The sequence below is a fragment of the Pipistrellus kuhlii genome, unplaced genomic scaffold (genome assembly GCF_014108245.1).
Source record: "Pipistrellus kuhlii isolate mPipKuh1 unplaced genomic scaffold, mPipKuh1.p scaffold_m20_p_3, whole genome shotgun sequence".
In the NCBI taxonomy this organism is placed as follows: Eukaryota; Metazoa; Chordata; class Mammalia; order Chiroptera; family Vespertilionidae; genus Pipistrellus; species Pipistrellus kuhlii.
This window is the reverse complement of record NW_023425529.1, coordinates 172,557,314-172,629,402: the sequence shown is the minus strand read 5'-3', so window position 1 is coordinate 172,629,402 and position 72,089 is coordinate 172,557,314. Positions and strand designations below refer to the sequence as shown.

Here is a 72,089-nt window from a genome sequence, read left to right as displayed (position 1 = left end):
AGGCAGGTGCCATGAAATAGGTGGGGGGCTGCCTTAGTCCCAGGATTGCCCCAAAGAGGGAGGCCCAGGCCATGATGGGTCCTGGAGCCCTCTGCTGGGAGATTCATCTTGGAGCCCCAAAATTATTGCCTCAAAGAGGGAGGCCGAGGCCGCCTGCCATAGCCATAGCCTGTAGGATGCGCTGGACTGCCACTCCTCCTGCTATGTTGGCTGGGCAAATCCTAGACCTTTTGTGACTGCGGGCTCTCTGCCAAAGCTGGAGCCCCTGACTGGACTCCCCAGCTAGGCCCTTACTGCAGAGGAGGTGAAATACGCTGACTTCCACAACATTGGGGCCAAGATCACCCTCTGGCACTTCCTGGAGGTGAAACTGGGCAAGAGGCCTCAACCTGTAAAAAGTGAGCTAGATGAGGAAGAGGAGAGGAGGAAAAGTCACTGAGAAAAGAACAAAGTGAAAGTGGTGGCAGCCCGATGCTGGAACAAGAAGAACGAGCAGACAGAGTTTCTACAGCGGGAATCTGAGCAGCTGGAACGCATGAATGCAGAGCTGAAAGCCCAGATTGAGGAGCTGAAGCAGAAGTGGCAGCAGCTCATCCTGATGCTCAACTGGCATTGCCCCACTTGCATTGTCAGGACCGACAGCATTAAGACCTCCAACTCAGAAGGCAACCCACTGCTGGAGCAGCTGGAGAAGAAGTGACCATGGGCTGGGAGGAGGAAGAGGAGGAAGCGGACAAGGAGGAGATGGGGAGAGGGAGGAGCAGGTTGTTCCCAGAGACTCTTCCTTGCTGCATGAAGAACTCTTCAATGAGGCTCAGCACAGCCAGCATCGGTTGGCCTGTTCTGTGAAATTCATATCAGCCATACCAGGGGAAGAAACACAGGATGATGAAACCCAGGACCAAGGGCTGAGACCAAAGTAATCCTGAGGGTGGCCTGTTCTGCCTGGGGCCAGGCTTGCAGGATGCAAGACAGAGGCTCTGGGCCAGAGAGATGCCCAACCAGGTGGACAACCCTTGAGGGGTTCCAGGCTGGGCTAAGGGACACCTCCCTGCCCCCGTGCACAGATTTTGTGCACCGGGCCTCTAGTTTTATATAATATGTCTGTATATTCTATGATAGAATATATCTCTATATCTACATAGATGATCTATATTATATATATATATATATATATATATATATATATATATATATATATATTATCTATCTATCTACCTCTAATACTAACAGGCAATTCAGTGTGGTAATAGGCGATTCAGCGTGGTAAGGGTTATGATGAGAGTACACAGGGCTATGGAATATTAGAAAGGAAGGACTTTCTGAGAACATGACTTTGAGGCTGAATTCAAAGGGAGATGTAAATATTAGCTGGTGAGCTCTGTGTATGAGGAGTTTGGGGAATAGAGGCAGTAGACGGTATTTGGGGTAGAGGAAGAATTATATGTTAAGTATCAATGACAAAGGAAAGTATACCTTCTTATATAACTGCTTATCAGATAGGGTTTAATGAGGAAACAGGCCATACTGTATATTTTAAATAGAGGATACAGTGTCACAAAAAAGGTGACCTTGAGGTAGCCCCAAATTAGAAATTGCAACCTCTGTGGTTGGGATTAAAGATTGAAGGAAGCTACAGTCTAGAACATTCAGATAGAGGATTGCAACTATGAAGTTTCCACTTGATCCTGATGTATTATCTATTTATCCATTGCTGGATTCACTTTGCTAATAATTCATTGATATTCATGAGGGATATCAGCTTGTATTTTTTTTGTCTTGTCATATTTTTGTATTAGGTTAAGCTGGTTGCATAAAATGAATTGGTAAGTATTTTCTCCTCTGGTTCTGGAAAGTGTGTGTAGGAATAGTAATATTTCTTCTTTAAATTTATGATAGAATTTATCATGGATGACATTGGGGCCTGGAATTTTCTCTGAGGGAATGCTTTTGGTTATTAACTCAATTATGTTAATAGATAGTAAACTAATAGATTTCCTATCACTTCTTAGATAAGTTTTGGCAAATACTATTTTTCAAAAAAAATTCCTCATATAATCTATGTTATCAAATTCATTAGCATGAGGTTGCTTCCAATATTCCATTATTGTACTTTTAATGGGTAAGATTTGTTACAAAGTCAGTCTTTTACTCCTAATATTGGTAATTTGTATTCATTCTCTCTCTTTTTCTCTTTTGCTCTCTTTTTCCTAAGTGATCTTACTAGATATTGATGAATTCCATTAATCTTTTCAAAGAAAGAACTTTGTCTTTGTTAAATTTTTATCTTATATCTCATTTCTGTTTATTGATTTTTGCTATTGTTTTCACTATAGGCTTCCCTCTACTTCCTTTAGGTTTAATTTTGCTATTTTTTTTTTTTTTTAGATAGATTCTTGAGTTAGAAGCTTAGATCACTCATTCTCAACTTTCCCCTAATATATCCATTTAAAGATAAAAAATTTCCCTAAGCACTGCTTTAGCTGCATGGCACATGCTAGTTATTATTGCTCTTACTTCATTGTGACTCATTGTCATTCCAATGTGATCAGATAAAACATTTTATTTGATTTCAGTCCTCTGAAATTTCTTGAGACTACTTTATGATTCCGTATCTATTTTGGTAAATGTTCATGTGTATTTTAAAAGTATTTATTAATTTCTTCCAGCTTTATTGAGATATAATTGACAAATAACATTGTGTGAGTTTAAGGTATATAACTTATTGATTTGATATAGTTATATATTACCACAAAATGGTTGCCACTACAGTGTTATACCTTCCTCATGTTACATATTTTCTTTTGTGGTGAGAACATTTAAGACTTAGTCTCTTAGCAATTTTTAGGAACATAATTCAGTGTTATTAGCTATTGGAGGCCCAGTGCACAAAATTTGTGCATGGGGGTGTGTGTCCCTCAGCCCAGCCTACACCCTCTCAAATATGGTACCCTTTGAGGGATGTCCAACTGCCCATTTAGGCCTGATCCCTGTAGGATCCCTGCCCTCCCCTGCAGGCCTGGTCACCCCTAACTGTCCTCCCCTGCAGGCCTGGGTCATTCCCTCCCCTCCTCCAACTGTCTTTCCTTGTAGGCCAAGTTGCCCCCCAACTTCCCTCCTCTGCTGGCCTGGTCACCCCTAACTGCTCTCCCCTTCAGGTTTGATTGCCCACAACTGCCCTCCCTTTCAGGCCCAGATTCCCTCCCCTGATGGCCATCTTGTTTTCTCATAGGGGCAGGAACTTTGACTACATGGGGGCAACCATCTTGTGTATTGGAGAGATGATCAGTTTGCAATTACTCTTTTATTAGATAGGATAGAGGCTTGGTGCACAGGTGGGGGCCAGCTGGTTTGCCCTGAAGGGTGTCCTGGATCAAGGTGGGGTTCCCTTGGGGTATGGGGAAGCCTGGGCGAAGGGCCTGTGGTGGTTTGCAGGCTAGCCACACCTCCTGGCAACCCAAGCAGAGGCCCTATTATCTGCTATTAATTATCTTCTATAATTCAAACTTTGTAGCCTTGAGTGGAGGTCAAGGCAGGTCAGGAACTTGGCTTCCTCCATTGCCAAGGAAACCCAAGTCTCCTACTTGCTCTGTGGCTGCAACCATCTTGGTTGAGTTAATTTGCATACTCACTCCTGACTGGCTGGTGGGCATGGCTGGTGGGTGGAGTGGAGGTATGGTCAATTTGCATATTACTCTTTTATTAGATAGGATTGTGTTATTTTCCATTCAAACATCTGTAAGCCTACTTTTGCCCAACCCCATATAAGTTATAGAGTGTTTGTCTTTTTTTGTCTAACTTATTTCACTTAACAATGCCCTCAGGATCCACCAATGTTGTTAAAAACAGCAGAATTTAGTGATGCTGAATATCTTTTTATGTACCTGATGGACATTTGTATATCTTCTTTGGAACCATATCTGTTCAATTTTTCTGCCCATTTTTAAATTGGATTCTTTTTTGCTATTGGTTTATATGAATTCTTCATGTGTTTTGTATATTAATCTTGTATTGAAATATCTTTTTCCATTCTATAGGTTACCTTTCTATTTTGTTGATTGTTTCATAAAAGTATTAAGTGTTTATTTTGGTTAATCTCTGAATTATTTTCTCTCTCCCCTCCCCCACTTTTGATTATTAGTTATTTTTTTCTAACTATTCATGTACCTAGCTATTTTCTATTTAATGACAGGTAATGTGTATAAAAGAACCATGGAGAGTGTAGGTGATGCTATTTTCATTAAAGAAGGTTCTCAGTGTATTCTGTTAGGAAAGAAGTTTGAAGGGCATCCCACTTCAATCTAGTTATGAATTGGTCTGTGTTCAGACTGTGTTAGAGTATTTTTAAGCTACTTGTAGATCTCTATCTTCTTAGCATGGACATACTAAGAGGGTTCAATTTGCATTATTGCAGGTTTTAAATATAAATCTGCTTTTCCAGCTTAGTCTCCGCAGCCTCCAGTGCTGCCTCAGATCACAATGGACACATGGCAAAAACTGACCTCGTATCTGATATTTCCCTAGTTCCTAATACATCAGCAGCTGACTTCACAGCTTCCTTCTCTTTTCCCATTATAGTCCCTCTTCGAGAGCCAATCTCAATCCTTGTGTAGGTTTCAATGTTGTTAAATGACCCTAGGAAAGAAAATGGTTGGTAATTGTCTACTCTTTCAAGAAAAGGCTTGTTAGAGTATGAAATTGTAGTTCTAGTCCTCATTGACTCCACAGATTTCTGATATATTTAAACATATGATTTTTATAATTTTTGTAATTTATGTATGTTTCTTTTCCTACATCTTTTCTACAAGTGAATTTCATTTCCTGTTAAAGAGAAAAGTAAATCCCTTGATCTATAAACCAGTATGTCACTTTAAGATACTGAGCAAAAGTCTAAAACTTTTTAAAAGGTAGATGGAGAGTCATTGCAAAGGGACACAGCAAAATAATCTAACATAGGATCATTGGGAATATACTATCAGTAAGTAGCTCCATTTTTTTATTTGTTAAGGTTACAGAAAAAAATAGATATAATCTACCTAAAATTTAGAAAGATATTTGATAAAGTTTTCCATGATATCCTTGTCAAGATGAAGAAATGTGAGGTTGTACTATCACATTTAGATGGATTTATAGTCAGAGGATCTGACCTTATGACTCGAATGACTTTTTGAAAATATGAGTTTGAAAAAAAAATGTGTCTGTGAGTAAGTATAGCACAAAGCTCCTTATGCAGACCACAGAGTATATTTTAATCAATGAATTTGATGGAGACAAATACAGTGCACAGATTATGTAATGTCCAAGTGAATTCCAGTACATTGAAAGAATCAAGAACCAAAATATTTTCAGCAGACTGAAACAAATAAAACTTAATGAGTACAAATATGATGTCCTATAGTTAAGTAAGACAAGAACTGTTAAAATGAAGGCTGAGAATGCCAGGGCTTAACAAGGATACAGGTAAAAAAAAAAACACTTGAGAATTATTGTTGGCATGAGCCCAGAATGAGTCACCAATGTGGAATGGCAGCCAAAAAAGCCAGTATGATTTAGGGTGGCATTTGATAGAGTATAAGGAACAGAATGAGGTAGCTGATGAATCCATTGCAGTGAGTGCTCCTTGGACATATGCTATTGCAGTATGTTGTGAGCATCATATTGTCAGAGAAGCCACATCTGAAGCTCACCCAGAATAGAGTTATCCTTACGATTTAGTATATGGATGTTTAAAAAAATGTAATATTGAGTGAAAATACTATTTGTAGAATGATATATACTAATATATATTATATATATATATATATATATATATATATATATATATATATATATTCCATCTCTGTAAATGTTTAACTGCAAAACAATATTAAATAATGTCTATGGTTATAAATAAGGAACAATATATAGAATCATTCATGATTGAAATTTATTCTTTGGAGGAAACTAAAGAGACAAATGGGAAAGGGTAAATGGGAAGGCTTAATTCTATCTGTAATATTTCCTTTTTTGAAAAGTAAATCTGGAGCAAAATCGGAATGTAAATATTTGATAAAACAGAGTAATAGATACATAGGAATTCATTATATTGCTCTACTTGCATGTTTAAGATATTTCATAAAACTTTTTAAATGAGGACTCTCTTTTCCATGTCCTTGCTCACTTTTTCTTGAAATGAAATGAGTGTAAGACGTAGGGGACTAAGATCATGGATTGGCCTAAGAAAAGGAAAGCTTGTCTCTAGTTTAAGCCTCATCAGTTAAGAAGCAAATGAGATTTTCAAATTTTCTCTTTGGTTCAGCCCTTCACCAGGTTTGGTGATCATACAGAAAACTGAAATTAAAGTGCAATGAAAAGTATTCAAAGATCTCTTATAAGTTGAGTATGTTTTGAAGTGGTACAATGAGATCATGTGCCCAAATGTTCAGAAACCCCGATACTGTTCTCTCAGAGAGATTGAGCTAAGAGCAAGTTTCTGTTGGAAAGGGGACCAATAGGAAAACTCTGGCCAGTTGGGGTCAAGGTGGAGCCCCTGTGCACTAAAGAATAAAGGTGGCATTAAAGAATGAGTTGTAGATAGCAGGCATGAAAGCCCAAGTTAGCAACTTAATATTTTTTTTCTTGGGATAGTTTGGTAAAAATCACCCCAGAAAATGCAACCATCTAAGCAAGAATGCTTGGAAATGTGGCTTAATGATTAACAAAGCTCATGCTATAATACTTTGCTCAGTGGAAGAACTGTATTGACACAGATGTCCAGAGAGCAACTTGGTCCTCTTTCTCCAGGGTCCTGTGGAGAGAACACAGAAGGATGCTGCTCTGCCCCCTCGTGCAGTGGAGGGAATGGATTCCCAGATGCCACAGTCTGAGGTCGAAGTTCAAATTCTCCTTCTGACCCTTACTGAGCAGCCTTTATTCACCTCCTAGTGTCCTTAGAGAAGAATGTTCCGTATTCAGCAAGAAACTGACCTCTTTTAGATGTACTCAGTGTTTTGTTGTAGTTGAGCAACAAAGGAAGTGGCCTTGAGGACTCACGACAAGTATGCCTTGTCATTCACGAGTATGAAGGGCTCTTATAAATGCTCTCTAAAGAGGAAACTTTGCCTTAAGTAATAATGGTATTAAAATTTAGATGTTTTTCCAGTGTCTATATTATGTGTATTTTAATGTACAAGGAGGACTGGACAAGTTGGTAGGAGAAAGTGAAGAGTTACAGATGTGAGGGAGAGTTAAGATGTATAACAGATAATGATAGTATGGAGAAGGCTTTTTTTGTTCCCAACATGGAAAGAGGTTTATGCTATAAAGACTCTGCATCAGGTTATTCCTTTTTTCACTTTAAAGACAATTTAAACTTCTGTTGGTTAGCCTGTACTGCCTTCTCCTGGTTGGTTTTGGATTAGCAATGAAGACAGAACATAAGTAAACCCTGTGCCAATGAACCCAAATATAAGACAGATGATATGTGCAGATGTTATCACTTGTCCATTGTCCTTCAATAGAATGCTGGTTATTTATCTACCTATCATCTATCTATCTATCTATCTATCTATCTATCTATCTACCTATATATTTATCATCTATCTATCATCATTTATGTAGGTCCTGAGGGCTGGCTTAGAGCTGCCATGGTCTCATTGCATGACCCTTGCTGTTGTGGTCCTATGCATACTATCTCATAAAGAGGGAATATGCTAATTGACCCTCACACCAACACAAAGATAGTGGCACCCACAGTCAATAAGGAGGGAATATGCTAATTGACTGCCCTGCCCTCAAAGAGGGCAGTGCCCAGAGCCACAAGATGGTGGTGCCCAGTTCCCTCAGCTCCACCAGGTTAGTAGGCACACTCTGGAGTTCCCCAGTTTCCTCAGCCCTTCAGCTGCCTAGGGCCGGCCCGAGGTGAAGACAAGTCTTGGATGGTGGCTGCCCAAGGCTCAGGTAACTAAGACTGGCCTAGGCTTGTGCTGCTAGTAGCGGCAGCAGCAGAGGAATGATGGGGCGTTGCCTTCTCCTGATCACCGGGTTGCCTCCCACCCATGAGGGCTCTTGGACTGTGAGAAGGGGCAGGCCAGGCTGAGGGACCCCTCTCCGTTGCATGAATTTTTATGCACCGGGCCTCTAGTATATTAATAAAATATCCAAGTAGAACAGTTAAGCTATTCCAAAACTGAGGCAGGCACATATGTGCAGACTGAAGTGTATGTGAGTTGCTTCCTTCTAAATGAGGGAGGTTGTTTTTAGCTCTAGTAATATATTTAAGTTTGTGAATTCTATTGTGAAGGGACATTTCTTGCAGGCCTCCAGAATTGACTTTAATCTTTCTTCTATGACCTGGCAGGAGTGAAGTAGAGAGATTAAAACTACAGTGTAGTCTTCAGAACCATAGACAAAACTCAGTTCAAAGAAAAAGTAATTGATCTTTTCTCAGTGAGAAGAATTCTCATGTATTTTAGTCAGGCAGATTTGACATTCTGAGAATTATACCTATAAAGTGAAAGAAAAGGAAGCGACTATGAAAAAAAGGAAGCAGAAATATAAAACCACTAATTTTTAAATAGCAGGGAAAACCAAAGCTTTACAAACACACATACACACAGTGCATGCACATGTATGACCATGCACAAACACATATATTAGTGTGTGCACATATATGTATGCATGTATATGTATCACATCATACCTGGAAATTGTACATATTGGGAACCTATCAACAAGAAACTACAGAAGGTGGTAAAGAACCAGGAAATGGTTATATAAAAGAAAAATATTAATGATGAGAAACAGGATTGGGGGTATGTCTCTAGCCTTCTATTAGAGTGCCAATGTTTTTTGCAAGTGCTGGAGAGAGAGAAGAGGTTCATGTATGTAGTTGGGTCATAGATAAAAGTCTATGTCCAAATGGTGGAACTCTTGGAGGCTAGACCAAGCCAAGGACTAAAAGCAGGCTATAGTCAGCTATCCACACTGAGTAAGAATAAGAACTGAGTGAAAACCAGAAAAGCTGAAGTGGGAGCCAGAAAGCCGACTCTTACATAGAGAAGAAGGCAGTGGAGCAGCAGGGAGGTCAATCTGGATCGCATCCCAAAGAACACGTAAAGTCACCATTGGAAGCGCATAGTGCTTACACTTGGCCAAATCCGAGTGTACCTTCGTAGTTCCCTGTGTTCTCAAATGTCTTTCCGTTCCTGGCCCCTCCATGCAGGGGCTGTACCTGTGGAGAGCCTAAGGCAGCAAGTGGCTTCTGAGGAATATTGATGGAAAGATGCCAGCTATCCCACTGAAAAGATTAGTGACAAATACGTGTGTATTATAGTGTGTGTGTGTGTGTGTGTGTGTGTGTGTGTGTGTGTAAAATCAGCATGTGCAAGTGAAAGGTTGGACACTGCTGTTTGTTTTGTTTCTTCTTAATTGATTATTTTGTCTTTAAAGTCCCAGAAAAACCCCATTCCTGGACCTTTAAACCAGAAATAAAGGTTGACTGAGGTAAACTTGGAATAAACCATACAGGCATAATCAGATAGGGTTTCCTCGATCCAAACTCCAACCTGCTGGTCCACCTGTTTCTAATATCTTTGCTAACGAATTGATTTAGAACCAGGGATGATGTTCACCTAGTAAATGATAAGGACAAGACGATCACAAAGACACTATAAAGTGATCTGATTGTCTATTTCTTTCTTTAGATTATTATGAAGCCGCCCTGCCAGTTGTTTGTTAGAACCTAGAATTCAATAATTATTAGCTGGCAATGATAACATGGAAACCTTCTTGGCTGCTCCCGAGGTAACAAGCCGAACCTCATAGCTTTTCCCAGAGAACCAAGAAAAGTTACAATAACCAATTAAGTAAATGAACAAAAGCCAAGCCAGACCACAAGAAATGATCCAAGTTAAAGGACATGACCAGGCAGGTGGCTTTAGTTCTAGGAGGAATGTTTTGATAACTAGGAGCAAGATGAAAACGCCACATTCGTAACCGTCATTTTCCCTCATAGTGAAGATGTCAGAAACCATAGCCTGTGAAAGCACAGCCTCTGATTCTAAGAGGCAATTTATTTTACTCTAATTGGAGAGGCTGGGAAGACTTTTGAGATTGTTATTTTAAATGCCTTTGCTATTAAACTGTGGTTAGGAAATCGGCTCAGTCAAAACGATGCTGAAAGAACATTAAGTTTATGAGTCAGGGAAGCTAGAATGATGCCAATTAGTTTACTGCACGTTAGCACAATCGAAGTCTCTAATATACAATGGACACTGCTTTAAAATTGATATAAGGCAGGGGATCAGAATCTTGGCTTCCCCCCCACACCTTCCTTGGTTACTGACCAATTTCAGGTTAGGCAAGCTATTGTGTGGATGCATATGAAAGACTCCTCTTCTGTAGAATGGGCTGAAAGATGGGCCCTTGGTTCTTGTGGAGCACAGAGCAGGTTATTGTTGTGTCTTTTCAGAATGAAATCTTTTATACACACGCAGCAGGAGTGGGAAGCACTTCAAGTCTGACTTCCCCTCAGGTCATCAGATTTAACTTTCATCACGCCCTTCCTTCCTCCTTCCTTCTTTTTCTTCCTCCCCACTCTCCCTGCCTCCCATAGTATCATTTATTTTTCTCTTTCTTCCTTTTTTTTTCTTTTTTCATTTTTACCTTTCAAAAATCATCTACAAATTTCAGTTTAACCTAATTCCATCTGGTCTCAATGTTCTGAGCAGGAAATGGCAAAGGAGGTGATGGAAGGCACATGCTAGATAGGGATTTATGGGCACAAATGTCATGCCAGCATGCATGGATTTCTGGGAGCCCTGGGGGTTTTTGACAGCCAGTATTCTCAAGAGTTGTCTCTCCACCCACTATTCCACAAGGCTCAGAAATGCTTAATGAGATGGATCACTCAGATGCGAAGGAGGAGATCTGACTAATAGGACGAGTTTTACATGATTTTACTTTGAACAGAAAAATTTCAATTGAAAGGCAAAGGACTTTCTCAGATCTCGGTCTTCAGAGAGGAAAGAAAAGCAATTCCTGATGTGCTTTTTACCCCAACTATAAAAGCAATATGTGCTCATTTTAGGAAACCTGCAAAAATGCAAAGCAGTAACAAACAAGTAAAAAAGAAAACTTTAATCCCCCAACCAAGAGAAAACAGGGTTTGGTTTTATGCTCTTTCTTCCCAGTCTTTGTAAAATGTATTTTTTGTCTTTTAGATGACATAGTATAGTACAAACTGTCTGGTGTCTTGTTTTTGCCACTTAATATAACAAATATTTTCCTAATTATTAAACTTGATGTAAATTTGATCATTTTTATTTCATGTTTAGTTTTTTGAATTCCTTCTTTTTAATTGATTTCTATCTCTTTTAATCTTTCAGATTGCTTATTAAAAAACCCAATCCCACCATAACCTAATGCGCAAAATCTGCACAATTCTGTTCTCTTTAAAGAATAGCATATAGTTTCCTGAAATTCTCTTCTGAAAACCTCTGGAGATTTACTTTTGATTACTGGTTTGGAAGCATCTCTCTTTAACTTACCCCAATTGTATTTCTTATTAGTTATCATTTTATATACTTTTCTCTTTATTTTTGGCAAGCAAGATTTTTCTATACTTGTTTATTGTTCACCTGGGTCAGTGTGTGGACTTTGAAGCAACTGTTTCCCCTTTAATTTGCTGTGTTTCTTATACATAAGCTTTTTACCTTTCTGGAGCCCAAGGGATAAGGTAGAGAAGTCAGCTCAGGGTTGGGCCATGGGAAGAAACGGAATTAGCAGTACAGAAAATGGTCTCATGAGATGTCCTGGGAAGAACCAGTTTCTCCTGAGAGATTAAGACTATTAAGACTATTGGATACCACATGAATGAATACAGGTTTGGATAAAAATATAGGCCTAGTTTGTATTTCTTGTACTTCAAGATTCCAGGGCTTTGTGGTAAAAATAACAGCTCTGTACACAGAGAAGGGGCAGGTTGGCAGGAGACTTCAAATGGCAAAAGTGGTAGGTGGGGAATCAAAGATGCCTCTGGACTCTGTGGTGTGTGTGTGTGTGTGTGTGTGTGTGTGTGTGTGTGTGTGTGTGTGTTTTGTTGTCAAGCATGTTAGGAACCTGAGAAGAAAGCTCTATGTTTGTGGAGAGTGTTTATTTTATCCTACTCTATGTAGAAAAAAATATGAAGAAGACCAAAGGCCTGTTTTATCCTGTAGGTAATAACAATGTAATGCCCTGAGAATGATGTTGGGCCCGATGAGCACTTTTCTCAAAAATAGAAACCTTTAGTCTATTTGAACCCATAATCTGATGAGGACTCATTATGCTGTCATTATACATATGAACAATCATGTCATTAGAAATGGTAATTGCCTAATTATGCCTTGTACTGATGCGGTGATTCTTGTTAGTTCTGAATTCCAGCTATGGGACTATTCTGCCAAATCTGGAGATAGAAATCAGAGTCAATGTGTGTGAGGTTGGTGGCTCTTATTTTTTGGTAGCCTTGGGCAAATTCACTGATACAATTTCTCCCTCCACTGTGGATCCTGAACCCTTGACATTCCTCTGCCATATATTTTATACCATCCACTCAAAATCTGCACAATTGTTCTTTAAATTAAGTCATTCACATATGACTACTACCTGGAAATGGCAATAAAGGTATTGATTTAGCGTATGTTATTTGTAAAATTAGCATGGAAATTACATTATTCTTCAAAGTTCCTTGCAGACTGAAACCATTCCCTCCCCCACGTCACTGAGATAAAAACAGGGTCAGGCTATTCCTTGGGAGTCCCATGCAAAACTCACAGGCGCCAAATGTCCTGACAACTTTCCAGCAAGCTCTTCATTACTGGGCTGCTCTCCTCCAGACCTCCCTTTTCCCACTGGTCTTTATTTTTATTTGTTTCCTGGAGGAAAGTCTTGCAAAACAGACTCCCCCAATCTTATTTGGAAGACCGATGCATGGGAACATTTACTCCAGAGCAAGTGAGCTGTCCCATGCTGCAAGCAGAGGGAATAGTTCATTTTTCTCTATCTTTGGAAAACTTGATGGCTAGCAATTGAAGTTTGCAGAGAGGAAACAAATGATGTGTAGAAAGTCCTGTTTGGAAGACTACGTTTCCCACGTTTGGTGGTCTCTTCATAGTATTTCCGTGCTTCCACAATGGCCAAAATGAGGCTGGTTCTACAGGAGCGTTTGTGCTTGGAAGCATTCTTTCTTCCCTGTCTTAGGTGCACGAATGTTAAAAAGAAGTCAACAGGGCATCTTCCATAATAAGTCCAATTTGGACGATATCTAGGATGAACCTGTACACCAAATTCTGAATTATAATGAATAGCATTATAGTAGAACCCCAGAGCATTTCTCTTTGTGCCCTTGAATGTTAGATATTTTTGTCTGGCCCGCACATAAGCAAGACCCAATCTTGCTCTAGTCTGATACAGCTATTCTTGCTGTTGATCACCATGCCAAATGTTTCCATCACTCCACTCTCAGTTTCCCTTCTTTTCCTCTGCTTGAAAACTGCTGGGGATGTGTGTTAACATTTGATTTCAGTGTCACAGGGAGTAAAATTTGTGATGGTAGGAGGCAGAGGCAAGGGTGGGGGATGTTGCATTATGAAAACATTTTTTTAACTCCACTGTTTTCTCTTTAAAAATTCTGTTTAAAGAGGTGAATGAGCCCTAACTGATTTGGCTCAGTGGATGGAGCATTGGCCTACGACTGAAGGGCCATGGGTTCGATTCTGGACAAGGGCATATGCCTGGATTGTGGGCTCGATCCCCAGTAGGGGACATGCAGGAGGCAGCTGATCAATGATTCTTTCTCATCATTGATGTTTCTATCTCTCTCTCCCATCCTCTCTGAAATCAATAATATAGAGGTGAATGAGTATTTGTTCTAAGTTAAATATAGTTCTGATCATCACAATTCTATGCTTATGTTTTATTGCCAATTTATTTCCTAAGGTTGTTGCAATGAGGTACAACAAATTGGGTAGCTTAAAATAATAGAAATTTATTCTCTCATGATCTGGAAGCCAGACATCTAAAATAAAAGTCAACATGGTCATGTTCTCCTCTAGAAGAGAATAGTTTCTTGCCTCTCTCCTAGCTTCTGGAGTTTGCTAGAAATTCTTGGTGTTCCTTGGCTTATAGAGGTATTACTAAATCTTTGCCTCTCTTGTCTTCACATGGTCATCTCCCCAATGTCTCTGGTCAAAATTTCAATCTTTTTATAAGGAAAGCAGTCATTGGATTGGGGCCCAAATGGTGGCCTAATCCAGTATGACTCCATCTTAACTTGATTACATCTGCAAGGATTCTATTTCCAAAAAAAGTCACATTCTGAGATAGTGGGGGTTAGACTTTAAAATATTTTGTGTGCAGATGTATGTGTGTGTGTGTGTGTGCGTGTGTGTGCATGTGTGTGTCTATGTTGGGAAGATACCATTCAAACTGAAACAAATGGCAAAAGGGAATGTTTTATTTTTGCATTTACTCACAGAAGGGTCCCTCTGGATAGCTACCATCAAATTTAGCAATTTTCCCTAGAAGCCTCATAAGAGATATCAGGATGAATGGGCCTCTTTTACATGTAAAGTAAGCAGCCACCCTCCAAGATCACCAAATGTCACACTTTATTGATGAAGAAATGTGTTAGCTCAGTTGCAAAGTTCACACAGCTGGGGATAAAGGGCTGAAAGTGTAACCCACTGCTGCTTAGGGCTCTTCCTGCTAAGGCGCCAGGCAGGTGGGCATTGGGCGAACAGGGCCTCTAAGGTTACCCAGCAGAGCAGTGACAGACAGCTGGGATGCTTCTCATCACACTGTGAATCCATGAGGTTTTTCAGTCCACCTTGTAGCTAGGCATCTCAAATGGTTCTCTGTAAGAGTTGAAGTATAAACCAATCAAATGCACAAAACAAATCTTAAACTGTTCTCTCTCCTTTGGAACATTTTCATTTTCATGGAGCAGGCTGGTCCCAACCCCAGACTTATCTATCTATCTATCTATCTATCTATCTATCTATCTATCTATCCATCTATAAAAGCCTAAGTGACCAAATGATCAAATGACTGAAGGACCGAATGACAGGTTGTTATGATGAGCACTGACCACTAGGGGGCAGATGCTCAATGCAGGAGCTGCCCCCTGGTGGTCAGTGTGCTCCCACAGCCAACCTCCCACCTCTGGCCAACTTCCCATGGTCCCTTCCCCAGGTGGTTGGCACCCCTGATTAGCCCCCTATCACTGGTCAGGCCGAGGGACCCCACCCATGCACGAATTTTTACAGTGGGCCTCTAGTTGAATCATAGTCTCTGAGAGTCCTGGGAAAATCCTTGTTTTTCAGAGCATCGTCCATGTGACTCACATGATAGGGCATGTTTAGGAAACACTAGAATAGAGGAATCTTGACTTCTGAAAGGAGTAAATTTTATTGAAGGGAATTTTAGGCCAGAATTAGGTAGAGGTAAGGGAGGAGGGAGAGGGCAGGAAAAGTGAAAATTAATTACTCAATGTCTTCCAAGAAACACCAGAATCAGATGTGTAATTTTCTACTCTCTGTGCCAAGTTTAAGGTCTGGTGTCTGCCCTGGGAGAGACCTAAAGGAAGCAGGGTTTCTGGGCTCAGAGTTCAATACCCCTCTTAGGAGAAGCTGAATCGATTTAGAATTGCTTATTAAATGCAGAGCTGGGGGCCCTTTGGAGATTGGAGGGCCAATTTTGTATTGGAGAGAACTGTAGCTCAATGTTATTGCCTCGGTATATTGCATACAGACACTCTTTTTCTAAAGAGTTGCTCATTATTTGTTTTGCATCTGAAGTTATAATCTAGTGTCAGTGACAGCATATTTGATTGCTTTTAAATGAAAGTGATAAGAGAGGCAAAGAAATGGCTAGGAGAAAAACGTGGGGAACAGATGACAAGATAAAAGTGTTTTCAATTTGCTCAAAATAAACATGGTATTGAAAAATTGTTTTCTTGAACACCATACTACTTCTGAGTAATATTTTTGTGATATACTTTTAAGTTGATTTTTCTTTGAAGTCTGGAGCTCTGAAATTGAATGTGAAAGCTGTCTAGTACCAAAGTGTTATAATTGGTTGTTTCACTTATTTATACATTTATCGGTTCATTCTTGTATGTGCCCTGACCTGGAATCAAACCCACAACCTTGGTGGATTGGGACGATGCTTTAACCAACTGAGCCACCCAGCCAGGGCCAAACTTCTTCTTTTTTTAATCCCAAGCCTTTTCCTTTCCTGGTTTCCTCTCTTAGTATGGTGCCTACATTCTCCCAGTTGCACAAACCAAAAACTAGTATTCCATGGTATTTCTTTCTCACTTATACCTCTTAATCAACTAGAGGTAATCCTCATTAGTACTACTTTCAAAGTGTATCCCAAATATGACTTTTCATCATATCCAAAGCAAGTTCCAGTTACCTTCTCCTCTTTCCCACAGTACTAATATAGTCTTCTGAGTGCCATACTTCAATTCTTCTCCTACCATCTAATCACTCTACAGGGGGAAGAATATAAATTTGATTATGTCATTCCACTGATGAAAACTATCAAATGGCTCCCACCTACCAATGTTTGCATTATATGGTAGGCAGATGGCTCATGAGAGAAAAAATAGGACAGGAGATCTTAAGGCAGGGTAGAAAGCCAATCTTTAGGATGAAAATGGGTATTCTTTCAATTATTCTCTTTAAAATATTATTAGGTTTTCTGCTTCACATACTTACATGCTATTCTTTATTCTAAACTTTATATTTCTTTGTATACATGCATAAGAAATGACAGAATTAATTTGTTTTGTAGTTTTATTCAGAACTTGAAAACCAGGTTTTGAGGTCACTTTTATTTCAGCTAATTGTTCAGACTTTTGAACTCTGTCTCATATTTTTTAAATATAATTTTTACTAAGGACTTTAATTGGTCATAGCTATTTTTTAGTTTTATTAGCTTTGATTTTAATTTCTACAGAAATACATTATTGTGCAATATTTTCAAATGCTATTATCTATCTGGTAGAAGAGTCAAAACATTACTCCAGCAAAACCTGGCAGTAGATTCCTCACTCATTAGCAAACTGGAAATGTAAATTTATTGGGAAAAAGTAATCATTTCTTATCTGATCTTAAGTCTTGGCCCTGTTTACAAGATCCTTGTAGTCCAAACAGCTGGGATCTGAACAAGTACAGGAAAGAGGCCAATTTACTAATGGAGATTGCAATAATAAATAAGAAAGAAAAAAGCAGGATGTAAAACAGAACATCCTAAGAGAACAGTGTCTGATATATTCATGATAATGGAGGGAAGATAGAAGTAGTAGCTTTTGAACATATCACAGAATGTTAACTGCATGCAAAACAATGCAATCTTAAATGTAGAGAAGTGTGAATGTTATAAATAACACAATACTAGCTTTACTAATTTAATGGTGGAAAGAATTTAACTGGATAATTAATATATATCAAGTGCAATTTATGTATTATACATCATGCTACTTATATATTTCACATAATCATTATCAAAATGTAATACATCGCCAAGGACTGGAAATAATCACTGAAGAAGAATAGTTTAATGAAAATACTAGGATTAAGTCAGATTGGACATCCAGGAAAGAAAATCTTCCTGGAGAATTACAAGCAGTAATTTAATGGAGGAAGATAAAATAATTTTCCAAAGAGAAAATGTCAGAAAATACAGAATAAAGTAATTTAAAAATGTGAGAAGCAGAGATTTTGTTTCAGATTTTGTTTCTGTAGGAGAGGGTAAATGGATATGCATCTATAGATTATAGCTGGTGGAGTGTAGATTATGACCAGATGAGTGATTCTCATGTCCTGTAAAAGCACAGTGCAGGTACTTTCCAAGGGCCTTGAGGGGATGCAGAAATACAAGTTATTTGTTAACTTTTTCTGGTCAAACAATACTTTTTTTTTTTTTTTTACATTATTTTTGTAAAATAACCAAAGCTTCTTATGCATTCCTCCAAGCAAATTATGAAGTGTTATTAAAAGTTGCTATTCATTTAAAAATTAGCTTATTGTGTAGCATAGTTTATTGAGGGCTTTGATTCAGTTTTCTACTGAGTTGCATGAGACTGCTCCTCGATGTTGAAAAACTACAGTGCACATAGGTGCATGCTTAGTGTTTGGATTCTCATAAAAATGTAAAATCATGATGCAAACTGAAAGATTGATTTAACATTAAATGTATTATATCACTTAAAAATTAAAGAAGAAATGAAAGAAGAAATGAAAGTAGATAGAGAAAAACTTATGTATCAATGATAAAAATTCTTAGAAAGGTCAAAGTAGAAGGAAACTTAACCTGAAAAAGAGTTTTTACTAAAATACTACAGCAAATATTACACTTACAAGATTAAGTGTTGAAAACAGTCCATTTAAAATCAAATCAAACCAACACATGTGTTTTTTTCCTTTTATTATTTCCTTCTCACTCTCTTAGTCTCTCACTTTTCCCCATTATTATATTAGTGGCCTGAGACTTCCCAGGAAGATAAGGAAACAAGAAAATATTTAGAATATGAAAGAAAAATATGTTTGTTTTTAGAAACCCAGTGCACAAAATCCATGCATTGGTGGTGATGGTGGTGGTGGGGTTGTCCTTCAGCCCAGTCTGTATCCTCTCTAATCCGGGATCCTTCTCACAGTCCAGGACCACTGGCCCCTAACTGCTTGCTTGCCTGCCTGCCTGATCACCCCTAACTGCCTCTGCCTGCCTGCCTGATTGCCTCTAACTGCTTTTGCCTGCCAGCCTGATTGCTGCCTACCTGCTCCCCTACCAACCTGATCACCACCTAACTACCCTCCCCTGCCTGCCTGATCACCCCCTAAGTGCTTGCTCCCCTGAGCCAACCTGATCTCACCCCTAACTGCTTTCCTCTCCGCTGGCCTGATTGCCCCTAATCACCTCTGCCTAGGCCCCCACCACTGGGCTTTATTCAGAAAGAAGTCAGACGTCTGGAAGATGTCCAGTCCACCCAGTCTAATTAGGATATTACCCTTTTATTAGTGTAGATAGTTAATTATTTAAATGTGTGTGGAAGAACAAAGGCCAAGAATAGTCGGGATCTACCTAAAGAAGCAGAATATAATAAAACCCTATAGTAATGAAGAATGGATGGATATAGGTCCATGGAACAGAACAGCAAGTTAAGAATCTGACCCATTCTTTCAGAGGAATGTGGCATTTGGGGAGGTGGCACTGCGGATTAGTAAGAAAATAACTCTTTTATTAAGTTACCTTGCCCGGCTGAGTAAAAGTTGGTAGTAGGTCCTTGTTGGTACAGAAGGAAAGCGGAGAGGCATTATATAATTCCCCTGGGAATTAATGGCTCCAGTCACTCTTCACTTTCCTCTCTACCCAGGGACCCTGCTGCTTCACAATCCGAGAAACTAGACAAAAAGAAAAAGGAAAAGCATCTCAACCTATTAAAAAAATTAAATAACTCACACACAAAAAACACACTTCAAAGATATGTTAATATAAGCACAGTTTATACTAAACCAGTTGACATACTTAAATACACAAAAGGACCTTATTAAAATGAGTTTACTTTAAGAAAACCATAAGTGAATTATTTAAATAACTGAATCAATGAAGAGTGAATTTAAAATAAATGTATTCAAATAAAGATATGCAGTATAAGTGAAAAAAATATGCTTCAAATTCTGAGGTTTGTAAAAATTATATTTATAATGCAACTATAAAAAATAATCTCAATTGGGCTATTATTCTTATTGCCTAAGGTGTTAATGTCTCAGGATAGAGAGCAACAAAACAAATGAAAGCTCTTGGATATAGATGTATAGAGGTAATCCAAGCTATGGGAAGTACAGTGCAACCTTCACTGTATATACGTACCTGGGCTGGGATTAAGCTATTGCCTAAATTTCAACCCCCCCATCATATCCTTTGTTTGTGTGCAGGGCCTGGGACTCTGTAAATCACACTTCTCTCTTGCCAGCTGGCTCCCTGTCAGGCTCTGCTAATTAGAGGATTCTGGAGGCTGCCCGGAAGTCTGAAGGAGGAGGAAGGAACACATTTCTTCCTGCTTCTTCCTAACAATTGTTTACCTTCCCAGCAGCGATAGTTTGTTCCAATAGCAAGAATTGGTTCCAGTTTGTAGGTTTTAAAAAAGATATATATTTTTATTTATTTCAGAGAGGCAGGGAGAGGGAGAGAGAGAAGTAGAAACATCAATGATGAGAGAGAATCATTGACTGAGCCCACAACCCCAGCATGTGTCCTTGACCAGAATTGAACCCAGGCCCCTCCAGTCCTCAGGCTGATGCTCTAGCCACTGAGCTATACCAGCCAGGGCCAGTTTGTAGTTTTGACAACAGTCCTAGATCTAGTCTCACTATGTTCCTTGTGGAGACATCAGCGCCAGCCAACAAGCTCCCCATCCTGAGCCATGTGGCCCCAGCTCTGAGAAGTCACTCAAGCTTCTAAGTTGAATTAATTCAAACCTCTTTCCTTTGTTCTCAGCCCTAGGGGTGATAGCTGCTTCCTACAGTCACGTATTCCATGATATTTTAGTATTCCCTTTTGCCTTTTTGATTTTTCAATATCTGGCTGATTAACAATGCTTCATATTAAATTATTTGTGGAAAAAATAACTGCTGTGGTTTCTATTATGTATCTCAGTGACTCATTCAGTTTCTTAGAGCATAGGGCAATATTATTTTAATACACTTTGGTACTGAGTTAGCTAAGGTAGAAATTATGTTTATATGCTTATCAGTGCAAATGACCCATCACTGCCTTCCCTGCTACTGACTTTTTCTAGTTTTTATATTAGTGCTATGGTATAGCAGTAATGACACTGGAGTGGGCTAGGAAGCTCATTATGTCTTTCAATTAATTAATTTTATGAAGACATTATTTTTTAGAATAATTTGAGGTTTATAGTGAAGTTGAGCGGACGGTGCAGAGATTCCCATATACCCCCCTTTCTCACACATAGCTTCCTCTATTATCCACCGTGATCCCTCAAAGCCCATAGTTTGCATCAGGGTTCCCTTTTGGTGTTGTACATTATATGGGTTTAGACAAGTGTATAATAACATGTACCCTGTTTATAAGACAGTGTCTTATATTAATTTTTGCTCCCAAAGATGCTCTAGGTCTTATTTTCAGGGGATGTCTTATTTTTTCCATGAAGAAGAATACAGTACACATTTATTGTTAAATGAAAATAAAGGAAATTTATTACCTGTATACGGTATGGTAGTACGGTAGTTGTCAACACAAAGCAGACAAACTGTGAATCCTACAGTATCAAGAATTTACTCATTTATTCAATGACAATCATGTCATCATCTTCTGGAACATCATCATAACAATCCAATTCCTGAATTTCCTGGTGAATTTCTTGTGACTCTATTTCTTTCAGAATCAGTGGACTAAATCTCTCATGTTTAGCCTAGAGGGGCCTTATTTTCGGGGGGGATGCCTTATATTTCACTCAGAAGGAAACCTGTAAGTAGGTCTTATTTTCAGAAGATGTCTTATTTTTCGGGGAAACACAGGTATCCACATTATGATATAATACCAAGTGTTTTCACTGTCCTAAAAATTCCCTGTGCTCCGTCTATTCAGCCCTCCTCTCCCCCTAGTTCAACTGCTGGCACTTACTGATCTTTTCATGGTTTTCATAGTTTTGCCTTTTCCTGGCTGTCATATAGTTGGAACAGGTCAGGCAGCATATGCAAGTGGTAAATACTGTCCATTGTTCTCTCTCTGTGACTTCCGTAAGTTGGAAACTCTGTATTTATTCATCTGGCTAGTTTTCATTCCGATAGTCAAAACTTCAATCTCCTTAACGTTTTATTGATTGTATTTAAGGATAATATATTCACTTGCCTATTTTGGGAAACAGTGTTAGAGTAGGCAATTAGAAAGATATAGGCTGGGAAAAACAGGTGGGGGCTTGGAGGAAACACATGTGAGATGAGACAAACACAAAGTAGACTACAGAGGTAACAGACCCCTATGTGAGGAGGAAAGATTTAGAGCCCATCCAGGATGTGGTCTAACCAAAGGCCTAGCACCTGGTGAAGGAACCTTATAGCTTAAGGATATGTTTTTCTGAGAAATAAGGGAGGAGAAGACTTACTGAGGGGACTTTAGTCTAAGGGTGTAAGTATTCCAAACCCCACCTAAATGAGGCACGTGGTTTGATTTTGGCTGGCCAAGTTGCCCACTCAAGGTACTATCTGAATGTGATTCTTTCCTACAAATAAACCCTTTTGCTGTTATTTGTTGTCTCTTGTTTGAATTCATTCCTACAAGAAGACATGAGGGGGGATGGAGAGTACTGTCTCTGGCCAGAGGCTATCTCTGGCCAGTGACTATCCCAACCACCGCTGACAATAGTATCTGTAACGATAAAAAAAAAAAAAAAAAAAAGTCCTGTCCTACTCACACTTTAAATTTCCTTTCTTTGCATGTAAACATCTTTTCTTGTTGAATTTCTTATTTTGCTTTTTCATGGCATTGGCTTTCTTTAAATATTTGATGAATCCTGCACATCTTGGAAACTGAAATTCTCTTTTAAACTCAGAAGAGACTGCATCTGTTTTCCTGGATGCATTGGTTTTTGAGTGGAATAAGAGGTAGCTGGAACTCTGTGTCCAGAGCTCACCGTTGGCCTGGGGGTTGACAGTTGCCTGAAACACCACTGTGTCTCTCCAGCCAGTCTTGTGCCACTCTTACTCACCCAGAGGAAGACGTTCTTGTTTCTCTTGCCTGGGCCCTGGGCAGGTAGAAGAGTACGGGGTGGGTAGGAACACTGTGTGCTGGATTCTTTTCTGCTTCTAGTATATGCCACCTGCAGAGGGGGACACCAGTGCTTTTCTGCTTTTTCACAGCTTCCTGCTCTTAGTCTTGGGCTGTAGTCTCTTTCTTCAACTCAATCCTTTGTTTTCTGCCTTTTATGGAGTCCTTACAGTGTCTCCCTTCTTTGTTCTCCACAGTGGAAATGAATTAATTTCATTTTCTGTGTTTCCTAGCCTATAAAGGATTTATGCCAAGAGGGGAGGTAGTACTGTATCCTCAGCCCACCTTCCTGAACAGGGACCTCCTTGCTTCGTAAGAAAATATTCCTTATGTAAAAACAGCAAAATTCAGTAGTTGGTTCATCCTATATGTGTTGTTTGGTTTTGATTTTGCTGTTGTTTTTAACTGCAACTCACAAAGCATGAAGGTGGTAGCTAGAATGACATTCATCAGTTAAGAGCTACTAGGACTATAGGTCTTAGTTATGTGTACATATTCTGTATTTTCATCCTATGTCCTCACATTCTAGGAAATATAAGATAAAGCTAGGGCTATATATGTGTATTTTTAGTCTCAGAGAATATTAACATTTTTTCATTTGTCAATTGGAATGTTTCCTTTCTGTCATTCGACTAAATGAAGATGCAGAACAACAAAAATATTTTTCAGGAAAGGTAGACATAACAGTGTTTTTAAAGTATGAGATCTAATTTGTTTGCATTCTACTATATTCTGAATATCCCCATAAATGACATTGAGAACGATGGGAGACATTCACTAACCATCTCAAAAGAACTTCGCTGATGAGGCTCAGCTACAAAGCCTCCCTGAGAGCATTGCTAGTTAAAAAAAGCTGCAATATTGACCACCTTGCTGGTGTGGACTTTTCAGAGAGCATCCCTGGAATTTAATGGGGGGATTTTCATTATATTCAATGGTCTAGTAAGAAAAATTCACAAAGCTTTTTCTGGGCTGATCCTCTGATGTATTAACATTAAAATATTCTGTGAAGTGTTTGTGGGTGTGTGCTTTTATTCTAGGAACCTTAATAGATTGTTAAGTGGGTGTTTGCCTCCACACACACCCACCTCAGATACTCATTGTCACATGTGACTCTTTTCTCTTCCAATTTTGAAATTGCTTCATAGAAAGATATTAGATTATATTCATTTCAAAGCCCAATATTCCATGTGGCTGGCATTATGTCCAATGCCTCATCTCAATATTTTGTGCTTCAGGATAAACTTAATTCTTCTCTTCTTTCCTTACTGGTTGTATTGATAATCACTACTACTTTTGGGCATTGGTTCTTCAAAATATAATAATGCACTTAAAAGTTATTTGTAAACTATGAAGCACTATACAAAAATTAAGTATTATCTAATGCTAATATCATTAGTACAATATAATACTGTGGTCAGCAAACTGTGGCTGGTGAGCCACATATGGCTCTTTGGCCCCTTGAGTGTGGCTCTTCCACAAAATACAGCATCCTAGGCAAGTCTATTTTGAAGAAGTGGTGTTAGAAGAAGTTTAAGTTTAAAATATTTGGCTCTCAAAAGAAATTTCAATTGTTGTACTGTTGATATTTGGCTCTGTTGACTAATGAGTTTGCCACCACTGGTATAATACATTATCAGCATCATTGATGTTAAATTAAGTCCTTTTAAAATTAAGTTTTAAGTTAAAGAATTTAAATTAGGCTCTGGGTTTCTGTCACAGGATTCCCCAGAATGCAGAATCTCAGGAAGAAATTAGCATGTGGGAGGTCTATTAGGGAAGGTTTTAGAGACCAACACTATAGAAAGGAAGAGACAGAAACAGGATTTGTCAGAGAGAAGTGACTTACAATGCAGTTTCAGTGGATTTCTTCAACTGATGGTGCAAAGAATTTAGAAGATGGAATGACCTTCAACTTGTCTTGAGTTGGAATGAGAGAAACAGGCCTTTAAACTTCCATGCCTGTGGGTTATTGAGTAATGCAGGGGTCCTGGGAAGGGGACGTGACATTGGGTGAAACAGCTCTCATTTCTGAGGCAATTCCCAAGTGGGAGAGACATCTGTTTGCAGGTGGCACTGCCAGTGGCCAAAGGATAGAATTCCTTTATTTCTAAAAGAGGATCACCATAGCATCCTCCGCAAATAGTATGTTTTAGAATTAGCTTTTCATTTTGGGCTAGAAAACCTTCTGCTGCCTTTGATATTAGGATTATGTTTTATTATTAACTAGAGGCCCTATGCATGAAGATTCATGCAGGAATCTTCCTTCCCCTGGCTGCTGGCACTGCCTTCACTCCAACTGGAGCCGCCTTTTCACTCCAGCCCCGTGCTGCCTTTCCACCTTCTCAGGCTGCCCAGAGGCCCATAGTGGATGGGGTGGCACCTGCATATGCAAATTAACCTGTAATCTTTGTTGGGTTAATTTGCAGAATCACTCCTAATTGGCTGGTGGGTGTTGCAAAAGTATGGTCAATTTGCATCTTACTCTTTTATTAGTGTAGATACATTTAGCGAGAAAGGCTATATTAACAATGCGATTCCTTTTTTTTAAAAAAATATATTTTATTGATTTTTTACAGAGAGGAAGAGAGGGGGATAGAGAGCTAGAAACATCGATGAGAGAGAATCATCGATCAGCTGCCTCCCGCACACCCCCCACCAGGGATGTGTCCGCAACCAAGATACATGCCCTTGACCGGAATCGGACCCGGGACCCTCCAGTCCTCAGGCTGATGCTCTATCCACTGAGCCAAACTGGTTTCAGCGCGATTCCTCTTTTACATTAATATGTTATTTAGCTCTTCTTTAATTTTTGTTAGTAATATTTTGTAGTTTTCAGTGTGCAAACCTTAAATACAATTCAATACATTTGTCTTTAAGTATTCGTTGTGTTTTTGATGCTATTTTAAATGGTATACTTAATTTTTAATTTAAAATATTTATTGCTAGTATATAAAAGTACACTTATTGATTTTGTATGTTGGTCTTATATTCTGACACTTTGTTAAATTCACTTATTAGTCTCAGTGTTTTTTGTTTTTTTTTTCCAGTAAGTTCCATAGAATTTCTGTGTTTATGATCACATTGTCTATGAATAAAAATAGTTTTACTTCTTTTTTATTTTATTTTATTTTTTATACATATTTTATTGATTTTTTTACAGAGAGGAAGAGAGAGGGATAGAGAGTTAGAAACATCAATGAGAGAGAATCATCGATCAGCTGCCTCCTGCACACCCCCTACTGGGGATGTGCCTGCAACCAAGGTACATGCCCTTGACTGGAATCAAATCCAGGACCTTTCACTCTGCAGGCCGACACTCTATCCACTGAGCCAAACCGGTCTCAGCTAGTTTTACTCCTTTATTTCCATATTGCAGTGGCCGGGAGCTGCAGTACCATGTTGAACAGAGTACTGAGAGAGGACATCCTTCCTCTGTTCCTAATCTGGGGGGACAGCACTGTCTTTCCTTAAGGAATATGCTAACAAATTACTATAGCAGGTGCATTAAATATCTAGAGTGGCAACATGGAAAATATCCATTAAGAGTCCATTGCTTAGTTAAAGTCTTAGATTCACTTTAACTGCATCAGTACTAGAGTTGACATATTGAAACGACCTTAAATGATTGCCTATGTCCTAGCTTTGAAAGAGAGCATGTTTCCCATCCTTACGGAAACCTGTTTTCTACAGTGATGATGGACTAACTAATCTTTTAGCATTTAAAAGAAACATAATGTCCTGCCAAAATAATTGGGGAGAGGAAAATTGAGTAACTCTCTCAGATAAACATCATCACTGATGTTCACGAGACGGTTCATGCTTCAGACAAGCTTGTCTGGGATAAATCTTTTTTGCCTGGCTCCCTTTGGAGGGCTGTTGACATTTTTAACATTAAATTTATGGACATATTTCATATTTATATACTACCCAAAATCCAGCCACTGGTGCAAGAAGTCTGAGCATACTGATGGGCTGATTTCTCCACCACCTCCTCCCAACCCAACCCTGCTTTTAGAGGAAATGAGCTTCCTCTTAAAATCCCCTTCAGTTAGTTCTGGCATTTTTCAGGGCAGTTTCTCAACAGTGCCCAGAAACAGTGTTGCTCACATTATACTACTTCTTCCTTCTTTCTTGTGTAGATCTCACTTGGTTGGCTGGTGCTGCCCTCCGTGAAAATGTCCATGTTTCTGCCGTGGATGTGGTACACTGAGGCTCCCGAAGAGCTGTCTGTTAGGTGCCCAAATCTGTGAAGGGCTTTGACATTTATGCCCTAGCAGTGTTTCCAAAAGTGTGGCACACGTACCCCCAGGGGTACGGGAAGAGTTTGGTGGGGGTACGCGTTGCACCGGAGTTTGGTGGGGATATGCACTGCACCGTGCTTAGCTGCGCCTAATTCTACGTTCTCATGAGTACGAGGGGTACTCAGCGTTACGAAAATTATAGAAGGGGTACACATATGTCAAAAGTTTGGGAAACACTGCAAAGCATCAGCGGTGGTCATGATCATAATCTTGAAGTCAGCTCCTTCAGCCTGTCACCGTCCCTTTTCCCTCTGGGGTCGCATGAGGAGGGTGGGATGTTTCTTGTCCTCTCTGTGATCTTTGCGATTTCTCTGATCTTCTCCAGCCAGTCATACCACAAACAAGCAAACAAAAGGAACCGTTTTCTTCCTTTAGTCAAAACAGTAAAGCCACTATGTATACGAATCCACCTACTAACCAGTGACAAAGAAACCAGTTTGACCTCAGTTGGAAACCTGGCTCCTCAACCACGCCTCCATTGACTAGGGTCAGCCAGTTCAGTGTTTCAGTTTGCAAAATCACTCCAGTAATCAATTACTGAAGACTCATAGAGTGTTAATGGTGGTGGGAGATGGGGAGGAGATATTGAAATAAATATAGATTGCAGGGAGGGGGGGTAGTAATCTTCTCAATGCCTTGTGTTTAGAACAGCTTGGCCTTTTGTCTTGTCATTATTTTTTCAAATTAACAAAAATACAGCTCATTATTTTCCAGGCACAAATATTTGTTCACTATATTTAAATGCATAAATATTTGATGCCTGGCAATTAGCAATGGACATTTGACTGCAAATAGAGTAGAGCTGATTGTGACATTCTATGCAAATGAGGGATGCTGAATCTAATCATGTATTGAGATTCCTAGTCAGTTAAAAATTACATCTTCTAAAAACCCAAAACTGTACATACAAAGGTACACAGGTGTCCCTGGATGTTACTGCTTGTACTACTTGTACTCATTTAATTTAATCACCAATGCTAAGAATGTTGTTTAGAGGATGATGAGTATCCTACAGATATTAACATGTTTCTGAATCCTTTACTTTCAAGCATAGTCAAATATTTTCTTGAGTCTCATTTTTACTAAATTGGAAAAGCAAAAGCTGGAACAAAGACCCACCTCATTATTTTATCATCACTTCTTAAATAAATATAATAGTTATTACTCTTATTTATAATAACCAGGAATATGATAATGCCTCCTAAAGAGACAGAGTTTCATGCATAAGACAATTTTCTGAAATCTTCTGCTCATTTATCAAACTGAAGTTTTGATAAATACATCAGTTAATTTTTTTTTTAAATTTAGTTTGTTTCAACTCTCTGAAAATTTAATGAGCTGATTTGGCTCATCTTATATTAATAAAGAGGTAATATGAAAATTAACCCTCATGCTCTCACAAGATGGCTGCCTATGACCAGGTCAGCAGGGGGGTTAGTGAGGGACAATCAAATGACTGAACAAGCAGGCTGTGTGGGGCGACCAGGCGGCAGAGGGGGTTAGTGAGGGATGACCAAACGACTGAACAGGGCAATTGAGAGCAACCAGGCCAGCAAGGGGGGCAGTTGGGGACAACTAGGCTGGCAGAGGGGAGCAGCAAGGGGTGACCAGGCTGGCAGTGGGAGTGGGGGGGGGGGCAGTTAGGAGCGACAAGGCCAGCATGCAGAGGCAGTGAGGAGTGATCAGGCTGGCAGAGGAAGAGGGGTGAACAGTTAGGGGTGACCAGGAAGGCAGGCAGGTGAGCAATTAGGAGCCAGTAGTCCAGGATTGTGAGAGGTGTTGGGGCCTAAACTGGCAGTCGGACATCCCCCAAGTTGCAGGCTGGGCTGAGAGAACCGGGCCTCTAGTAACAAATAACAAGACTGTATATATTCCATTCTTCCATAAAACTTTGGCAAGCGTACAGATATAAATGGTTTAATTCACTATTTCTTTGTTGCCTCAATTAGAGGTTTTAAGCCTCTTTCTTCAAGCTCCCACTTCATGAGTCATATCTGAAATATGAGGAAGCAACATCCTGAAATAACTTGTGTTATGGTTTGGTTAATGGTAGGATGGAACGGTATCTCACAAAATGAAAGCTTTTTATTAGTTCTGAAAAAATAAAACCATCAATGGACTAGATGCCTGTAATAGAGCTTGAGAAGGATAACTTCCCCAGTTTGGTTGTAGATGTTTTCATGCTGAGGAAAACCGGCTCTGCCCAAATCACATGGCAGTGACCTGCTCATTTCCTGCATTGGCTATCATCAAAATTTCAGCCCTTATTTCATATCTGCTGATTGGTTTCATATCCTCCTCTTCTCTTCCTGCTAAAATTGGAGTCATTTTTCAAGGGATAACTCAGGTCCTTCCTCTGAAGTTTTTTCCAATCCTCCCAGAGTGATTACATCTTTTCTTCCTCTTACCTGCCACCAGCATTTCTAATCCGTCCTAGTCATTTGACCCTTAATCATAGGCTACTTTGTGTAGTTCATTGCATTTTTCAAATCTATTTGTTTGATCTCCTTAGCCAGATTAAAAAGTCTTTTAGGGCAGGGCTGTTTGTTTTAGGCTTACATGGATCAATAGCTTATACAGGGGAAACTATTATGTGTTGATGATTTGGAACCCAGGCCATGATCCTTTTGCTCCAGGAGGCCTGGTTTCATCAGGATGTAAAGGCATGCATTCCAGCTATTCTAATTCGTGTTGTCATAGATATGGTCCTGGAATCAGACAAACCCATGTTCAAATCCTAGATCCACTACTTTATTATATACTAGAGGCCCAGTGCAAAAATTCATGCATGCATGGGGTCCCTTGGCCTGGCTGGCGATTGAGGCTGTTTGGAGGGAGGCACTGCTGGAGGTTGGCCGGCCATGGAAGTTTAGTTATAGGAGTGCACTTACCACCAAGGGTCAGATCCTGCATTGAGTGTCTCCCCTCTGGTCAGTGCACGTCATAGCAACTGGTTAACTGGTCATTCGGTTGCTTAGGCTTTTATATATAGATGAATGTTGGGCAAATTTCTTAATTTCTCTAAGCGTCAATTTGCTCATTTGAAAAGAAAGGGAATAAAAAAATTGTTTAGAGGATGAAATTAGATAATTTTTATGAAACACTTAGCATGGTTCCAGGCACATAATTAACACTAACTAGTGGTAGCTATTAGTATTACCAGTACTATTAATGTTGAGGCCTGGTGATTGCTCAGTGTTACCGGTCAGTGGGGAAAGAGGATTGCTTGAGAAGTGCATAGACTTGTGGGATTGATCACCTAGTAGGCAGTCAAAGCTCACAGGGTCAAACACAATCTGGTGCACTCACACTTAATGTAGGCCAATGTCTGGAGGGAGGCAAAGAATAAATGAGACTCCTACCAATAGGAATCTCTAGCAGTACAGGTTTTGGGTGGTCTTTCTGGTTCATATTAGCACACTGGACAGTATCTGAGATTTCTGAAAATAGTTACAGTTTTGTGAGAAGCTGATTTGGGAAGAGAAGAGCAGGGATTCAGATGCCTAGTCAGGTAGATACAGTTTATTTATTTTTAAAACTTTTATTGTTGACACTATTAATATGTCCCCTTTACCCACCTCTACCCAGCCCCAGCTCCCTCCTCCCTCTGGCCATCACCACACTATTGTATGTGTCCATGGGATATGCATATATGTTCTTTGGCTAATCTTTTCACCTACTTTTATTCAATTATCCCTCACCCCCACACCCCCATTAACTCTTTCTAGCCCAGTTCTTATTCTTGAATTTTTCTTTACTTTTGTCTGTTGTCATACTGTTTGGATATTCCTTTTTTCTTTTCAGCTTCTCTCACAGTCCCCCCCCCCCCCCCCCCCCCCCGGTTCCTCTTTCTCCTATACTTGAAGTGTTGTTATTCCTCAAAATTCTAAGTTTCTCTTTTCTTCTAAGTCTACACACTCTCCTTTGTTGATCTTGCCTACCCTTTCAAGTAATGTTTACTAGTTCACTGACCACCTTTATGTTAAAAGGCTTCTAAATCTCTAGTGTCAGTACACATGTTTTCCTGACCTCTGACCTAGAAATCTGATGAACTATTAGACATATCAAACGTTATTCAAAAGAGAACTCTTCACTTCTCAACTCTCCAGATTTGCTTTTTCTCTCATGTTTCTTCTCTCAGGAAATGACATCACACTCACTCTGCTGTTATTTAAGTAAAACAAATGCACATCCCCATTGACATCTTATTTTCTATATCCAATTAATCATCAAATTCCTACTTCCTAAATCCATGTTCTTCTTCTGGGTCTTGTTTTGTCTGCCAGCTGGTGAACTAGTATTTACTTAAAAACTTTTCTCTTGTTTTTCTTTTCATTCACCTGTTACCACATACTGAATCAGCTTTGCCACATTTATTTATGTATAAATTTAGAAAATATAGCCACAAAATGCTTTAGTATTTTGAAACTTCATAATGAGAGATTCTAATTCTTTCCTATGGTAAGCAAAACATGTTGTTTATTAATAACTAGAGACCCGGTGCACAAAATTTCTGCACATGAGGTGGGGGGGTGGGGGGGCTGGGTTCTTCAGATCGGCCTGCACTCTCTTAAAGTCCAGGATCCCTCGGGGGATGTCCAACAGCAGGCTTAAGTCACAGTAGGACATCCTTAGTGGTACTGCAGAGGCAGGAGAGGCTCCCACCACTGCTGCTGTACTCACCAGCTGTGAGCCCATCTTCTGGATGAGCGGCGCTCCCCTTGTGGGAGCACACTGACCACCAGGGGGCAGCTCCTGCATTGAGTGGGAACAGGTCAAAACAGGCTGTCTGACATCCCCCAAGGGGTCCCGGATTGTGAGAGGGAACAGGCCAGGCTTAGGGACCCCCCTCTGGGCTGGGGAGGGATGCGGAAGGTTGGCCAGCTGGGAGGGACTGCAGGAAGGCTCCATGGCATGTCCGGCCTGTTTGGTTCAGTCCCAATTGGCTGGACCCGGCAGCAAACTAACCGATTGTTCAGAGTGTCTGCCCCATCGTGATCAGTGCATGTAATAGCAAGCGTTTGAGCATCCTTAGCATATCATTAGCATATCATGCTTTGATTGGTTGAACAGATGACCAGATGACTGAGCATATTAGGATTTTATTATAGAAGATGATAAATGAACTGGGCATCATTTGCATTATGGAAACTAATAAGCATATTGATTATAATCCCAACATCAATGGAGCTTATACCAGTACTATTTATAGTACTCCTACTTGAAATAATACAATAAACTTTTATATTTTTTAATATAGGATGTAGAGACAACAAATTGCATATAATTTACTTCAATAGAAAGTCAATTTGCATATAATTTAGAAAGTAAAACAATTCTACAAAGCTTATAATAAAAATGCCAGGCAGAGTATCATGTACTGATGATCAATCCAAAGGGCATACCATGAAACAGTTACTGATCTCAGGGAAGGTTTCTAGGTACTTCTTCCCAGTGCATGTGGTATTGGAGTTGCCAAGGTAAATACAAGATAAACACTGTATGGAACAATGGTTTACTCACATAGAAAGAAGACAAAGCCAGATCAGCTTCAGTAGTGGGCTGTGTGGACTCTATCTCCTGTGATAAACTTGACCCTCCAAATCCATTTTTTCACTTCCCAGAGTAACAACTTTCAACTATTTTAGTCATTTCTTCAACTGTTACCTCTATATCCTATATAATACAAACCTAATATGGTCAGTGTCCAGTCAACCAGTCAGCTGTTCAACCAATCAAAGTGTAATATGCTAATGATATGCTAAGGCCATTCAACTGCTTGCTATGATATGCACTGGCCACCAGAGGGCAGACAGATGACTGGCTCACCAGTCACTATGATGTGCACTGACCACCAGGGGCAGATGCTTTGTCCTGTAGATTAGTTTGCTGCTGGGGTCCTCCTGATTGGGACTGAGCGAGACCAGCCGGGCATGCTCTGGAATCCTCCCGTGGTCTCTCCCTGGCTGGCCAACTTCCCACATCCCTCCCTGGCCCCAGTTGTGCACTGGGTGGGTGCCTCAGACTTGCTTGCACTTTTTTTTGGAATCTGGGACCCCTCAGCAGATGTTGAAGAGTTGGTTTCAGCCCGATCCCACAGGCCAGGCGAAGCAACCCCACTGGTGTGCGATTTCATGCACCAGGCCTCTAGTATCTAAAGAAAATGCTTATACTGTGAATTCTTGATTTTAACTGTAGGTGTTTTTTTTTTAACTTCTTATTTTAAGGGGTTTGCTTTCTTATATCACTTCTGCTTGCTCCCTGCCCTCCCATTAGCACCATCTCTACCTTCCTAATACATCTTTATTTAAATTTCTATTGGTGGCTCTAGTTCCAGAATAGACCCAGTGTTCTGAATCATGAGAAAATTAATTTTTAAATTTTGTTTTAGTGGAGTGTAGGGAGGGAGAAGAGATAAATCTGTCCTGTAAACAGGGCTGACCATTTCTTGTTTAACTAGAATTGTATTGTATAATAAATTATTTAACCCAACATACTTGTAGATATTCTTGAATATATTAAATGGATTTTTCTCTTTGGAATGAGAATAGTAGTTCATTTTCTATTGGTCCTTGAAAATAATTTAGTGACTAAGAAAGTAGACACATTTCCTTCATATTTCATAAGCCTCTTAGTTAAATGGTAAAGTTATATATAGGGTATCCCCCAAAAATGCATGTACACTTTAACATTTGATAGCTCAATTTTGAAAATGAAATATATTTTAATAAACACTGTTTTTATAATTATTAAAAGTGTGTGTGAATATTTTGGGGAATACCCTATATTAATACTTATTTTTTTATAATCATATTTAAATTGGTTCATTAAGTTTTATTTCAGTATTCTAAATAATTTGGGTTTATCTTATTAGAAAGTCTTTTGAATTGTAAGATATAAGGTATTTTTAAGATGTGGCTTCTAGATCTAACATTAAAACAACAACAATACACTATCTTAGCCAATGTCATCAGAATTAGTCTAAGATCAAAACTTTGTAAACATCTACTCTGAGCCTATTTGATTCCTTGGACCATGACATATTGGAAAGATCACTTGATATGAAGTCAATAAACTTGGAATTTAATGCCAATTCTACTTCTGGCTTTATGACCTTGAAAAAAACAAACATTTTTGACCCCCCCCCCCCCCAGTTCTAAATTTATAAAAATAGAGCTTAACCTAGGTGGCCTAATACTAATAGTGAGTGACTCTTTGATAATTTTAAATATATAAAAATATACGTGGTATATGAGTAGATATATTATGAATGTCATGGTCCTTATTCAGAAAAACCTGGAAAACTGAAAAGGCAGCACTAATATAAAAAAAAAGAAAGAAAATAAGTCTTAGTTTGTCTCTTGTTTTTTAATATCTTTTACAAATTCATCATTTTTAATAATCTTTCTAAAATGAGGCTGGACTCATGTCATTTTGTACTTGAAGAATCTCTCCATGGTCCACAGGATGAGTATTATCACTCCTTTTCCTCTGAATCTGTGATCCATGCCCCACGTAACAGCCATTGCCAATTGATTTCATTTCAAAAAACTTGTGCCTAACAAGTGCTCAATAAATAGTCACTGATGTTTCTAGAAATGTGAACAGACTAAAATGGTATGAATACCTTTTCATGTGCATAGTGATGTTAGTCCTGAAACCTTATTTTCCCGGTCTATTTATATATTCTGGTGTGTGTGTGTGTGTGTGTGTGTGTGTGTGTGTGTGTATGCGGGGGGCGGGGGTCAGTTTATGGAAATCAGTGAAAAGAAAGATTTTACTAGTAAAATGGCTCTTGAAGAGTTGAAATCTGAGCTTCACTTCTGCTAAGTCACAAGTGTTTTCCCAATCCTTAGAGGAAAAAGTTCACAAGTAGATTTTGCTGAATGTTGAATGTTATTTCATATCTTTTTGATGCTTACTTGTCTACACTGGGATTAAATGACGATTCCTAATTTATTACAAAATCACCCTTTTTATCGTTTTCAATCTGTCATTATTTCATGCTGTTTTCTGTGTGATTAGGAGCTAGCTATGCATAGAAGCGAGGAAGAGTATTGTGGCACCTACAGTAGGAAGAGCCTAAGCAGAGGAAAGAGGAAACGAAATTGAGAACTGGTGGGAAATCCCAAAAGGAAAGGGATAGAGTGGAAAAGGAAACTCCTAAACTGGAAAAAGCAAGTTACCACACAACAAAATCTGGCTCCTGAGAACAAGTTATATGCTTCCTATTGCTGTTTGTTCACACAGGAATACTTGGCTTTTCACTGTTACTATGGAGGCATAATAGAAAACATAAACTTACTGGTACAAAACAAGAAATAACCTATATAGGTGGTGGAAAGACTAGAAAAACATCATATCTATATTGTTCTTTTTACTATTGATACAAGCTCCAATTCTTCATGATATTTACCTATTCATAGAATATTTATGAACAAAAATATTTGGTGGTAATATTATAGTGACATATCACAGGTAATATAAAAATAGTAATATAAAAAGGCCAGCACAGAGTCAAATTTGTAATATCAACAGGTAATATAAAAAAGGCCAACACAGAGTCAATTTTGCAATATTTTAAGTTACACTGATGAGACACTTGATAAGACTGGGATTTGCTTTGGTTCTGGCATCCTCATTTGTTTTGAGAAAAGCTAGAAAATGTAATTTGCATAATGAAACCACTGAGAATAAATCGCTGCCATTCATCAGAGGTATCTGTACCATTTTGACTTACAGTTTAAATTCATTTAAGCTTATTTCTCCCTTTACCCTAACTAAACAATGCTTTTGATTTATTTTGCCATTTAGTGTCATATGAAATAAAGTGTTCCACTAGGAAGACAAACAATTTGTCAAGTCAAAACTATATTAGGTGAAACATCCCCCCTGATATGTTTTTAATTTGCTTTATTCTCATTTTGCTATTGTAATTTCCCCACATGCCAGGAGAGATAAGGGACCGTTTCATTCTTAGCCCTTTTGGCTCACTGGAGCCCCAGGCTCATTTTATCAAGGAGCGTCCACTGTTCACCGATCTCCAGTGGGAGGAATGGAAGTTCCCTCAGGAAGGGGGGCCCTGCAGGACACTCGGGCAAGAGGTCTGACTATCCTTAAGTCAGTTAAGCGCCTCTAAGCACCTGTCTCCTATTTATCAAACATTGTTCTAAGGGCTGCAGGGAACTGGAAGAGAAAGACCCCGCTCTTATGCAGGTTGGTGAAAGCTAGTGCTCATTTAGGTGACTCTGAATACTTCATATGCTTTCTAAACATCCTTACCTTTTCCTTCCTTCTATAGCAGGAGTTAAAAAAAATTGTTTTAATTGATTTCAGAAAGAGAAAGGAAGAGACAAAAATAGAAACATCAATGATGAGAATCACTGATTAGCTGCCCCTATGCATGCCCCCTACTGGGGATCAAGTTGGCAACCAGGGCCTGTGCCCTGACTAGGAATGGAACTGTGACCTCCTGATTCATGGGTTGACACTCAGCCACTTAGCTACACGGGGAAGGCTGTAAGAGTTTTTAAAACAGAGCCCACAAGAATCCCTTGGAGAGAATTCAAGTGGTCTGCAAAAATTCTGTCTTTTAATTTATTAATCACTAACAGAAATTTAACAATTTCTTCCATTATATATGTAGGCACAACACACAGTAGTAATTAAGGGTATCTGTGATCTTGTCACCAATGGAAATTACAGGTATTTGCATATCACATTACAGTTGTTGCAGATATCTGGAAATGCAATTTATACTGTCTCACTATTTTAACATTAGAGTAATTACTAGGCCAGCAACTAGGGTTTTTAATTTAGTTAATGCAGAACCACATATGTCAGCAAATCACAACTTTTTCTTTTGATATTTTTACAATTGTATTTCAATTTAATTGTTGTCGTTTGTAATCCTGCATCTTCTGTAAAGGGTGGGGCAAAAGTAGGTCTATAGTTGTGAGCACAGGAAACACTCTGCATAAAAGCACAGTCCAGTCTGGCAGCTGGCTAGCTTAGCTTGTGTTCCCAGCAGTAATCCATGGGCCATGTGGAGGGAGGACTGGGGAGTGCAGGTCACAGAGCAAGTGAGAAACAGGAGCGCAAGAGCAATCAAGCAAAAGAGTAAGCAAGAGCAAGCTAGAGAGTGAGAATTATTTGTCTGGGGATTTTAAGCTAGAAGCTTAACCAATGATGCCTTCAGGAGTTCACAGGCTTGCAGTGGCTCCGCCCCTCTAGCCCATTACCTTTTTCCGAGTTAGACTATCAGACAAGCACTTTCCCTACATCACCCCAACTTCCCTGCCCATATGTCCATCTTCCTCTTTAAAAAAAAATAAGAAAAAAAAATATAATTGATTTTTTACAGAGAGGAAGAGAGAGGGATAGAGAGTTAGAAACATCAATCAGCTGCCTCTTGCACACCCCCTACTGGGGATATGGCCGTAACCAAGGTACATGCCCTTGACCAGAATTGAACCTGGGACCTTTCAGTCCTCAGGCCCACTTTCCATCCACTGAGCCAAACCGGTTTCAGCTGTCCATCTTCCTCTTTGTGAGATCTCTTCCCCCAGTGCTCTGCAGAGAATGGACAGACGGTTCACTGGGGAGTATGGAGTTGCTGCTTCCTGGTGAAGCTGCCCAGATGACCATACTTAACCATGTGTGGTCCCCCCCCACTTTTGCTCTATTTTTATTATTAATACTAACTAGCTAGTTATGACAGGAACACATCTATCATCTTTGTTCTTGCAGACATTATATTTTCAATGTAGCTGAGAGACCACGTATTTCAATTAAATAACCAATGCAAACTTTTCTAGCACCTAACAGTGTGCACTGTGACCAAAGTACATGGGAGAAACTGACTTTGAATTTCAAATAGATGGTGGTAACGCAACACCTCTCTTGTCACTTAAATCAACATTGCAGCCAATATATTTTAAACTTTAGGTTGATGGGGATTAACCCTACATCCCCCATGTGCAAGGTATTATATACTTTTTAAAAACTAGTTATTGTCAATGTCCATTGGTGGCACTGTGTCCCCATTTTGAGCTGCTCAGTGATCCATGATTATTTGACACAGATCTCCAAGCCTATCTCTCTCACTGTGCAAGGTTAACTGACTAAGGTAGAAGTGTTTTAGAACAAAAAGGCTTTGAGGCAGACAAACGTTTCCTTCTCTTCCGGCATTCTTATTTTCTTCATACCCAGTATTCTTATTTCTCGTAGCACCTACTGTGGCATTAATGTTGCCTCCCAACTTCGTGTTAGTGATATCTGCCAAGCAACAGGATGTGTGAATAGGCTGTAAACTTGTGTCAATAAGCTCCCGAGTCCCATAGTTGCTTAATCGACAGCGTTTGATCAATGTCAATCTTTGGTGACATCGTTATAGCCTTTGCAATTATAAGTTACTATTTAAAACAGAAAAAGAAAAAAATAATTCTACAATAGACAATGAATTACTTCATTGACCTGATGAGATAGTAAGAGGCAAATTCTTTCATCTGAAAACTAAGGCATTGAGCCCTAGCTGGTTTGGCTCAGTGGATAGAGCATTGGCCTGCAGACTGGAGGGAAAGTGCCTGGGTTGCAGGCTCCATTGCCAATGGCGTGCAAGAGGCAGCCAATCAATGATTCTCTCTCACCATCAATGTGTCTGTCTTTCTTTCTTCCTCTTCTGAAATAAAAAATTTTAAAAACCCAAGGCATCAAGAATAAGGTAACTAGGTCATCTTCGGCATTTAGAGAGGTTCAGAGCAAGAATACTCAAAATTATGATATTTTAGTTTAAAGGATTTGGGTTATTACTCTCTTACTAATTCAATGCCATTGAATATTTGAAAAGTTAAAAAATACCCTTGAAATTCATTAAACATTAAGGAATAAACAAATTTCCAGGAAAGAAACAAGTGATAGGAGCATCTGGGAGACATTAACATAGTAACCCCACCATTTCTTACTTTCCCCCACCCTCTACCGTGAAGTCACTGTTTCACATAGCTTGGAGTTTGTGAACCATGCCAATAAGTATTTATTTTAATCACGGTTCAGTTTAAAGTATTTTACTGGTTTGGGGAGATGAGAATAGGAGGAGGAGGCTCACCTTTATTTTATGATTTAGGTTTTCAATGTAACTTTGTTATAGGTAAGCACTATGCCCTCCATTTCATGGACTTTGTTGGCTGTCAGTCAGGACATGAGTGAAGATCCTCCTTTAGAGAGTAACCACTTTCTGACATTAACTGTGTCTTGATGGAGAGCCCAGCGTGTGAGTTATACGTTTTGGCCTGTGAGCTGTGAAAGATGACTTAGAAAAGACAGCCTTGGAGAACTGACTGAGGAAATGCCGCTGGCAGCAGTAGTCCTGAACAGACTCAGCTCACTTCTATTTTTGGCTCCTCTTCAGATGTCCAGACTGGTACAAGCCAGACACCAACCTCATTTCTTATGGCTCCTATTGCAATGAATTTGACATCTCTTTTCTTCCTGAGAATGTGTGGGGCCAGTTAGGTGAGAGCAGAGATAGAAAAGGGAAAGGAGTTGTTTTAGGAAATCTCTACAGTAGTGCCCAGAAAGAGGTACAAATGAAATAAAATGGAACAGGAAGGTAGTAGAGAAAAAGGGATTAGGGGACGAAAAAAGCATTTGGCACAATTTGAAAATATTTCTGAAGAAGTTTAGTAGTAAAGTACTTTAAGAATATTGAATAGGAGGAGCAAGGTTAAAAAAAATCCATATGATACAATAGAAGCTATAAAGAAAGGGGAAAGAACATGAAATATCTTAAACTAAGCTTTATGCCAACACTGAATACTTACTTTGCTTCTCTATCATTTGTCCACAGTCTCCTAGGGATGGGAGATAAAAGTACATGCCAAAAAATGGATTTAAAAAAGATCAATAAGGAAGACATAAAGAGATGAGAAAGAATGAAGTAATGGGATTTAAAAAATATTCTTGGCAAGGACCTTTTTTCCCCCCATAAGAACTTTTTTTTTTCCTAGGCAATGAAGTTATTGATAAAATTGAAAATGCCATCTTAAAGGCTATGTTACTGAGGTAATGATTGTGGGATTTATATATTTAGATGATAGGCTATTAGAGCTCTAAAGGACACTAAAGATCCTTTGGCCTACTGTCCATTTTAGAAATGGGACCAGAAGCTTGGAGTGATTTTTCCAAGGTCAACTAACAGTCACCCAGGAACTGAAATTCTGGTTCTCAGTTTAGGACTAAAGACCATGGTAATTTATTTCCCTTCTTATACTAAAGTAATGAGGAAAATAAAGGTTATATGGTTTATTGACTTGCTTGAGGTCAATTAACACATTAGAAGCAAACATGTGCCTAGACCCAGTCTCTTGATTTCTCATCCAGAGCAAGAGTTTACTTGCTGTGACACCATCATTGTTTCAAAGGTTGGGCAGGAAGCTTATTAGGGGGTTGTCTTGGAAACAACAACTATGGAAAGGAAGGGAAGAAATCTGAATTGGGCACTGGGGAAAATTGAACTGTGACACATCTAATGAATGTCATAGGTGACCCAGGGATAGTCTGAGGCTGAGGTGGCCCTTGGGGACTGTCATGAGTTGAGACAAAGGGATCCATGACCTTGAGCAAGGACACTCTCTTCAGCCAAAAAACCTTCACAAAAAGGCCTGAAAGCTAAAGACTGGCATCTGGCAGCTGTTTCAAGAGCTGGTAGAATAAGATCTTCATTACATCTTGGCAGCATGTAAGTGACCTGCTTGCATCTCTTGAATTTACTTCTTTTTATATATAAATACTAGGAATCAATCTTCCAGAATTCCAGGGGCTTTCTTTTCCTGGAGGAATGGTATAAGAATAAGGTTGGTATGATAAACAGGCACCCTTGCTTGATGCAGCTAGTTTAAGATCTCAAGTGATATTTACCACTTGCTTCCTCTACTATCTACTCTTAAATTCCCCTCATACTCTCTGGTCTTGGTGGCTTTCCTAATGACATGACCCTGACCATCCTGAGCTTGTACTCACCATGCCCTATTCCAGCTGTAGTTATACTTGTGCATTTACCATTAAGCTTAGGCAAGTGGATCACATGGGTGCCAAACATCTCTTCCTGTCCTCATTATATATAACCGCTACTTCCTCTCAATGATTAGGGTTTATTAATACTGCCAAGATGATGACTTCTTTTATTATGAGATTGTCACCTGGCCTGAGGAGCCTGAAATGATCAGGTGCCAGCCAAAACTATAGTGCAATTAGAACATTTCTGTTTGTTCCTTGGGGAAAACATTCTCCCTTTGGGAAATAGGACCTCAAGTTATGTAGTTCCCAGAGTTGTAGGAATGGGAAACAAATTATCCAAGTGGGTCATTGGGAGTGGTGATAAATGGGGCCACTCTTGCTTGCATATCTCTTCATGGATCCAGGTATTCAACCAACTGGCACCACATAAAGATCATTGCTTTAGAATATACTATGCATTTTGGAGGATAAAGTTCAATATTAACAGTATTACTTCAGCTATACCTTCAGAAGGCTACTCCATTTGGCTAGCACCTTTTGTTTGGTGTGGTAGGTGATATGACTAATGAACTTATGGTGAGGTATTGGATACCCATTTCTTCAACTCCTTTCTTTAAAGTGGACCTCTTTGGTCTGAATCTATATTATACAGGATGATACCGGTAAATCAAACATGATAAGTTTTAAATAGTGTTACTAACTGACCTACTGTAGGCAGTAAAGCCAAATACAAACCCAGAATATGTGTCTGTCCCTGTCAAAATGCATTAAAGCTTCTTACAAGTTGAAAGACTCAATGCATTCAACTAATCACCAACTGGCTTTTTGTTCTCTTATAGGGATGGTGCCATTTTGGGAAATTAATCTTGTTTTTTGTTTGTCTATTTGTTTCTAGCAGATCGAGCACTCAATCAGATCAATAGCTTGGTTATCCTTATTAAGGGGAGGCCATGCTGTTGAGCCCATGCATAGCTTCTATCCTTCACACTATAACTATTTCATTCATATGTCCATTGTGTGTCACTGGAAAGTTTGATGACAGACACTGGAGGATGTCAATAGACAAAGTTATATTGTTTACTGAGTATTTAGTACCTCTTCCATGATGGACACTTCCTTATTGGTGTTAACATTTGGTACAAAGATCTTCATTCTTCATGCCCATTCCCACAGGTCTACCCAAATCCCTCTACCCCAGACCTTCATTTCCTGCCCTTGCAGTTTTTGTTCTTCTTAACTAATGACATACTAGTTAAGCCATATACCCCTGCTTATGAGTCCATGAACATTATAAACTTAGGACCTTTCCCTTTCTACACAAAGAACATGACCACATGCACTGTCTGAAGCTTTGCCTATTGGGAGGATTTCTTCTTCCCTGAAGTTAGGAGCCACCTCTAAGTCAGACTGTACTATAGCCTCCAATCATTTTCAGTTTTCACCCACATGCCAAGCCAACCTGTTTGCATACCAAACTTGAATATTTTTATCTTCTCTAAATTGGCCAAATGATTCCCCTTTATGGTGATAGGTGTGAGTCACCAGTTAACTGCCAGAGCAACAATAGTATGTGACTTCAGGATCTAAGCCATCTTCTCATGTAGCTTTCTTGTGTCTCCTGCTTCTATTAATGTTTGACCTTAGGTGTACCTCATTCACTTCATGATGTGTTGGTCTTGGACCTACCTAATCTGATGATGCTGTGGTCTGATATTTCTTAGCTCCTAATAAGCAGTTAAGGCCTCATGGTGATTTGTTGTATGCAGTGAGGTACTGCATTTCTACCTGGATTCACCAGTATCATGCCCAGACCTACATTTCAGAAGATGAATAAATATCTATTGTAGATGGCATGGCTTTACTCCAAAACCTAGACATCTGTGTTGTGATTCTTCCATTTGGACTTGCTATAAACACCTCATGGCACCTTTTCCTACACACAGATATCTCTAATGCTATGCCATACTGGTGGGTTATATTACTCAAGTGACAGGGATACCTGCACCAGAGTGTGGATTGCTATATATTCTTTTTCTGCTTTGGTCTTTATTCGAAGCTAGAAGCTTTTTTTGCCTCCTGGCTTATGATTTGTTGCTATATTACCATCAGCTATGGAATATGCTGCCTTCAGAATATGGAAGCACTTACCCAATGAGGTATTTCTTTCCTTGGGGCAGAAAGTGCAAACTGCAATAATCAGTCTTTTCTTTGGAGGAGATGTCCTCAAATGCCCAAGCTCAATAGATTTTTAAACATTTTACTGATATGACAGAATCTGAATCTTCATAGGGTTTATCTCCTAACTGGGAAGAGTGTATTTTACCTTGCTTACAATGTACTTGCTACTTCTTTTTCATTTTGTCCATTTTGCATTATATCTTAGATATAGTGGACCGATGAGATTTTCTGTAGTATGTCAAATGAATCAAGATCTCTTAAAACTATATTATGACAGAGAAGACGAGTTAACATACTCTTGGGCAATATTGCAGATGCATACTTTTACCCAACCCAAGTAAATGTGTGCTCTTTCTGGCCTTTTCTATTATGGTTAGAAAATAATTTCTTTTGGTCACATACCATGTGCCTGAGGTCATAGTAATAAGGACTAGGAGAGATGTCACATTTGGCAGCAGCTTCAGTTGGGCTATTACTATTTAGTTGGGATTTCAGTAGCCCATTGTTATCCCTCAGAATTCATCTGGTTTTTAAGGTGGGTGACTAATAAATTAAATGGAGATATGATGGGAGTTCATCACCTTTGTATTCCTTAGGTCTTTAATGGAAGCCATTAAATTTATACCAGTTTCCCTGGAATATGATTGCTTATAAGAGAGTGCTCTGGAAAAAATACCTATAAAAGGAAAGAAGTAAGAATGAGCCAAAGAAAAATTTGGGCTGAGATGCAATCTCAATGAGTGCCACTGTTGATCCATGAGGAGCTTTTGGTGTGGACTGGTCTTGCAGAGTTGTCCTGAGTTGAGACAAGGAGACTGGGCCTTTATACTCCTGTGTTGAGAAATCACCGAATGCAGGATGTCCAGGGAAGGAGCATAACCTTGGACAAGGCAGCTCTCTTCAACCAAGGCACTTCTCAAAAGAGGGCTGATAGCTGAGATCTGTATGCTGGTAGTACTTCCAGCAGCTGGGAGAATAGGTCCTTCATTCTTGAATGTGAACTGGGGCAGCATATCATGAATTATTTACCAAACAAAATATGGGAAACCTTCTATAATATGGTATGACCCTAAAAAGTATAATAATATCCTTTATAATAAAAGAGTAATATGCAAATAGACTGAACTGCAGAACAACCAAACAACCAATCAAAGCATAATATGCTAATGATATGCTAAGGCTGTACAACCACTTGCTATGATGTGCACTGACCACCAGGGGGCAGACAGTCAACTAGTCTACCAGTCACTGTGATCAGTGCGCTGACCATCAGAGGGTAAATGCTCTGACCAGTAGGTTAGCTTGCTGCTTGGGTTCAGCTGATCGGGATTGAGCGAGATGGGCCAGACATACCCTGGAGCCCTCCCACAGTCTTTTCCCAGTCCGATTGTGCACCAGTGGGATACCTCAGGCTGGCCTGTGCCCTCTTGCAATCTGGGACCTCTTGGGGGATGTTGGAGAGCTGGCTTTAGCCAATTCCGCAGGCCACTCCCCTTGGGAAGGCACCAGACACTGGTCTCATGGCTGGTGAGTGCTGCTTCAGCAGCATGAGCCTCTCCCAATTGATGGGGACTGGTTGGGTGCAAGCCCAAAGCAGGTACAGTGGGGCCAGGATGAACAAGAGTGGCAGGTAGGAGCTGCAGGAAACATTGGACTGCAGGATCCCTGCAGGCCACCCAGAGGGACCCCACCCATGCACTAATTTGGGCACCAGGCCTCCAGTATTTTATATATTTTTGAAAAGAAAGGTAGAGGCTTTAAGGATTTATAGCATATTTGAAGTGAAGGATAACAAAAGAAGTTGGAGTGGGGGAGAAAAGGAAATGTGGACAGTATACCTGAGCATGTACTGGAATATACTTCAACTATTCCATAATGTTAAGTGTCACTTGTTTTTCAGTGAAATGAAAGCCAGCCTAGAGCAACAAGTTTATGCTAGCCTGAGCCACATTTAGGCAATTTATGGGAAGTAGTTTATTCCAGACTCATTTATCAATCTACAAATACCATTCTCTTCTGAGTTCTGAGTCTGTTCAGTATGCTCATGATTAGTGGTACTCTTCAGTAGAGTATGACAATGGACTTGGGGTGGTGAACACTCAATAAAATATATAGATGATGTATTTTAGAACTCTATACCCAAAGCCTGTATCATTTATTAATGTCACCCCAATAAATTCAATAAAATTAAAAAGAATATAATTTTGATTTGTTGTTAGATTTAATTTCTTATGTTATTTAAAATATAAAAGGATGAATTTAATTAGGAATTTAAAAAGTGATAATTTATTTGAGAGGCCTTCTCTGACTTCCCCAATGAAGCAACATCTTTCTCATTATTCCTTGTCTCATTACCCTTTTCATTTTGGTATTCATCACTATCTGATATATAATATTTTTGGGAGGAATGACTGAATCTTCCACCTCCTTTTGAAATGTGTTTCATGGAAGCAGAGAATTTATCCACTTTGTTTATTGCAATGTCACTAACATCTAGAAAAGTAGGTTATACATGGTGGATGCTCAATAAATGTTGGATAAAAGATAAATCAATGAATATGAGTCATACACTATTTGGTTAATAGACTTCTCTGCTTTTGGGACACATATTGTTAAAGTTAAGGTCATAAATTTGATTAAGAATTAATGATTGCTTTTGAAGAATTCGGACTGAAATTGCTGTAACTTTTCATCTATGAGAGTTACTGGAGTTGCAGTCAGAAGAATTAACTATGGTTAATACCTCATTAAACACTTTAATGTCAGTAACCAGAGATATTAATATTTCATCAATTGTTCTGATTTTGTAGCTCTTAACAGCTACTGTAGCATTGATGATGATGATGATGATGATGATGATGATGATGATGATGGTGAAGCAGATAATATTCATTGAACATGATTTTTGCTAGTCACAGTGTTAAGAGTTTGGAATTCATCAACTTATGTGAGGTTCACTACAACCATATGAGGAATAGTTGATCATTTTGCTAATGTGAAAGCTGAGGTGTAGAGAAGTAAATGTCTAAAGCCATACACTCCGCACCGGTGGTGGAACCAGCTTTTGAACTGGGATGGGACTTCCACCAAAGTCTGTGGTCTTACCTACTATGATATTCTGAAGCAGTAGTGAGGCAAGAGAAGGGAGAAGAAAGAGATATAATTTGAAGGAAAATAAATCCCATACTTCCCTTTCAAAATAAGGAGGTAGGGAGGGAATATTTGAATGTATTTAAGAAACATCATGTGCAAATAGGTAACCATTAGGCACAAAAAAATTTGGCAATTTCAGAACACTATTTTGAGGTTGGATATCCAGAATTTTGGGTAGAATAAGAAAGAAGCTTCTATATTAATTGAGATTGGGAAGTGGACAAAGGATATATCAGAAAGAAGGGACAATAATGTTCACATATCATCAGAAGTAAGGTCTGTAAATAATGTGTCTAATCATTGTAGTAAAAAACCCTAGTGGTTAATTAAACTTCACTCTCTAAGTAGGATATTGCAATAAATTGGAAAATTAATAAAACATATGTATCTAAAAAGAAACAATTTATTTCAAGAATTTTGTTAAACTGAATGTTATGGAACAATAGTGGTACTTTATTCCAACATTCCTTATTCCTATATACTCTTTACCCACATTCCCTAATTGCTTACATTTTCCACATTTGTTTTATCTCTTACATATACATATTCATATACATATACATATACATAGTCATCATTATTGTTATAGCTAAAGAACTAAATAATTTGAGAGTAAATATCAGGCCTAGTAACACGTATTTCCTAAGAACAAGGAGATTATTTTATCTACCCACAATATAATGATCAAATTAATAAAAGTTAACAGTGATGAAATTTTAACATCTTATATATGATCTATGTTTAAATTTTACCAATTATCCCATTGGAAAAATAATTTATTTATAACACCCCTCCCCCTTTTCTGGTATCCAATTCCAGTATCACATATTGCATTTAATTGTTATGCTGTTTTGCCGTCTTTAATTTAGGTTTCCTTAGTCATTTTTGCTTATATAATATTAACATTTTTTGTTAAGTTTTTGTTGATACACAATATTAGTTTCAGATGTGCAAGGTAGTGATTCAACATTTATTAGTTTATGAAGTAACCTCCATGATAAGTCCAGTGACCATCTGTCACTGTATAGCTATACTGATATTATTGACTATATTCTCTGTGGTGTACATTATATCCATGTGATTTATTTATTTTATTATTAGAAGTTTGTACCTATAGATTAGGGGTGTCGAACTCAATCAGAGAAGGGACCAAAATCTAAAATCCAGCCTAAATCGCGGGCCGAATGGTTTACTGAACAGTCATAAACTGTCATTGTGATGGAAACGCAGCAGAGTGCAGTGATGACAGTGCAGTGCGGGCCACATTGCAAGGCCTGGCAGGACGGATTTGGCCCGCGGGCCTTGTGTTTGACACATGTGCTTTAGATGAATGGATATATAATGGAATATTACTCAGCCATAAAAGGAATAAAATCTTGCCATTAGCAAAAACATGAATAGATCTAGAGGGTATTATGCTAAGTGAAATAAATCAGACAAATACAAATACCATATGATTTTACTTATTTTGAAAACTAAACAAAACAAAACAGCAAACAAATAAATAAACAAAAAAACAAACAGAAACAGACTCATGGAATCAGAGAACCAACTGATAGTTGCCGGAGGGGAGGAGAGTGAGGGGATGGATGAAAACATTAACATTTTTAAAGTAGGCAGGCCAGAGCCAGTTCTATAGAGTGAGTCTTAGTTTGGGTTTGTCTGTTTTCTCATATAGATACTCATGTTGTGCATTTTTTACATAAACTTTATTATGTGATGCTGTGCCCTTCTGTGTGTATAACTTTAGGGCTGTCAACTTGTATCAATATTAGTGAAGTTGACTTTTCTTTTCTTTTTTTTATTAAATTATTATCTGTGTACATATTTTAACATTGCTCCCCCCCATACATACCCTCCCTCCCCAGAGTTTTGTGTCCATTGGTTGTACTTATATGCATGTATACAAGTCCTTTGGTTGATATCTTATCTCCCCCAGATCTCCCTACTCTCCCTGCTGTAATTTTACAGTCTACTTGTTGCTTTACTGTCTCTATATCTATCTTTTGCTTTGTCAGTTTATAATGTTTTTTAATATTCATAGATGAGTGAGGCCATGTGGTATTTCTCTTTCATTGACAGGCTTATTTCACTCAGCATGATGTTCTCTAGTTCTATCCAGGTTGCTGCAAATGATGAGAATTCCTTCTTTTTTATGACAGCATAGTATTCCATTGTGTAGATGTACCAAAGTTTTTTGATCCAATCATCTGCTGACGGGCACCTAGGCTGTTTCCAGATTCTAGCTATTGTAGATTGTGCTGCTATGAACATAGGGGTGCATATATCCTTTCTGATTGATGTTTCTAGTTTCTTGGGATATATTCCTAGGAGTGGGATTACTGGGTCAAATGGAAGTTCCATTTTCAGTTTTTTGAGGAAACTCCACACTGTTCTCCACAGTGGTTGCACCAGTCTGCATTCCCACCAGCAGTGCACGAGGGTTCCTTTTTCTCCGCAACCTCGCCAACACTTGTTTGTTGATTTGTTGATGTTGGCCATTCTGACAGGTGTGAAATGGTACTGCATTGTTGTTTTGATTTGCATCTCTCAGATAATTAGTGACTTTGAGCATGTTTTCATGTGCCTTTTGGCCTTCCTTCTGTCTTCTTTTGAAAATATTCTATTTAGGTCCATTGCCCAGTTTTTAATTGGATCATTCATCTTCCTTTTATTTAGTTGTATAAGCTGTTTGTAGATGTTGGAGATTAAACCTTTATCAGTGGTAACATTTGCAAATATGTTCTCCCACACAGTGGGCTTTCTTGTTGTTTTGTTGATGGTTTCTTTTGCTGTAAAAAAGCTTTTTATTTTGATGTAGTCCCATTTGTTTATTTTCTCTTTAGCTTCCATTGCCCTAGGGGCAGTATCAGTGAAGAAGTTCTTTTGGCATATGTCTGAGATTTTGTTGCCTGTGGATGCTTCTACAATAGTATTTTTATGGTTTCCCGTCTGATGTTTAAGTCCTGTATCCATTTTGAGTTTATTTTTGTGTATGGTGTAAGTTGGTGATCTAGTTTCATTCTTTTGCATGTATCTGTCCAATTTTCCCAACAATATTGGTGAAGTTGACTTTTAATCACTTGATTAAAGTGTTATCTGTCAAGATTAACATTCTAAACATACCATGTTCCCTCTGAAACGAAATAAACTGTGGAGAAAAACAGTGTTTAAATATCCCAACAGGCTTTTACACAGTGATTTTGGTATCCATTAATAATTCAATGATTACTATATATATTAAAATTTTTCTAACTCCAGGAGGATCCAAGATGGCTGCCCAGGTAGACACCTAACCGCAGCCGCACACAGCAATTTCAATAAAATACAACTAAAATATAGAATGGACATTACCCAGAATTACAGGAAAGTTGACTGACTGGAAATTCTACAACAAGAAGCAAGGAGAAAACCAGAAGGAAGCACGGAGGAGCTGTAGAAGCCTAAGGCTGCGCGTAGCGCGGAGAGGACGGAGCCGGAGAAGAGGGCAGCTGGGTGCCTGGCTGGCATTCCCTAGAGGGAAGGAGATAAGCTCTGACTGTGCTGGGCCCCAGTTCCGACTGCTCTGAACCCCAGTTCTAGGCCAGACCCCGGGGAACCCAGGCTTATCCAGAGGGAGCTGGGCTGTGAGGCGGAATCCTGGGGGAGCAGCGAAAGGAGGTCCTGGCGGCGTGCACATTGCGTGCAGAGAAGGGACGGTTGGCTGTGCCACGGGATTGCCCTGGCGGGAAGGAGACAGGGGTTCCAGACTGCTCTGAACGCCACCTTCAACTCTACTTCCAACTGAAATGAACCCCAATACCAGGCTCATTGGGGGAAAGCCTAGACTGTTTGGTAGCAGGCGAAAATCGAAGGCACCTTTCTCTCAGAGGTGCTTGCAGCCAGTACTGAAGGACCCTGGGGATTACTGAGACCGCATAGGGCGAGGCTGACAGAAGCCAAGGCTGTCGGCTCCACCCTGAAACCCCGCCCCATCTGTAGCTGCAAAATGCAACAACAAAATAGATAACAAACAAGAGAAATGGAGGACAAAAAGCAACTGGATATAGAGTTCAAATCTATGCTTATAAGGTTTTTTAAGAATTTCCTAGAAAAGATCGATAAGACCTAGGAGGATATGAAAAGAGATCAACTAGAATTAATAAGGAATCAATAAGAAATGATAAGGGATCAACAATAAATAAAGAATACATTGTCTGAAATAAAAAAAATATTATACAGAGTCCTAAAAACAGAATGGAAGATCGCAAGAATCAAGTCAAAGATTTGGAACATAAAAAGCCAGAAGACACTCCTCCACAGAAGCTAGAAGGCAAGACAATCCAGAAAATTGAAGATAATGTAAGAAACCTCTGGGACAACTTCAAGCGAACCAACATCAGAATTATGGGAGTCCCAGAAGATGAGAGAGAGCAAGATATTGAAAACATACTGAAAGAAATAGTGACAGAAAACTTCCCCCACCTGGTGAAAGAATTAGACTTACAAGTCCAGGAAGCGCACAGAACTCCAAACAAAAGGAATCCAAAGAGGACCACACTAAGACAAATCATAATTAAAATTCCAAGAGCAAAGGACAAAGAGAGAATATTAAAAGCAGCAAGAGCAAAGAAGGTAGTTACCTATAAAGGAGCACCTATACGATTGTCAGCTGATTTCTCAACAGAAACCATGCAGGCCAGAAGGGAATGGCAAGAAATATTCAAGGTGATGAATAGTAAGAACCTACAGGCAAAGCTATCAGTCAGAATCGAAGGTCAGATAAAGAGCTTCACTAATAAAAAAAAGCTAAAGGAGTTCATCAACACCAAACCAGAATTATATGAATTGCTGAAGGGGGTTCTTTCAGAAGAGAAAGTAAATAAAGATAAATATTATGAACAACAAATACGTAACTATCAACAAGTGAATCTAAAAACCAAAGAAATTAAAAAAAAAATCTGATGAACAATATTAACTATTGAATATAATAGAATCAGAGGTATGGAAGGGGAGTGAACTGATGATTCTTGGGGAAAAGGGGATAGGGGGATGTGGGAAGAGACTGAACATAAACTGTGCACTTATGGATGAGGACAATGGGGAGTGGGGAAAGGGCAGAGGGTGGCGTGGGAACCTGGTAGAGGAGAGCAATGATTGGGGGGGGGGGAGGGAAGGAACATTTGTAATAATATGAACAATAAAAATTTATTAAAATTTTTTTTTCTAACTCCTCTTTTATTCCTTCTAGATTTATTAGTTGGCATTTTCCCTATCATTTTTTTTTTTGAGCAATTTTCTACTTTCTGGCACAATCAAGTATTCCAGACTCATCTTGTACTTTATGACTTCTAACCCTGGAATCAGCTATTTCTCCAAGTAGTCCTAGTTATTTTATTGGGTAATGGTATTTTGAAATCAAGATTTGGGTGCTAGGTGAGCTCATTGCTATTGAGGTTCATTGCACATCCAAACAGTTTAATGTTGTTATAATGGGACATTTGTTATGAACACTAACTTAGTGAACATTAAGGGTACATCATTTGGGATTAACTACCAGTTACAAAGAGTTAAATTCTAGTTGAAATAATGATCATAAAAATTCTTATCAGTTTAACAAGCAATCTATAATAATAAAAGCATAATATACTAATTAGACCGGATGTCCTTCTGGAAGAAGCAGGGGTTGCAAGGGAAGCCTGGGTCCAGGGAGCCTGCTGGCAGCTGGAGGGAAGCCCTGGTTCAGGGAAGCCAGTGCCAGCAGGCCACTGGGGGAAGGAAGGCTTACTCTTGCAAGAATTTCATGCACCGGCCTTCTAATCTATAATGATAAAAGACTGCAAAGTCACCTGGAGAGAAACAAATCTCCTTTCCCAACTAAAGAGCAGTTGGTTGGTTACTCAGACTCTATAATATTAGATTTATGAGATTATGTTCTTTATCCTATAACTCTAGGATAGCATCAAAGGTAGCATTTTCATGACACTAACAATATGTAAGGAAATAAAGAAATAAAAAAAGCATAGGTTGTTAATGTTCTAGAACAAGTTTTAGTGTAAGTATAATAATACATTTGAAAGTATTGCACTTCTCTACATTTTTCTCTATTGATTAAGGTGTTTGAGGTTCTAAAGAATCAGTTGGCTAAATTTGTATGCTCCAAATTGTTTAAAGAGACTTAAGTTTATAATAACAATGAACATATTTTAAAATTAACTTATAAAAATTATTGTAAATGCTTTAATAAATTAAACATTCAAGAAATGTAACTAGTAGGGGAGGGTGGGGGTAAGGGGGAGAGATCAACCAAAGGACTTGTATGTATGCATATAAGCCTAACCAATGGACACAGACAACAGCGGGATAAGGCATGAGTCGGGGAATGGAGGGGTAATGGGAGAATAAGGACACATATGTAACACCTTAATCAATAATCAATAAAGAAAATTTTAAAAAGAAATGTAACTAGGAGTGAGTGTTATACATGCACAGAAGCCCCTTGATACAAAAAAAATATGTTGAGAAATGAATCAGTGTACCCTGAACTGTGGCAGAGCATTGCAGTATTTACCACTATTGATATTTTTGTTTTCCCTTATAAGGTTGAATAAAATGTCAGAATACACACAGATCATAGATTATCAACTTTGAGAAGAACCTTAAATGTCACATGTTTTATTATTTGGACCCTTAGCACAAATGAAAAAATTGAAACACTAGCTAAGTTTTCTTCAAGTACTAAAAGATAGTTTAAGATACTTCCCTATGTTTCAGCCCCTCAAACTCTATAATTCCTCATGGATTGATAATAAAGATTAAGGGACTGTCTCACTGCAATTGTGTCCTAAATCTCAGACACAGACTTTGAGAAGCCTTAGGAGAAACAATGAATTACAAATAGATGCTTGTTCTGCTGTTTCTGCCAAGGTGAAAAAAAGAAGAAGAGAGAATTAGTTTAATTGTTGAAAATGAAACTATAATAAAGCTATTGCATAGAAACTAGGGTATACAATGGGAACATCACAATTATTACTCAGGATAGTTGAAATTAAGCTCAGCCTGGAGGCAGGGAATTAAACCAACTGATCCAGCAAGGTCCCATCAGCCCTTTGGCTGTGAAACTAAATTGAGAAAGTATTATTGTTTTTAATTGGCTCCCATTTGACCTTATTAAAAGTTAAATGTGCTTTTATCCTAACTTTTTATCCTCTTGACATTTCTTTCCTTGTATTTTGTAGGTCCTTTTGTCTTCCTTCATCATATTTTCTTCTTACATTGTACTGTTTCCTTCTGGAAAAATATGGTGTGTCTTCTTGCCACTTATTAAAGGGAACAACCGCAAAACATTCTTGAGTATCTAAATTGACTTTATTAGCTGTGTGACTGAAAGAATTATATGAGGTAATTATTTCCCACTTCTAGAGACCTTGGCCAAGTATTTTAATAATTGCTTACAAGAATGTTTGCCTTTATAATGTAATCTGTTTGAGAGCAAGTGCATTTCTTTTCATCTTGCTTCTCCAATAGCCTGACACAGAATAAGCTCTCAATAAATGTTTATTGAATGAATTGATCATTGGTATTATATTATAGTTGTTTATTCAAGTACTCATCTCTTTTGCTAGATTGAATTAAAAATAGGAATCAAATCTTATTCATCTTTACACTACCATTTTTCACATTTATGTTTATGTAGTAGATATTTAAAATTTTGCAGTGAATAAAGGAATTAAAAAAGAAATGAGACAGAGTAGAAGAGGATCTCCTTCTTACTTAAGGGATATGGGAAACTACTCCCTCCAAAATTATCTTTCTTTCACATTGTCAATAATGTGGGCAATTCCACTGTAGGTTTATCCACTGTTTGCCACTAGGGGTGGGGTGGGGGTGGGGGTCCTTCATAAAGTAAGTTCAGAATTTGGTAAGAACTCAAGATCATTGTTAGAAGTGCAATTACTTCTTCATGGAATGTGATCACTGGTGACCCAAAGAGAAAGAAAATGATTAATATGGGCAAAAGACACTGAAAGAGGAAGTTTTGCTACTATTATATATAATGTTGCTGTAGGTCAATCTGAAAGTAAGATGGAAAGACTTTGAGATAGTCTAGTCTAGTGTGTAAATATTAAAACCAGAAAGGAAATTTCATATGTAGCAGTATTTCTATGGGACTAATGAGGAGAGTAATTTTAATTTTAATTACAAGGCAAACATATAAATGATAAGCTTCATTTTTCATAAACAAAAATAACAAAATTATTTTTGAGTGCTTGTTGTGTCCTAAGAACTGTGAGAGATACTGTGGGTATAGAAGTAAACAGCAAAATTTTTCACTATACTAAAGAGTTTAACAGCTCATAGTCAAGATTGATATTGAGTAAATATCACCAAAAACTCACCCAAAAAACTAAATATTTACAGTTGAAAAAGCAAATGTGGGGAAAATGGCTGGTATTATGATACACATAATTAAAAGACCAAAGTTGATTCTTCCAAAAGATTAATGAAATTAACAAATCTTTAGCTAGATTTACTAACAATAAATGAAAGGGGAACATTATAACCAATTTTACAGAAATAAAAAAAATACTATGAATAATTGTACATCAACAAGTTGGATGAACTAGATGAAATGGATAAGTTATTAGAAACATACAACCTTCCAAGACTGAGTCATGAAGAAACAGAAAACTTGAAAACATATATAATAAGTAAACTGAGTGAATAAGTAATCAATAGCCTTCCAACAAAGAAAAGTCCAGAACTGTATGGCTTCTTCCATGCATTCTATCAAACATTTAAAGAAGAATCAACACCAAATCCTCTCAAACTCTTCCAAAACACTAAAGATGAGGGAATGCTTCCAAACTTATTCTCTGTGGTCAGTATTACTTTGATACCAAAACCAGACAGACCCACAACAAAATAAAATTATAGATCATATTTCTGCTGAATATGAATGCAAAAATTCTTAACAAAATATAAGCAAACAAAAAAAAAAAAATAAGCAAACAGAAATGAACAGCATATTAAAAGGATTATACACCATGATCTAAAGGGATTTATTCTTGGAATGTAAGGATACGTGAAACATAGGCCTAACATACAAAAATTGATCAATGTAATACATCACATTAAAAAAATGAAGGGGGAAAAAAACCATAATCATCTCAATTGATGCAGAAAAAAAAACCATTTGACAAAATTTACACAATTTTCATGATAAACTAACCCCCCCAAAAAATAGTAATAGAAGAAAACTACTTCAACATAATAAAAGCCATATATGAGAAGCCCACAACTACATATGTAAAATATGAAAGGTAAAACACTGAATAGTATTATTTTACATTTTAACAATTTATGTAAATGGCATATTATTCTTTATTATCATTTGGTAATTTGCTTTTCTGCTTACTTCATATTTTTGAGAGGAGAGCTTTGCAGTCCCTGAAGTAAAAATTATGAATTTTCCTGTTGATATTCATTTTTAGAAAATATATAGTAATATAACATACAAATCCTATATAATAAAAGGCCAGGGACCGTAAACATAATGACCAGAATGTCCATTATGAGGTGCATTGACCACCTCTTGGTTCCTCCCCCACCACCTCCCCATCTCCTCCACTGCTGCCCACAGGTGAACAGGGAACTAAGTGGGTAGATGGCGGCAGGGAGGGACTGGACACTGGTGAGCTGGCAGAACAGCTGATCTCTTGGTCCCTCCCCCTGGCCTGCAGGCTCCAATGGATCCACAATGGTAAATGGGGAAACCTGGGTGGGTGGCTGGAGGACTGGGATGGCTATCAGGCCATTGGGATCCCCAGCTCATCCCTGGCTTACTTGGGGGCTTAGGCTGGTGGACTTCACCTCCAAGCAGGCACCAACGACTTCACCTCCATGTGCATGTGCCAGGCTGTCCGCTGATGGAATGCCCTGCTCTTTTAGTTGCATCCTGTGCCCAATAACATATCTTCATCATTGTATAGAGGTTTTTGTTTATTTTAGCATTTCCTTATTTTCTGGTACTACAAGGCACTCCAGGCTCATCCTGTGTATTTCCTGTGCCAACCCTAAAACTAACCCTTTTTCCAAGACTCCCTGGTTTCTTTTATTGGAGAACTGAATTGAAACCAAGATCTGGGCACTAAGTATGATCACTGCTACTGGGATATCTTTGCTTCTATGCTTTCTAGGGGCAAAAGAGCAAGGAAATATGTGTGTATTCTAATTTTCTATGTAGACATAGCTATAAGTATTGCCCAAGTTCAAACTGATGTCTCCATTCTAATCCAACACTGCATGGATGATAGCCTTTTTCTCTTGTCTTTCTGTAACTTTCTAATTTAATAGTGAGAAACCTGGCTCCTATTTGTCATCTATTTCTTAGTTGTACAGTTCTGGTATCTATATAATAAAAGGTTAATATGCAAATTGTCCCCTCAACTGGGAGTTCGACCAGGAGTTCTATGGGAATTTGGCCAGGGGATGGGACCAGCTGGCCAACCACCTGCAGTCCCTCCCCAAGCCAGCCTTGCCCCTGATTACCACCCCCACAACCCTGATCTGGGGTGGGGCCAGCTGGCTAACTGCCTGTGCTCCCTCCCCACTGCTGGCCAGCCCCAATGGCCCAGATCATGCAGGCAGGCCAACCTACCATGGCCTCTCCCCCCCAGGCTCGATAGCCTGATGGCCCTGATTGGGGCAGCCAGCTTCCCATAGCCCTTTCTCCAAAGCTGGCCAGCCAACCTCCCATGGCCCTGATCAGCCCCAATCACTGGCTAGGCTGAGGGACCCTACCCATACACGAATTCATGCCCTGGGCCTCTAGTATATATACATATATTCTTCAGCATTGCTAACCTGCACCCCATGTGAAAAAATATTATCAACTTGAATACAGAGTTTGGGTACATTCTTATAGACTCTGTTCATTTCTGAAAGTTTTTCCAGATTTGTAACACAGATTCTTTTGTCATATTGTGCATTTCATACTGGGATTTCCTGAACTCCTAAACGATGTTTAACATTTGCATATATTAAAGTTTACTATTTGTTCTGTAAAGTTCTATGGGCTTCAACAAATGCATAGCACCTTACTGTATATCTATCTGTATAGCACCATACAGAATAGTGTCACTGCTATATATATATATATATATATATATATATATATATATATATATATATATATACACCCTTTTTCAGACTGCTTTCTTGCACTTAGCAATACGCATTTATGGTTCATCCATGTCTTTGTGTAGGTTTCCAGCTCCTCTAAATAGTATTCAATTATATGGATATACCATGGTTTATTTATCCATTTACCTGTTTACTTATCCATTTATATTTTGGTTGCTTCCAGTTTTGGGCAATTATGAATAAAGCTTCTATTAACACGTACATGCAGGTTTTTATGGGCATATACATTTTCAAATTAGTTGAGTAAATACTTAGTATTATAATTGCTGGGTCATTTGGTAAGATTAGGTTCAGGTTTGGTGAAAATGTATCAAATTATCTTCCAAAACATCTCTAACATTTTGCATTTTTATCAGTAAAGATTAAGAGTTCCTGTTACTCCACATCTTTGCTAGCAAGTCATATTATCAATTTTTTAAAAGATTTTGTCACTCTAATAGATGTGCTGAGGTATCTCATTGCTTTAATTTGCATTTCCTTGGTGACATATGATATTGAACATCATTTCATATATTAATACTTATCTTTCATCTATATATCTTCTTTGGTTCAGATCTTTCTCCCCATTTAAAATACAGTTTTAAAAACCAGTTGTGACACCCTTAGGGGTAGCTTAAGAGAGGCATTTTGGATGGGAAATATGGCAGGGAGATGGCATAGGCACTGGGTTTGAAGATGCATTTGCCTAACAAGATATGTTTTTACTTAGATTTGAGAAGAGGGGGAAGGAGTAGCACAAAACTCTATAAAATACCTCTTGGCCTTTCCACTGATTAGGACTTCAGTTATTCTTTTTTTTCTAAATCTCACTTGGAGATATTTTTCCATTGAAATTTTAGAGAGAGAGGGAAAGACAGAGAGAAATATCAATGTGAGAGAAACACACTAATTGGTTGTCTTCTGCAGAACCCCTAACCAGGACTCAGGCTGGGAGGTCCCTGTGACCAAGGTACATGTCCTTGACCGGAATAAACCCAGGATCTTTTGGTCTGCAGGCTGACACTCTATCCACTGAGCCAAACTGGCTAAGGCTTCAGTTATTCTTAAAACCTGTCTTTATTTCAGCTTCTTATTTAATATTTATAGTGATTGTATAGAATATATGCAAAGGATCCAAACTTTTTAAAATCCTATTTTTATTCAGTTTGCATTCAAGTACTTTAAAAATAGGCATTTCATCAGAGATAATGTTATGTCTCCTTACCTTGCTATATCCAGGACTGTGTGTCTTTAGACTGTTATCCACTCTTTCCTAGTAATACAGAATTAGGCTATGGCTCTCAAGTAGGCAGTTTTGAGAAGGAAAATTCTAGATGCTGCTCTTTAGGGATAAACTGATAATCACACCACAGTGTTAGACCCAAACAAACCTACATATACATCTGGCTTACATCAACAGCTTTCTTGATCTGTGGATAGAAATGCAATGTATATTCTCTGCAAAGCTCACAAAAGAATGACTCCTCCCATTTCAAGGATCTAATGGTTTTAGGGCCCTTGAGGAATCTGGATTAATAGAGGCTACTCAGAGAATTGCAGAATATAGAAGAGCCAGCTAGTGAATGTATAATACTTGGATCCAAAAGCTAAAATGCAATCTCACGAGACAAAAGCAAACAAAGAAATATCCACAGATGTAGTAAAATACTGGTGATGTAAGATTTTCCTATTGTGTTTTTAGCTTTGCAGATGCAGTATGAGATTATATATAGAATGACATTCATTATGTTAGTTTAAAGTACAGATTATGAAGAAGCCCATGTTAATTGTCATCGTTCAATGGTTTCCGTGTTCCCTCATGAGCCTGCTACCTATAATCATCAAAATACTAAGCTGGGGCTTCCATCTGTGGAAAGTCATTCCTGAAAGTAGTTATTTTCCTTTTTAGCATTTAAATCACGCGCATTGACCTGAAACCTAGGATTAAAATTCTATCAAAACAATTGCTGCAATTTTATAAGGTAAACCTCAGTTCACATCCTCTTGGGAGGGTCAGGGTTAGTTGTGTGGCCTCCACTGAAAGGCAGAGGAATCCGAGGTGCAGGAAAGTGATGAGATGCTCGATGTCACCAGTAATAAGTGGAAAGATTTCTGAGGGGACCAGTGATTCTCTAAGGAAATTGAGGTCTTTGTGCCTGAACCAAGTTCCGCCAACCCAACTAAATATATTCCTTCTAACTCTACTGATGGAGATTGGTTTGCGAGTTCCCAAGATGAAAATTTATCTCCCTAATACCTGCTATTTATTATACAAGTTTGTTGAGCAAACTAACAGTGAACACACGATTTTAGAAACAAAAATAAAGGGTTATTATTTTTAATAACTGTAACGAAGTTTTAAGATAGGAAAATGAGTAACCATATAATATTTAGTTGAGTGTTGTAAATTTAAGCAATTCCTATCTGAACATTAATGCAGAAGCTTCCTTACTGGGGCATAGCAGACATCTGGCACCACTTAGTCATTGTTATTTTGGTACTGACATCCTAGAGAGTTAAGACACTGCTTGTTTTAGATTAGTTCAGATTTTTAAACTTCAGGTACCAGCAGAAGTTCACAGAATTCTGGAATTTATATGGGACTGAATAGGACCCTTAAAAACAATTACCATTTATAATCACCTTCATTTCAAGAAGGGAAACATTTTAACCACACACACACAAAAATGGTAAGACAAATAAAAGTATGGTGATTATCACAGTGAAAGTGGGTTAGGGGAGGTAGGGGAGATAAATGATGATGGGAGGAGACTTGACTTGGGATGGTGAACACACAATAGAATATACAGATGATGTATTATAGAATTTTACTCCTGAAACTTATGTATAATTTTATTAACAAATGTCATCCCAATAAATTAATTTAAAAAATTAAAAAACATATTGTCAGAATGAAACTTAGTTCCCCCAATGAATAAATTCATCAGTATAAAAATTTTGTATTTTCCTTCCTTTCTTATTTTTGTTGTTGTTATTTTGTTTTGGTTTCTCATTTTGTAAAAGAGCAATGTTAATTTTGTCATGGGCTGTCATTGGCTTAAAGATCAGTGTCTAAGGCTGTCTGTGATGAAAACTTTTAAGTGATCTGACCAGGATATTTTTACATAGCTTCAATGAAGTGTGATGATATATATCATCTCTTCAAGATAACCTAGGGGACCCAAAAGAGCCTCTCTAGTTGGCCAACGTCAGAACAGATGGAGAAATAAACATATTTATTCCTTCTAATCTGTGTTTTCATTTAACCTCCAAAAATATTAAATGGAAAATCTCTGAAATAAGCAACTGCTAAATTGCATGTCATTCTGAGTAGTGTGATGAAATCTTGCTCAGTCATGCCCTGGATGTGACTCATCCCTTCATCCATGGTCTCCATGCTGTAGTCCCTCCCTGCCTGTTAGTCACTTAGTAGCCATCTTGGTTATCAGATCAACCATTGTGTTCAAGTAACTCTTATTTTATTCTATAAGGCCAGTGGTCAGCAAACTCAACAGCCAAATATCAACAGTGCAATGATTAAAATTTTTTTTGAGAGCCAAATTTTTAAAACTTAAACTTCTTCTAACACCACTTCTTCAAAATAGACTTGCCCAGGCCTTGGTATTTTGTGGAAGAGCCACACTCAAGGGGCCAAAGTGCCACATGTGGCTCACGAGCCACAGTTTGCTGACCACGGAATAAGGCCAAGGAGAAGCCGTACAGTGCTGTCTATAAGTGAAAAGGTGAGTAAAGTACAATAAAACATTTTGACAGAGAGAACCATCCAAATAACTTTTATTACAATGATTGTTATAGTTCTACTGAGTTATGTCATTGTTGTTAATCCCTTATTGTGACACATTTGTAAAGTTAACTTTATCACAGGTATAAGGAAAAACCATAGTATATATAGCATTTTATTTCAACAAAGAAAGAATTTTAATAGTGTTTTTTGGGGACCCCCTGGGGGTCAAAACATATCCTCTGTAGATAAGGGGGGGGGGGAACTACTTTATATGTATGAGGAAAAACTGGCTGGAAAATAAAATACCAGTGCTTTGTGAAAGCAGTAATTGAGGATACATTTCAATTTTAACTAAGACATAAAAGAAGGATAGCGGATCAGTTCAATATTTAATGAGAAATAACAATTCTTAAATGAGACAGGGGCTAATTAAAAAAAATAGTTCTATTTATGATAGGCTCTACAAAGTTTATATTAAAAACGAATTATTTTTGAAAAAGGCATGTGTTTGGAAGGTCAGTTGATCTCCACAGTCATTTCTGCCTGAACTCACTTATATGTGAAATTTCAAAAACAAAGCACACAGCAAAACAGAATAAAAACGAGGAGGATCCAAGATGGCTGCGCCCAGGTGAACACCTAGCCGCAGCCGCACACAACAATTTCAATAAAATACAACTAAAATATAAAACGGACATTGCCCAGAACTACAGGAAGGTTGACTGACTGGAAATTCTACAGCGAGAAGCAAGGAGAAAACCAGAAGGAAGCGCGGAGGAGCTGGAAAAGCCCAAGGTACGGAGACACGCGGCGCGCGGAGAGGACGGAGCCAGAGAGGAGGGAGGCCGAGTGCCTGGCGGGCGTTCCCGAGCGGAAAGGAGAGAAAAGCTCCGACTGTGCTGGGCCCCCAACTGCTCTGAACCCGGTTCTGGGCCAGACCCCGGGGACTCAGGCTCAGCCATAGGGAGCCGGGCTGTAAGGCGGAACCCCAGGGAGAGGCGAAAGGAGGTCCCGGAGGCGCGCACACGGCGCGCAGAGAAGGGACGGTCGGCTGTGCCGCGAGATTGCCCTGACGGGAAGGAGACCTGGGCTCCAGACTGCTCTGAACACCACCTCCAACTCCACTTCCAACTGAACTGAACCCCAATACCGGGCTCATTGGGGGAGAGCATAGACTGTTTGGCAGCAGGCGAAAATCGAGGGCACCTTTCTCTCAGAGGCGCGGGCAGCGAGCACTGAAGGACCCGCATAGGGCGGGGCTGACAGAAGCCAAAGCTGCAGGCTCCACCCTGAAACCCCGTCCCATCTGTAACTGCGAAATGCGACAACAAAATAGATCACAAACGAAAGAAATGGAGGACAAAAAGCGTCTGGATATAGAGTTCAAATCTATGCTTATAAGGTTTTTCAAGAATTTCCTAGAAAAGATGGATAAGGCCTATGAGGATATGAAAAGAGATCAACTAGAATTAATAAGGAGTCAACAAGAAATGATAAGGGATCAACAAGAAATAAAGAATACATTGTCTGAAATAAAAAATATTTTACTGAGTCCTAAAAACAGAAGGGAAGATCGCAAGAATCAAGTCAAAGATTTGGAACATAAAGAGCCAGAAGACACTCCTCCCCAGAAGCTAGAAGGCAAGAGAATCCAGAAAATTGAAGATAATGTAAGAAACCTCTGGGACAACTTCAAGCGAACCAACATCAGAATTATGGGGGTCCCAGAAGATGAGAGAGAGCAAGATATCAAAAACATACTGAAAGAAATAGTGACAGAAAACTTCCCCTACCTGGTGAAAGAATTAGACTTACAAGTCCAGGAAGCGCACAGAACTCCAAACAAAAGGAATCCAAAGAGGACCACACCGAGACACATCATTATTAAAATTCCAAGAGCAAAAGACAAAGAGAGAATATTAAAAGAAGCAAGAGCAAAGAAGGTAGTAACCTACAAAGGAGCACCTATACGATTGTCAGCTGACTTCTCAACAGAAACCATGCAGGCCAGAAGGGAATGGCAAGAAATATTCAAGGTGATGAATAGCAAGAACCTACAGCCAAAAATAATCTACCCAGCAAAGCTATCACTCAGAATCGAAGGCCAGATAAAGAGCTTCACTAATAAAAAAAAGCTAAAGGAGTTCATCAACACCAAACCAGAATTATATGAATTGCTGAAGGGGGTTCTTTCAGAAGAGAAAGTAAACAAAGATAAAAATTATGAACAACAAATACATAACTATCAACAAGTGAATCTAAAAACCAAGGAAATTAAAAAAATCTGATGAACAATATTAACTGTTGAATATAATAGAATCAGAGGTATGGAAGGGGAGTGAACTGACGATTCTTGGGGTAAAGGGGAGAGGGGGGCGTGGGAAGAGACTGAACATAAACTGTGCACCTATGGATGAGGACAATGGGGAGAGGGGAAAGGGCAGAGGGCGGAGTGGGAACCTGGTGGAGGAGAGCAATGGTGGGGGGGGGGGGGGAAGGAACATTTGTAATAATATGAACAATAAAAACTTATTAAAAAAAAATAAAAATCAATAAAAACATTTTTAAAAAATGAAAAAAAAACAAACAAACAAAAAAAAAAAACAAAGCACACAGCAAAACAAAACAAAAACTAGACTCATAAATGCAGAGAACAGGATGGTGGTTGCCAGATGGGGGCTGAGGGGTGAGGTGGGGAGAGAAAAAAAGGGGTTAAGGGCATCAAGCTTCCAATGATAAGGTAAGTCAGTCACGGAGGTGTACTATACAGCCTGGGAAACACGGCCAATAATATTGTACTTTGGTGACCATTTTTCAATTCATACAAATGTTGAATCACTAATATACATAGGAAACTAATATGCCAGTGTATGCCAGTTATACTTCAATAAAAAAGTAAATAAATAAAACGAAAACATTTTGAAGAATGTATCAGCTGTTTGCATCACCAGAGCTCTCCTTCCTGCCTTGTATTATAGTAGCTGCCTGAGACCACACGTTGCTGTCCGTTGCAGGAACACTGATAGGAAAAGCAGAGTTTGTTGGTTCACATAGATCATCACCGAGGGCCGTGAGCAACGTGCAGCTGTTCTTTCATTGCACCAGGAAAGCACATGTGTTGCTGTGTTACACGTGTGTGTGCTCAGACCCCCCAAACTTGCTTCTTTCAGAATAATTTCCCCAGAGTCACATCCCCGCCAAGGACAGCCTTTCCATACCGAGGCGGGCATGCATGCTAGCTGGAGGCTTTTTCTGAAGTTGTGAAGGTTCCGGGTACTTCGCTGGCTGGCTCAAGTATGAAACTGTACAAGTTTTCATATCAAAACAGTGGTCCTTAAATGTATCATCCAAAACACCTCCCCTTTTATTCAAAATCAGGGATAATTAGAAGAGTGACTTCGAAAGATTCCAGCATTGTAAGAGAAAATAAAGTTGTTTAAAGACACGCAAATTATGGTGTTTATTTTTACTTTTCTTTCATAGCAGTAGTTGTGGATACTCTCACGCTCTGCTTGGCTGTTTATGTTTGGTTTCTACATCTGTTTCTTTTCAGCTCTAAGATGCTCTTTTACTCCAATAAGAACAAATTCCTCCCTTATTTATTCTACCAGAGATGACATGGGGAACCCTCATTATCTATGGGATCAGGCGAGACTACAGCAAAAGAAAATGGGTTTTCACGGATAAAATTTACATAATTGAAAACAGAACATTTTATCTCTAAGGTAAGTAGTACCATCTTTTTTTTTTTAACTGCAGCTTTGCAATTCTTATGAAATAAAAAAATAGAAATGAATCAAAAGGAAAAATCAACTCTGTCCCTTTACAAAGTGGTAAATATATATGTCAAATATGTCAAACTTCCTAAGAACTGTAAATGGCTTTTATTAGCAAATTGTTTTATCCTGATATAATTACATTAAGTAATTTGGTTTCCAGAGAAGTTTGAATAATTAAAAAGCACCTGCTGATGTTCTCCAGTAGAGTAAAAAGGTATTTCAATGACACACCAACAGCAGAAACTGATAAAGAAAAGACTTATGTAGAAGGATCACTTTAACTAACCTATTTATTAATTTTCAAATTTCAAGCTTATCATACCAAGACATGCTAGCCATTAGTTATAGATAGATGACATTAGTGAGAAATCAGACATATTGTTGTTTTTTAATGTAACAATGATAGCTGCTTTTCTCTTCTCCTCTTGTTTTGGCTGTTCAATATCCATATGGGAGACAGGAATTCCAGTTGACTTTTTGGGTCACCTATGGAATTGGGATGAATGCTAGCATGGATAAATTATATCCACAGATAAGCTCAGGACATTTAAAAATTATTATTATTATTATTAATATATTTTATTGATTTTTTACAGAGAGGAAGGGAGAGAAGAGAGCCAGAGAGCTAGAAACATTGATGAGAGAGAGACATCGACCAGCTGTCTCTTGCACACCCCACACCAGGGATGTGCCCGCAACCAATGTACATGCCCTTGACCGGAATTGAACCGGGGACCCTTCAGTTTACAGACTGATGCTCTATCCACTGAGCCAAACCGGTTTCGGCAACTCAGGGCATTTTAACTTTTATCTCCCCAACACCTGCCCGCCCCCCTCCAAATTATTTCAGAGTCATTGAGATTCAGCAAAATATGCTGAGTGCTATTTTTCCCCCCATTTCCAACTGTGGCTTATTATCTTAACAGAAGTCTAGGAAAAATAGGCATGAGGAGAGAGATGTTGAATTTAGCACCTCGTCATTAAGGAAGCATGGCTGGATTTGCCATGCTCTTTCCCTTGCAAACCGTGTCTTTTAGCCTTGACAAATAATAGCCTACCTTCTGCCGAGCTTGGTCTTAACCCTTCTCCATGCTTAGTACCTACTCAGAACCTGACTGAGATAAAGGGTCCAGCTGCTGCAGAAGCCAGCTTGCATGGCACAAGCAGGATTAGCATCTATTCTCAGAGATTGATTGCCTAAGCATGGGGACAGCTGTCCTGTCCGTCATCCTAACCACTTTGGACCCGCGGATTGTTCTCACCTCATTCTGTGGTCGAGCTGAGGCTGGAAGAGGCTGCGCTGAGAATGAGAACATGACAGAACACCTGGAACTGTGGCACCTGGTCACACAGGGGCTTTAATGAAACAGGCCCTCGTTTCTCTTCGGGGTCTGCAGTGATGACAAGACCACATTTGCTAGTTGTCATGCACTGCTCAGTTCTTTCCATAAAAAGCACTCTATGTGGGGCTAGGGGTGGCTGGATGGCTAAAAAGAAACTCTGTTAAAAAAAATTCCAATGTCACAGGAACATAAAGTATAGCGTAGGGATATGGTCAATAGTATTATAATAACTATGTGTGGTGTCAGGTGGGGGTACACACGAAACTAACACAAAATAATATTGAATGTAAACTGTTAATGAAAAATAAAAAAGAGCCTAAAATGTTAGGAAGAATGACTAAGGCATATTTTAAGAAAGAAAAAAAAAAAAAATCCCAATGTACTCTGGCTATGTTTTTTAAAGTTTGGACTATCCTGAAAGTAGATATTTTTCTATTTATTTTGGAGATCAAGTAGCAGATTCAAACCAAGACCCCCTCAGTTTATTTCTTTGTAAATATTTTGTAAATTTACTTATTGTATTTTCTTACTTTTTCCCCCCAAAAAGGAATCATTCTGATTTCTCTGATTTTAGGGAAAAATAGACTTGGCCTTTAATCTTTAAACCTTTAATATCTAAACACTAGGAGGTGCTATAAGATAACATTAAAGAACATGCACCCCCCTCCCTCCCACAGATTTATGGGTTTGTAATTCTAGTTACACAAAGATTATTAACAAAACTATTTCCTCTGGAAAGTCCTCAAAATCCAAATTCTAAGGTATCCAGAATAGCAGAACATCCCTAGATCGATCAAGGGTGGACAATAGCCTTGTCAAGACTTCAGGGCTATTAGTCAAGATTTGTGGAGAGACAGTTTCGACATGGCTGTAACCAGAAACTATTTGTGGAAATGTAGTAACTAAAGAATATTGATACTGTTTTTTATTTTGTGCAGCACTGTTTAAAATGCAATCAGAAAACCAGATGAGACTGTCAAGTGAATTCTAGAGTCTGTGTATTACTTCTTTCATGCATGAATATTCACTCTTCCATCTACATTATCAGGTAAGACTATGAAGACCATCAGGTACATAGTTAAAGAGAAACTCATTTGTAATTTTCTACTGAACTAATAGGGAAAACATACCAAGAGACAATTTTTAAAAACTATCAGCTTCAACAAGAAGTAATTTACTTAGAATGAAACTACAATTTGAAATGTGCAATCTGATGAAGTTTGACAAATATGTATAGTCATGTAACCACCACTAAAATCATGATATAGAACATATGTATCACCCCAAAAATGTTTCTTCATGCCCCTTTTAAATTAATATTATCACACCACATCCTGGACCCTGGCCACCACTGATCTGGCTTTTCTATAACTGTACTTTTAATTTCCTACAATTTTATATTATCTTTTATGCTCAATTTTTTAACTTCTCATAATGCTTTTAAGGTTCAGATTTGTTGCCTCTATTAGTAGTTCATTCAATTTCATTACAGAGTGATGTTTTATTACATGGATATATCTCAATTTGACTTATATTCAGCACTTGAAAATTTGTGTTCTTTCCAGTTTGGAGATGTGATGAATAAAGATGCAATGAAGCTTCAAGCCTCTTGTTCCAGCCTTTTATGGACACATGCTTTTCTTTTTTCCTTTCCTTTCCTTTTTTTTTTTTTTTGGCACAAAAGTTAATAGTTTATTTAACCAACATATAATACAACATAGCAGGAAATTAACACTGATACAATATTGTTAAGTAATCTACAGACTCTGCTCAATTGGCAACTGTCCAAATTGTTCAGTCTAGGATTATATATTGCATTTATTTGTCAAGTCTCCTAAGGCTTCCAGATCTGAGATACTCAGACTTTCTTTGTATTTCATGACATGTATGAAGAAAAATGGCCAATTATTTTGCAGAATGTCTCCCTCTGTTAATGATATGCTTTTCCTTTTTATTTGAGCATCTGGAATTGGAGTGGATAGAACATGTAGTAGTATATGCTAATCTATTAAAGCAAAAGCTGCACTATTTTCCAAAATGATTGTAGCATCTTACATTACCACCAATAGGGTCTGAAAGTTCCAAACCCTCTATACTTCACCAACACTTGATATAGTCAGTCTTTTTAATTTTAGCCATTCATATGATTTTAATTTGCAATTCTCTAATAGTAAGAATACTGAGTATCGCTGCATGTGCTTACTTGACATATATCTTCTTTGAAATTTTTAATTCAGATATTTTGCCAATTTATAATTGGGTTGTCTTTTTCTATTACTGAGTTGTGAGAGTTTTTTATACATAAAAATATACATCCTTTATCAGATTTATGCTTTACAAATATTTTCTTTCTGCTGGCTTGTGGTCTCATTTATTTTTCAAAGAGAATAAGTTTTTAATTTTCATGAAGTCTTCCTTATATATATTTTAAATGGATCATGCTTTTTATATTGTTGCTAAGAAATCTTTGTTTGACTCAAGGATAAAGTTTTTCTCTGAAGTTTTCTACTAAAAGTTTTATAGTTTTCAAGTTTACATTATACCTGGGGTTATTTGTGTTATTTGTATAAGTATGAAGTTGGATCCAAGTTCATTTATTTTTGCATAATTTTGCACTTTTCTAGTGTTCTTGATTTAAAAAGACTACCCTTTTCCCATTGACTTGCTTTCACATCTTTATCAAAAATCAATTGTGTGGGGGGTTTATTTCTGGGATCTATATTTACCTAATGACCCAATTTTCTGTCTTTGCACTAATACTAAAGTGTCTTGATTACTGTATCAAAGTCAGCTACATAATTTGTGGGGTCCAGTTTAAAAGAAAATATGGGTCCTTTTGTTAAAAAAATATTGAGAATTTCAAGGCAACGATAGCAAAGTATTGCACAAAGCATAGGGCTCTTCCAGAAAGCTGGCCCTGAATGTAGAGTTATAATATTAATTGTGTGTGTGTGTGTGTGTGTGTGTGTGTGTGTGTGAATCCTCGCCCAAGGATATTTTCCCCCATTAACCTTTAGAGAGAATGGAAGGGAAGAAGTTTTCTCTTTCTGTTCAGCATTTTCTTTTCCAGTAATTTCCTGAAAATTCCAAACCACCTTATTATCCTCGGATTCTCAGCTCCATCTCTACCTAGTTGGTCCACCATGCTCTACTTGGGTTCCTTGCATCAGCTCTGGGGACTAGGAATTTCCTCAAGGCAATATACTTAGGACAGTCATATGGATGACATAGTTTTTGTTTCTTTTCTCTCTGGGATCACTCTCCTTCATTGAATGATGTCCAGTGTTTTGAAAACCATTGTTACATATATTCCGTCTGTTTTATATTGCTTTTGTTACTTCAAGTTAGAGGTTGGATGGTAAATCTAGTCTCTTACACTTCAATTTTTTTTTTATATCACTCCCCAGCCTCTGGCTTAAGTTTCTATATGTATTTATTTTTCTCTCTCACTAAAGGTCACATACTCTATATTCTTCACTTTTTGGTAAACACAGTGAATGAAAAACTAAATGAAAGGTATGATCTAAAGGAGATATTGACAATGAACATGAAAATCTTAAAGCTTTCTATATTAACTATCAAATTCTCTTGACTTAGAATTGTTCCGTATTAATAATGAGTAGCTCTTTTCTAAAGATCTTGAAGCTTTTTTTTTTTTACTAATAATTGTCCACTGTTTTTGTAGTACTCCAAGGGTCCCTTTTCCTTAGATTGTAGAAGAGAAAGCAGAACATTTAGAAAAATTTTTGGAGTGTCAAGAAAATTTTGTTTGCATTATTAGATCAATGAAAATATTGAAGCTCTTCAATTCTGAAAAATACTGAATATGCAAATTAGAGTGCTAATTTTAATTTGTTTTGGGTAGGTTAGTAATAATTATAATTTAAATTTAAGCTCTTGACATTTCTTTCTTTTTAAGTCAGTTCTAAAAGGGCTCTACCTTAGTGTTAATTACACAAATTCTCGTTGAGAATAACTGAACCAATAGAGTTAAAAGAATATCCAATGGTGCATTACTCTTAGTTTCTAGTATAAAAAGTCTCTTTTGATTTATGGTGTGACAATATCTATAGCCGTTATAGTCCAGTTCTGATAAATTTTTATTTTACTTGAAAGAATTGGTTCAAGCTTTCTGCACTGCCCAGGGAGGGCTCCATACAGCGTTGTTCTCGGTTCCCTCATAACTTAAAGGGAAACTTTTCACATTGGAGCCCTTGATGTCCTGCAAATGAAGGAGGATGTCCTCAAATTCCTTGTAGTAGGAACCCACTTCGGTGTCACTAACCTTGACTTCCAAACGAAACAGTACATCTACAGAAGGGAGGATGATGGTCTCTACATCAATCTGAGGAGAACCTGGGAGGAGCTTCTGCTGGCAGCCCGTGCCCACGTTGCCATTGAAAACCCCGCTGACATCAGTGTTATCTCCTCCAGGACACTGGCCAGCGAGCTGTGTTGAAGTTTGCTGCTGCCCCTGAGCCCCTCCTATTGCCGGCGGCGTCACATCGGGGACCTTCACCAACCAGTTCCAGGCAGCCTTCCGGGAGCCAAGACTTCTGGTGGTGGCTGACCCCAGGGCTGCCCAGCAGCCTCTCACAAAGGCGTCTTATGCTAACCTGCCCACCACTGCTCTGTGTAACACAGACCCTCCTCTGCTCTATGTGCACATCGCCATCCCTTGCAATAAGGGGGCTCACTCAGTGGGTCTGATGTGGTGGATGCTGGCCCGGGAAGTACTACGCATGCGTGGCACCATCTCCCGTGAACACCCGTGGGAAGTCATGCCTGATCTTCCCTTCTACAGAGATCCCGAAGAGATTGAAAAGGAAGAGCAGTCGAGGCTGGAAAGGCTGTGATCAAGGAGGAATTTCAGGGTGAAGGGACCGCTCCTGCTCCCGAGGTCACTGCTGCGCAGCCTGAGGTCACAGACTGGTCTGAAGGTGCAGGTGCCCTCTGTGCCCAGTCAGCAGTTTCCTACTGAAGACTGGAGGGCTCAGCCTGCCCCTGAGGACTGGTCTGCAGCCCCTAGTGCTCAGGCTCCTGAATGGGTAGGAACAGCCACTGAGTGGTCCTAAGCTGCTCTTCCACAAATTCCCAACAGATTGGAAATAAGGTTGATGGAAAAGAAACAGCTTCTAAAAATATATATGTATGTATATACACTGAGTGGCCAGATTATTATGATCTCTGAATGCATAATAATCTGGCCACTCAGTGTATGTACACACACACACACACACACACACACACACACACACATATATCTTAGAGGCCCAGTGCATGAATTCATGCATGGGTATGGTCTGGCCAGCTTGGAAGAATGTCAACAGACATGGGTGGTTGGCTGGCTTGCCTCTGGTCAAACTCCTGGTTAAGGGGACAATTTGCATATTAGCCTTTTATTATGTAGGATATACACTGAGTGGCCAGATTATTATGCTTTCAGAGATCATAATAACCTGGCCACTCAATGTATAGATTGGTTCAAGGTAAATTTTAAGCTTTATAAAATACTCCCTTTCACTTTATCTAACTTTGGCAAGTTTATGTGAGATTATTATACTCACTGTTTTAAACTTGCTTTTTTCAT

At 38.7% G+C, this 72,089-nt stretch overlaps 2 pseudogenes; both read left to right on the top strand.

Annotated features, from left to right (window-relative positions):
- The first annotated feature begins 176 nt into the window (after positions 1–176).
- LOC118729724 lies at positions 177–728 on the top strand (annotated as a pseudogene).
- Positions 729–37,158: 36,430 nt separating this feature from the next.
- On the top strand, positions 37,159–71,641 carry LOC118729723 (annotated as a pseudogene).
- Positions 71,642–72,089: the final 448 nt, after the last annotated feature.